We start from the raw sequence: 58,833 nt of genomic DNA, 5'->3' as shown, positions 1-58,833 counted from the left end.
TGGTAAAAAACTAGGGGGTTTGTGATCATAAGAAAAGAAAAAATAGAAATTTTGCACTACTGAGAAAGGTTTAACATGAACAAAATCAATGCAACTAGAATAGAAGTGAAACCCCAAAGTCATCAAAGGCAGGAAATCAAGGGAATATGTGTACACTTACACATTCTTTGTCTGAATACAAAGTGTCTGTTAATTTGGGAAAACCTGAACAAATGCTGTGATATATTATATAATGAGATATTATTAAGTTTTTGAAATTAACAATAAGAATTCTACAAGACATTAAAAAAACCCATATTAAATAATGTAAAGTAAGCAGAAACAGAAGGCTGTTTAAAACTAAGGTAAATTAAAGCAGAATTAAAATTTTGCCATCCTCTGACTAATTGTTATGGAAAATCTTAGACTGGGACAAAAGCTAGAGATATAAAAATATACATACACATACACACATGTATATATCTCTGTTGTTCAGAAAGGAGCAAAAACTATCAGATTCAGTTGCTGTATTTATTGTTCAGTTTTGCTTAATTCATTCTCTATACTACAAATGATAATTCAGTGGTGAAGGTTGGAGTGCATCAGAGAAGATTAGAATGGAAATCTCAGAGACATTGATAAAATTGCATAAAAGAGCAACAATAAAAAAGTATGTAATAAATTAAGATGAAGTTACTGAAGAGTAGGAAAGGAAACGTTTTAAAGAACAAAAATTTTATTTTAATATTGTTATGATAAAAAAAGAAAGAATTTTGAGTTTCTGCATTTTTTTATTTGGTTCACATAATACCTGTACTATGAGCAAATCCATAAAATATTTCTTCCTTTCCTCTGACAACTCGAGGAGTTCGATAAGTTCTGACTTCACGTCAGGTGGTTCGCGGCCAATTTCAATCCTAGGTACAAAATATCCACATTTAATTTATGTACTTTGGATTAAGACATAGCCATGCAAAAAGCGGAATGGGGAAATTCAGCTAAGCTGTCATTCTTACAAAAACAAAACAAAACAAAACAAAACAAAACAAAACAAAAAAACCTCTTCAGGTTCAAGGAGCATTATTTGCCAAGAAAATAAAAATTCATTAACTAAAAATAAATGCAGACGAAAATCAAGGGTTTGCTTAAGATGAGTATTTAGAAAGGAAGGTGCAAATGGGTCCTAAAATGTCTTGTGAACTGCTGAACAGAAAAAAAGAGGGTCATTTCCTAGCAAAAGAAGTCAAAAAGAGAAATTATTTAAACATGTTAATTAGGCTTTCTTTCTCCCCAATTTTTCTGTTTGAACACATTGCTAAAGAAATTTCCAAATCAAAAACAATGATCTAGCAATCTCTGCATCTTAAAGAAATGTGGGAAAATTTACTTACTGGAAAGGAGAATCGTCCATTTTTTTAAAAGTAGAGATGATTTCTGCTTCATCCAATCCAATTAGATTGATGTCACCTATTTTAATAATCTGGTCAAATACACGGATACTGAAAAATAGAATTGCATAGTTATTAAAATTACATTGAAGATTTTTATGACCTAAAAGTCCAATGCATGTGTATGATTAGAAGATATGGTACTAATTTAAGAGATAGACTTCAATGACTCATCATACCATTACTATAATGGTTGCCACTTACAAATTTTTCAGTCACCACTTCTCTACAAATTAATCAGAAGACTTAGAGGGCTGGTGTGTCTCAATAATTTCATTACCCTGCAGCCTGTCTGGGGATTCTTCCCTGGATTTTTTTTAAGTGGGCTTCAAGGATGATTAGTGTTCATAACTGGGTCTGTACTCCAAGCCTTTCCAGCTGGCTAAGTCTCAATAATGAAATGAGATTGAAAAAGGAAGGGACTTTGACAGATCTTGGAAAACACAGTGAGAAGGATCCAAGAGAAATCATCCACAAACACAGATGCCCTCCTCCAAACAATTATCAGAGTATTGTTTCAATTTTAATATTCTTCAGAAAGTCAATAGGATCTGCAGAAACTAAAACAAATGATTCTTCTGAGGTATCAGACAATGCCCCCACTGACTGAAGACTGAGTAAGGAGACGATAATTCAGACGGAAACTTCTAGTTGATATTTTTATTGTAGAGACCTTGGGTGATAATAAACAGATAAATATCATCATAGAAACTGAGGAAAAGAAAACAACTTTGGGAGGTTAAGAGGAGAAAATTTCCACCATTTATTTGGGATATTCAGGATGGGCAGCTAAAGAAATCAATTCTGTTACAATCTAGGAAGCAGGAAAAAATTCTAAAACCATCTGGGCTAAGTGAGTTGGGGATGAAGAAGTAATGAGCCTCAGGCTTTGAAACAGAAAGCCTGATGGCGTTTTTTGCTTTCAGTTCTATGTAACAGAGTGTCATCTCAGGAAGAATTCCATTTTAAAGTCCAAAATTACATCATGAGCAAGGACATAGAGGGTACCATTTGACCTCAGTTGCATAGTAAATTCTTACAAGGTTAAAGTTATGATTTGGCAACCTATTTGCATTTCTTATTTTTTTCCTTTCTCAAGGATTCACTTTGGGCAGTTTATAGTAATATTTTAAATGTATATTCCTACATTCCTATATCTAGGAAGCCCTCTCTCAATTCAGGAATTATTTTATTGTATAGTCAAATTTCAATAATCTCTGAAGATAGTTGCCAGTGTCTCATGGATACCATTTTTTCTAATACAACCAAAGTATCCCCCACACCCAGATTTTCTCACATTTATTTAGTATAGATCTTTTCTGCACACAATAGTAATTTGTTTGTTGCCTAGTCAATTCAGTTTTTCATTTCTCCAAATCAAGAACTATTTTCCCACTTTCTTTATATCCCTTCATGGAGAGCACAGGTTCTGGAATGGTATAGATTTATAAATACTTGTTAATTTGACCTGATTTGGAAATAGCTGGGCATATGTTTACAATGGGCTCTTTATGGCAATTATTAAAGACCTTCTCAATGATCAAGAATAAAGTCACAGTTTACAGACCATGTTGGAGTGGAATTATAGAATCTTTGTTTCCAAGCCAATTCCATTTCCTTACTAGCTTGGTCATGACAATATTTTTAAAGTTGATATTTCTGTATTTTTCAGAGATTTTATTTGTGTAGTCACTTTCCATGTTTACAATATTAACCCTTTTTAGAATGATGTTAAATCCTCCCTACAAAGTCAATTCTTATAAAATTACAAAACCAAACTCACCATCCAAGTTTGTGAACTGCACCTCCTTCAATAATTTCAGTTATAAAAACCCCTGGTTCCTTTCCATCCTCATCTGCTGGATCAAAGAAGATACAAGTACAAAGCCCCAGTTCGTTGTCCCCTATAAATGCAAAAATAATAATAGTAATAATAATGAAAGCCTAAAACATCTGAAGCAACAGTAAGAATAAAATTTCCTCCCAGTACAGTTGGCCTGGTCACTCTAGCTTTGCACTGGAATTATAAGCCATCCACTTATACTTTACTGGTATCTTTTCCTTAATAATTAGCAATATATATATATATATCTGACTCTGTTTACAGTCTCCCCTAGACCAATGATTTTGCTGAACTTTCTACCTTTCAGCATATAAGCACATTAAAATATTTTTAATGATTAAAATTTTTTCTAAGGACATATAAAATCTATTTTAAGTTCCAAATTCTTTCCTACTCACCCTGGACTCCAACCTCATTAAAAAGGTAAGCAATTTGATAAAGATTATACATATGCAGTCATGTAAAACATATTTCCTTCCTTATTCATCATGTTGAGAAATAAAACATACCAGGAAAAAAGGAAAATAAAGTAAAAAAAAACATATTTTGCTCTGCATTTAGATTCCATCACCTTTTCCACTGTAAGTGGATAACATTTTTCAGTTCTTCAGAACTGTCTTTCAATCTTTGTATTTCTGGGCATAGCAAAGTCATTTACAGTTGATCATTGCATAGTATTGCTGTTCATGCACCCATTGTTCTGCTTCTGCTCCCTTCATTTTGCATCAGTTCATATAAGTGTTCCAGGTTTTTTGAAATCATCTTAATCATCATTTCATGTAGCACAATAATATTGTTGCAATCACATACCACAAATTTTTCAGCCATTTCACAATTGAATGTTATCCCTGAAATTTTAAGTTCTTCAACACATAAAAGAACTGCCATAAATTATTTTGTACATATAGGGACATTTTTTTACATCTTTTAAAAATTTCTAATCTTTTTGGGATACTGTCTTAGTCGTGATATTGCCAAGTCAAAGAATATGCACAATTGTATAGCTCCTTGAGCATATGTCCACATTGTTCTCTAGAATAGATGAATCAGTTCAAAATTCCACCATCTGTACCTTAGTGTCTCAAATATTCCCCCATCACCTCCAACATTTTTCATTTTCCTTTCCTGTCTCGTTAAGAAAATTTGATAGGCATGAAAAGTAAGAGTTGTTTAAATTTGTATTCTTCATAGTGATTTAGTGCTTTTTTATGTGGCTAGAGACAGTTTTTATTTCTTCATCTGAAAACTGATTATTCATATAATTTTAGCATCTATGATTTGGGGAACAACCTGTATTCTTTATAAAGTTGATCCAGTGCTCTATATCTTTGAGAAATGAGGCCTTAATCAGATCTTTAAATTTTTCCCCATTTTTCTTCTTTCCCTCTAGTCTTAGCTATATTGGTTTTGTGTGGAAAACTTTTAAAGGTAATGAAAATGATCCATTGCACCTCCTATAATGTTCTCTGTCTTTATTTGATAATTCTTTTCCCCCTAATTTAAATCTGGCATTACCCTGAATGCATAAATCGAATGCCACTTTGACCTTATCTTGATACATGATGTGCGGCATTGGTCTACATCTAGTTTCTGCCAAAATGCTTTCTGGTTTTCTCAGCAGTTTTTGACCCAGTGAGTTCTTGACCCTAACATATGGATTTTTGCATGTAAGAAACACAACATTACTAAAGTCATTTCTACTGTGCATATTGTGTGTACCTACTCTATTCCACGGATCCACTACTCTTTCTTCATCAATAATAGATTAGTTTGAAGATAAGTACTTTATAATAATACACTTTGGTATCTGGTATGGTTAGATCATCTTCTATCATATTATTTTTCACTAAACAAGGTCAAGAATATCAATGGAAATAGTGCCTTATTAATATAACTCACCTTTCTGAAATTATTTTAAAAGTTATGATATCAAAAATATTTATCAGTTAAACTTACACTCCTTAATCTTCATTTGGGAATTATTCCTAATATTTTTAATATTTTCTAGATTTGATATTTATTGATGTGACAAACAAATTAATAAAAATAAAATTGATGAAAAATGGCATACATGTATAAAATAAGCAATTTTATAGTTAAAGCTTACCTTTGTCTATTTGACAAGGAAATAAATCGAGGTTCTGGACTCTTCTTTGCATCATTTTTTCACAGAGAAGATTAAAAGCTATCAACAAGCTTCTTGAACAAGAAAATATTCGATCTTTAATTGAAAAAAATAAAAAAAATTTTAAGTGCATGGATAGCAAAATATAAATAATTTCAAAGTACATTGGTGTATTAACTTTATTTAGAAAATTTAGTTTTCTTGATCAGTCTTTTGACATTAATTGATACGCCCCTTAAAAATTCTTTTTATCTTAGTGTTCGAACCCAAGATACACAAGAATAATATTTCCTTTCACAATGTATCTCATATGTTCAAATTTACTCCTGTACGTTAATTAAATTTTAGAGGGAAAAATCTGCATTATACCTAATGGAAGGGGAGGAATTCTAAAGGTATATACAATTTTGCTATAGCCTAATTAATGTTTATGGTAAGTGGTACAAGGCACATTGACTAACATTCTTTTCTTTATATTCTAAAACCATCCTTTAATGTTAATTATATATTAATATTAATTAATGAATTCTAATTATTAATGATCATTAATAAATTATTATTTTCAATTAATCAGAATTTATTATAAAATGATTATATCCTATCCTATCCTATCCTGTCATATTATTATATTTATATTACATAACACATTATATTATAATAATTTAATTAACACATAATCAATTATTGATTGATTATCATTAATAATTGTTATTAATTAATAATTGTTATTAATTGACTATTAATTCTCAACCATTAATTAATAATTGATATTGATTACTTATAAAAATTAATTATTAAGAATCAATTATTAATTATTGTTAATTAATTAATAATAAATACTAAAAGATTATTAATTAATAATAATCAATTAGCAATTCTCATTAATTAGTGATAATATCAATCAATATTTAATGATTAATACTTTACTATTTTAATAAGTTAATAAATACTTTATTTAAATTGATTTAAAACTTAAATTAAATAAATTAATAAATGAATAAAATTAAATTTAAATATTAAAAAATATATTTATATATACATATGTAAAAAGAAAATGTATTAAAATAAATTAATTAATTAAATATACTCTAAAATACAATAATTTAATAATCAAAAATTAATATTAATCAATTATTAATTAGGGACATATACTAATTGATGGTTATTAATTATTATTTTCCAATCATTATTATTTAATATTAAATAATTATTTAATAAGGAAAAATTGATGATCATCAATAATCTATTAATATTAATTATTAAACATTATCAAATAATAATTGGTTAATGTTAATCCATGAAATAAATCAATAATTGTTTGATATAATTAATAACAATGACTATAAAATAATTAATATCAATCATCATTAATCAATAATTACTTAATAACACTTAATAATTATTACGAATAATAATCATGATCAATTATTAATTAATGACCATCCATTAAATTCACTTAATATAATTAGTAATCAATGAACATGAATAGATTAATTTATGATCATTAATTATTAATTGATTAAGATTAATTATTAATCAATGCTGATTAATCAATAATTGTTTAATATTAATGATGGTTAAAAATAATAATCATTGCCAGTTATTAATTAATGATCATCAGTTAATGGCTATCACTAATTAATAAATAATATTATATAGTATTTATTATTTTAATAAATAATTGAATTAAATTAACTTTAAAAATTAAATTAAATGAATTTATAAGTTATATTAAAATAAATTAAAATAAACAATTTAATAAATAATATATAAATATATAAAAATAAAATTTATTAAAAATAAATAAATTAATTGTATATACATAAAATAATTCAATAATTTATAACAAATAATTTATATTAACCAATTATTAATTTTTGATTATTACACCTTGATGATCATTAATTAATCAATTATTGATTAGTGACAATTACTAATTGATAATCATTAATTAATAATTGATATTAATTGGATATAATCTTTATATTCAGACTTATATATATTTATTTAAATGTAGTACATACATATAGATTGGTTTCTGTTTCTAAATATTTATATAAAGATGAATTTCCACGGTTTATCCCACTCCTTCTTTCCCCAATATTCTTATATTTTTTCACTAGAGGACTGACCAAAATTGTGAAAACCATATGAAACAGAAAACATGAAATAATGTTTAAAAGTTAAAAAGAAAAAGAATTAAAATAAAAAAGAAAACATGTTAGAAGATATTGGTTAGGATATATTTTCCTCCTGGATCCTGCCACAGTATTTTATAATATTTATAGATTCCTCAATAATCTTCAATTCCTTTGAAAATGGACAAAATCTCTGAGATCCCCTTTAGGATTCTGTTTATCAATATTTTTTAAAAATGTATACATCAAAAATCACCAATTCCATATCAAACCATTCCACAAGAAAAAGAAATCCCCAGCAACTACTCTAAAACAAATAATTCCACAATTTATCAAACTGCCACCCCTTCCAACCCTTAACACATCCTACCTCCTTGGTTTCCTTTGCAGGAATGACCTCCCCAGTCTCCTCCCTTTATTTATAATCCTCCTGATTCCTTGGTAACCTGACAGTTGTTCTATGTTCTATGATCTCTTATTGGCTGTTGAGTGTTTGGCCCTCTTAAGGGAACCACCAGTCATTTCTTTTGAATCAACTCTTCAGTTGCCTTGAAACTCAGAATGGTCAGCCAGCAGTCAAAAAGCAGCAGTAAAAGTTAACAGATACCTCAGCTTAGGCCTATAATCTTTCCATTTTACCACCTTTATACATTTAATATTTAGACTTCTTTTTCTTTCTTGAGACTTACATAATTTTACTTCCTAAGTTTCAAAACAAGCTCCCCTAGCAACGAGTGTGTAAACAATTCCATTTATCAATCCAGTTAGCCAACAAGTATTTATGGTGGGCACCGAGATTGAGAGAAACAACCAGCCCTCAAGGAGGATAATATGGCTTAGCCCAGAGGTAGCAAGTACAGAACTGTCTCTGCTTCCTCAGACATATCACATATATATAGAAATATGTGTTCTTACAAATTCATGGACTCCTTTTTCTGGCATTCTTTAGAATCTGCTGTTATTGTTTCCCCACAGGTGACTGGGTAAGTTTCTAGGGAACATTTTTCTCATGTTAGCTTCAGTTCCTCAGAAACCATCTAAAAGAATTTATGAGTTTCAGGGATACTTGGATGACTGGAATCATTCATGTAACTCATCAAAAGAAAAGTAACTTTTTTCAATTTTCTTTCAAGAATGAACCAGTTTGGAGGCAGTTGGGTGACTCGGTGAATTGAGAGCCAAGTCCTGGGTTCAAATGTGTCCGCAGACACTTCCTAGCTTGGTGACCCTGGGCAAGTCACTTAAACCCCATTGACTAGCCCTTACCACTCTTCTGCTGTGGAAACTATACACAGCATTGATTCTAAGTGAGAAGGTAAGGGTTTTTTGTTTGTTTTATTTTTTAAGTGAACCAGGGCTTTTAAACTAAGGCTCTTGTAACTATGTAAAATTAAAAAGAATAAAAACCTTTTATGTAAATGTGAAAAGTGTTGAGAAAAAGATTTTTTAAAGGAATTTTTTTAATGTAATCAACTCAGGAACCCAAACCACTCTCACGTTTCCACATAGCTCCACTCCCAACAGCTAATGTGAATTATTGCTGACATCATAAAGCATGTTTTCTCTAGCTCTATGACAGCAGCAGTAGGCAGAGTGGTGAAGGAAGATCAGTCCTGATCAGAGGACAGTGAAAAAGAAGTATATTGGGGTGGGTTGTTTTTTTTTTTTTGTTCTCCAAATATTTGGGCTTTAATCTTTGGGTGTTGAGATTGTGGTAAGCTTTCCAGATCCCAGTCTGGAATTTTTGGTAGGTAATGCCTCTCTAAATTATACCATTGTCCTATAAACATCTGATATTCAGTATTTCCAAAGCTGAAATTCTTATTTTCTAATCAGAAAATCTCCCCTCTTCCTCTTCTCTCTCTCACTATTTCATCACCCTGCCTCACCAACTATTGTCTTCTTCACAGGCTCAGTCCATCATTCCTCCTCCATCCAGCCAGTTGCCAAAGCTTATCTGTGGAGACGTTTCCAACATTTCTCTCTAACATGGCCTGCCCTTCTGTCAAACAAAACTTCTTAGCAGGTCTTTCTCCCCTGAAGCCTGCATTTTTGCTGCAAAATCTGCCATATCCTTCCCTAATCCAGTGCTTCCAGCATTGAGCTTTCAAAGAAAGGTATAACTATGTCACCTTATGTCTGTCTTTCTACACAGTAGTCTGTAAAGATTTCCTATCTCCTCCTAGATTTAGTATTAACTATTGTTTGCAATTGAAAATGATTCAAAACACACACACACACACACACACACACACACACACACACACACACACACACACACACACAAAGCTGCCACCGTAACTTCTAATTAAACTTACCTTTGTGACAGAATTTATTCACATGTAAAAGGGAATCAGGCATTCATGAATCTCCTATTGTTTTAGTCCTGTTGAACTGAAATTTGATTCTTCTTCCTAGGCCACATCATGCCTACAGAAGTCGGTCCCTTTAGAAATACACAAGTCCCTATCTCTGGCATTAGCCTTTAGAATAAAACTGTCATTGTGTTCTCAGGTTTGTCCTTACTTTCAGCAGCAGCAGTCAATGGAGATCTTCCTGTGGATTATTATTCTCATGGACATTCTCAGATCCCAAGAAATTATCTTGGATCATTTATATTTCCATATGCACTAGGGAAACTTAGATGATACATATGATCCTCTAAACCAAGTAACTTTTCCTATTTTCTTTCCTAGTGCACATGGCTCCTTCAGGCCACAGGTCTAAAAACAAAACTAAAACAAATGATCCTTGTGTCTATTAAAAACTTATAGTAAGAATTAAAAAGCAAAGATTCTAAAGCTAAATAGCTCAAGGTTGCTATAGCGTATAGTCCATGCATGTTTCTATAGTTCTTCACTCTTTACAAATATTGCTTCATGTTGTCGATGTCCTAAAGCACGTTTTCCTTTTATCTCTTTGGGAGCAGAAGTGGGCAGAGTTGTTAAAGATATTGTCCTGGGAGAGGACAACAAAAGCACCTCGTTGGCCATTGGTTTAACTGAATAACATTCTTTAACAGATTGATAAATGTAAAACAGTATTTTGGAGCACTTGAGCTATGATTTGGAGAGTATTATGACCAAAAAACTATGGAGAAGTCAATGTAGTAGTTAATGGGAGAAGGTAAGAAGGAGGTCTCATGGGCAATATATATGTATGCACACACACATATCATATATACCTTATAGATATATATTTATTATATGTATAAATTTTTATATACATTTATTTCTTTTGTTCATATTTGGATTCTGAAGCAAAATTAACAAAGAATAGAGAGGGCTGGAGTTGGAGAGAAGAACATTAAGGTTCTGCAATTAATGTCTATTAAGGACTCTGGGACAATAAGAAAGCAACAATTCAATAGTTTGAGGCAGATTTTTTACAGGTGGTCTAGGCAGAGGTAATGAAAAGTTGAACAAGATTGAAAACATCTAAGAGTTTCTGTTATACTAGGAAAATTGCTTTTGGCACTATTCCTCCAGTTGTACTGAGGAAATTCCATATTCATTTCCTACAAAAATGAGAGCATATGTGTATATTATAATCAGTTTATTCAGAAATACAGTATAATATGTGTAATGCTTATTATGGATGATATTAATAATTTTTCAACAATGAAAAATTATTCTATATCAAAATAATATGTTGAAGTAGTAGATTAAAGGTAAATATCATGTAATTATATTTTTCTCATTTTTTCTGTATCTTCCAGAATTATCTTTTTGATATATTTAATTGTTAGATTGTATTAATTTTTTTCTGTCTGTTGAATTTTCTTAATTCCCTTAAGGATTTTCTTGCGATCTCTCTACTTAGTGATTCCAATGCACTTTGGAAAAAAAAAATTAAAGCTTTTACTTTACATGCATGCATTCAAATGAATATATTTTATAACTCTTTACATAATGAACCTGAACATTAAATTAAGTATCCTTTCTGAAGAACTCAGATTTTACCACACTAGGAAAATATTCAATATCTCTGAATGAAGTAAAAAAATTACATTGTAGAACTCTAAAATGCATTAAGGAATTCACATAAAAACTATCTTTTCTAAGAAGAGTGTTGGTACTTCTTATTGGTATCATAATTATACTTGAAGCTACATTCCTCATCTATTAATTTTTATTTGCTTAACTGGTTGGGAGCCCAGAGATGGTAGCATTTGAAACACTATGCATTTTTTTTATTATTTAAGTCAATAACAAAGATGTTATTCTAACCAATATTTGATATTTAAAGCTTAAAATATTGATATTTTATTTACTATAAATGAAATGAAAGCTTGCCATTTCCCATGATTACTGTTTTTTAATCTGTTTCAGTGAAGTTAATCTGCCTGGTACAAAATTAAAATATTGCTTTTCTGCTTTCCAGTGTTTGTTAATAAATAGAATTCTTAAAAAAAAAAGAATGGTGGCTCAATAGGTTGAGAACCAGACCTAGAGAAAAGAGGTCCTGGTTTCAAATGTGACCCCCTAGAAGTATGATGCTGAGACAGTCACTTGCCTCACATTGCCCACCCCTTAAAATTCTTTTTCTTTGTAAATTTACATGTTATATATTCTAAGACGGAAGGTATAAGGTTTCAATAAATAAATAGAAATAAAAAGGAATGACCATATGGCAGGAATACTAAAAAAATGGGGGAGCAAATCACATTAAAAACATTTCTTGAAACTACATTCAAAAAGGTAGTTAACATGTTTTCCTTAAAACCATAAGGTTGTCAAATGGGCCATATATAGGAATCCCATTATTTGTACAGTTTTTCATCCAATGCCCACCATAAAATAAGTTAATATATAATTGTATGTAGCATATATAAAAAGCCAATTCTGAAGCTTACTTTTAATGCATCATTGTCTAATTCAAGAAGTTCTTGACTTTTTACACTTTTATAATCAAATTTCCGGATATATTTTTTCATTCCAATACTCTTTAACCAATGGCCAACTTGAGTTTCTGTCCAGTCAGACACCAGCAGCTTTGGGGTATAAAAGAAGCAGAGGCGTCATCAAATAGCTAGAGATCAAGAGAGACAATATTTAAAAGCTTAGATTGGCCTATGTTAATATAACCCTTGACAGTGAAAACTGCGAAAGGGTCTTAGAGATTATTTTAAAAGCTCATTCCCTAGTAATTAAAATTAAAAGTGAGATAAGCACATAAATCTTTATGACAAATTTCACATAATGAAAATTTACCTTTAGGTCAGTTTCTTCCTGCTTGCGCACATTCTTTACTTGTTTATCATGTTTTTTAAAACAAAAGAAGTTCCTCCAATTGTATCCTTGGACATTGCTAGAATCATCCAAGATTTGAGAGGGAAATAATTAAAGCATAAAATATATTCTATTATGATGCAAAAAGTTACCTAAAGAGAAACACACTATAAAAATTCATAAATTTCAATTCCATGAGAAAGATAAAGCCATATGTTAAAGGAACTTTGGTTTTTTATGGGGCACATGTCTATGTTGGCATATATCGAAGAGAATAGGTATAACCTAACTTGACTTTTATGTTAAAAAAAAGAAACAAACAAGAAATGGAAGTCAATTAAGTTAAAAGTTTTGTCCATGTGGCATGGTATCATCTCTCTCTACCGCTTCCTCCTCTACATTAAACACAACTAATACATGATTTGTCTTTTAAGGAGTTGAAGTTTCCCTGATGTAGATTTGGAAGTAACACTGGATGTCAACTTGTGCCATCCCCTCATTTTATATAGATGAGAAATCTCAAACGTATTGATCAGAAATCACATAACCTCAATCACACAAGTTGAAGTGACAAAGCTCCAATTTGACCCTAGATACACTCTATGTCCTATATTTTTTCCTCTATGTTGGTGTTATCAAACTCAAAAAGAAATGGATCTCTTGGGGCCACTCCATAGGCTGTGAGTTGGATACCTCTATGCCAGAGTCCATTTGAGGAAGATGTGAACAACTGAGAAACCATACAGAAATAATGAGGTTCTTTTATATAAAGGAAAAACACAGCAAAATGGTAGCCAATTGGGGTAAAATCCAGCAGAAATAAATCATTTTGTCTGTTAAGAATTTTGTTATCCATTTATAAAAAGCATATCTCTTACCAAAACCAGGAAAACTGCATTGGAGCTTTTCCCATTGCAGGTTTGCCACTGCTGATCTCCTGTTCTAGTAATTCTTCTACTTGTTCTTTTTTAATTGTGATATCTAAGAATATGAATAATTCAATGAGTAGAACAGTATAAGTTTCTTCCTAGGTTTAACCAGAGGCAACAGCAACCTTTAATTGATTCCTATTGCTAATGACCCTCTATATTATCATGCAGAGGTAAGAACATAGAGCATTGGATTTAGAGGCAAGACACTTGAAGTCTTAGCAGGGGAGCTAGTCATCTATATGTATTCTCTGGGCTTCATTTTCCTCACCTACAAAATGAGTGGATTAAATAGATAATTTTTGAGCTTCCTCCTGAAAAACTGATCATTTGGAATCTACAAGAAAATATTAGCCAGCTGCAAGGGCAGTTTAAAACAAAGCTAGATTTAAGAAGATAAAAGGATAATTCAGTCAATAAAAAATATGTTCCATCAATTGGTGGTGGTGGTGGTGATCCTTCATTTCAAAGAATACCAGTGACATCACAGGGTAATATCTTAACTTATGTGTGAATTGGATTTAAGTGAGTTGCCCAGAGTTGTCAGCCTCACTCTTTCTTCCAGAGTCATCTAAATCCTGTGGCAAGACAAAAGTCAGGATGACTGAAAATGCACCTAAATGATGTCAGTGTCTCTAATAGCCATCCAAGTTTTAAGCACTCGAAAGTGTTTGCTTCAGCCACCTTCATGGCTACTGAAACAAATTGCCTCATCCATCTGTTCTCGCAGGAGAGGTCTTCACAAGGCTAGGGTTAGACATAAACCCAAGCTTAACCCATCTGCCTGGACAGTTTTAACAGGCTGCTGCTGAAAACTATAGCTTGGAGCCACAGGTAAGAGCTGGGAAAGAGGTAGACACCAAACGGGGATAAGCAGCCCTGAAAAGCAATCAGCAAGCTCTCACAGTAGAGGTTCTAACCCTCCCTGAACACCAACTGAACATATCACCATAATAATGGTACTCAGCAGCCAAAAAAATAACAGCCCCTGATGTGCATCATCCACTTTCCCACTGTGACTCATTCACCCCAGACTCAAAAGGCTGAACCAGATTGCCTACTGTTAGCAATGGCAATGATGCTCCAAAAGTTGTCATATTCACAATACCAGACAAATTCAGGTAAATGATGACACCCAAGAAAGTGATTTCTAATGAACCTTCTATATAGATAGGTTGTCTAACATCTATATAGGTTGTCTAACATCTATAGCTAAGAAAGGAAGCCATCTCTAACTTATTTGCCAACAGTTAAATTTAGATGGACAGTCATATAGATCGAAAGAGATAGATACAGATATATCTAAAATAATATTCATTTAAAACATTCAAAAATATATTTTTCATAGTACTAGGTTTGGGAAAATTAAAGCTAAAACAAATTATTTGCAAATTTCATATGGAATCTATTTTTTATCTATGTCAGTGATTAAAATGTTTATTAATATCAAACACTGATGCTTATAACATCATCTCTGTTCTATAATATCCTCTCTGTTCCATTCCAACCACTTTTTCATGATCTTTTCCTCTTCTTGGCACCTGGGCAATCGTTGTTCCAAATTTACCTGTACTTTTAAGCCTTTGCCAGAGTCAAAATAGGATCCATTTCTCTTTTCTCTATTGTGTCATTTTTGTTCTGAAAGAACTGTATTCTTTAGAAAATTTCACTGGTTGGTATGTGGAACTCATTCTTTTCAGAATATGTATATATGTATATGTATATGTAAATGTATATATAATACTTCTTTATTTAATTTGTCCAATATTTTTTCCAAGCATTTCTCCTTTGAAACTATGTACACCAAAAGGTCAGATTGGTGTTCTCACAGTACTACTTTTCATATGAGATTTAAAGAACATGAGTAGTTAAGTAAGTTGTTCAAAGTTCCAAACAGCTAGTAAATGGTATAGTCAAATCTGCAGAAGGCGAAATAGACTGAATCCTCCCCCACCTCACTTTTCTCAAAAGAATCTTGACCTGCCTCACTTTCTGCATAACTCTGACAAAGGTGATGGTGAGTCTCATTAGAAAGTCAGCTAGAGACTCAAGCTAGAATTTACACATTCAGTTTAAGTAGGGAATTAGAGTGAGCCCCACGCTTAATAAAATCTTAGGGTGACACAGATTAACTAGGGAGAGAATGTATTCCATTCCTTCTTACAATTTGGATTCTGTAATATATCTTTAAAGTTACAATGCATTCTTTCTACAGAATCTTGGCTTGTCCATTTACGAGCTGGGTGTACGTGAACAAGTAGTGTCTTATTTCCAGAATCTTCCTGTTTTTGTTTTCCGTAAAATCTGGAAAATGATATTTATGTAACCTCCTCCACAGAGTTGTCATGAAGATAAAACAAGATGATATGCCTTACAGAGAGTATTTTACATTAAAAGAAATCAGATACATGTTACATTGTATAATGCACATCTCTTAAGAATATGGCAGCGTTGATCTTGATAGGTAATTTATAAATTTATGAGTAATTTTCTGTTTTTGCAATCTTTTCCCCGCTCACTAGCTTCAGTTTTTGCACCAGCCTAGATACCATTTGTATGTGTATTTGTGTTTTGTCTGTATGTGTGTGTGTATGTCTATATGTTTCTTTTTCCCAGAAAATTTACTAATAATCAGGCAGAGTATAAACTTGGTGGTAAGGCACATGGGATTATTCTTGGCACAGAAACATATAAGCCAAAGGTAATCATCAGCTGTGATTCTTAGTTTCCTCTTGTAGTAATAGGGATAATAAAATGTTCTATCTCATCCTTGAGTGTTATAGTTCAAAAACTTGAAAGTCTTTCAAAAATGCACATTCTTCTTTATATAGATAATATATCTTAAAAAAATAAATTCTAGGTTTTGAATAAGTTAACAATCATTAGTAAGTGCCTCAAGTGTTCCAGGTACAGCACCAAGGATACAGAAAAAGACAAAAAAGTCAATCTCTGCTATCAAGGAGTTCTTGGTAAAAAAAACATTTTCAATGTCTATGAAAAAAAATCTTTAAAATGCGGAAGGCATTCTATGCTCACACATGCATATATGTACAGACATATAGATATGTATATGTATATATGGATGTATATGTGTGTACATATGTGAATATGTACATTTATGGATATAGATACCTCAGCAGCTTCCTCTCTTTAGAACTGCCCTCTTCACTTTTATTCAGATTTTGCATGAAGACAAAAGTTGCATGCTGAAAGTTAAGATGTAGGAAGAAAAGGCACTCCATTTCCTCAATGCAAAAACAAAAGAAAACAAATTGCCTCAAAACAAAGAAAAGTTGGAGCAACATCTCACTGTAGGTAACAGAAGAGAGCAATCTGATAGTACTGGCAGATCTTGGAACCCAGCTGGAGTCACTCTATACCTGTAGAGAAGGTAAGGAACCTTCAAACTCTCATGTGACATCAGAGCCTTGGGACTCCAAAGGAGTAAAGATGGAACTAGAATTAACAATGAACTATCCACTTCCAAATGGCAAAAGAATCTTGAGGTTACAGGGATGCAAGAAGGGGGAACTAGAACTACAGTGAAGTAATTTGCTTACTTACATGTGGTGGGGGAAAGCCTGGGGCAGTAGAAATCAAAGCAGGGAGCCTTTTCCACCCAGGCTACTTGGTAGGGGCAGTGAAGCAACATAGTGGGGACCAGACTAACCCACAAAACAATGGGGGAACTGGTAAGTCATTATGCTAAATATAGTTGGATGAAACAGTTGCCAACCTCCCCAGAACATGCCAGTACTGCTGTCTCCTTGACAGACAAACCACGAGGAACAAGGGCAGCTAGTCCTACACCAAATACCAGAGAAGAGTACTCTGTAATCTTAGAACAATATACCCTTTTACTCCAGGAACAGAGAAGGATCTCAAAAGATAAATATGGTTACAAAGGAAAGAAAAAAATGGAAAAACAAGTAAAAAAAGAAAAAACTGACCTGGGAAATGTACTTTAGTGACAAGGAAGATCAATATATGGACTCAGAAGAGGACAACAATGCCATAAAGGAAACATGTGAAGCCTCAAAAGAAAGTGGGCAAGGAGTTTAGATCTTAAAAAGAATCCCTGGAAGAAGTTAAAAAATATAAGGGAATTAATTGAAAAACTCAACAGCTGGGGGAAAAAATCATTGAAGAAAAAAACTTCCTAATTAATTGAATCCACCAAATGGGAATAGAGACCAAACAACAACAACAACAACAAACAAACAAACAAAACAAAAAAACAAACCCCAAACCAAAACAAACAAAACAGAACCTGAAGGAAACAACCCTTTAAAGAAAAGACAGTCAAGTGGAAAAGGAAACCCAAGAACTCAAGGAAGAAAACTCCTTAAAATTAGAATTGGACTGATAGAAGTTAATGAATCCATAAGCAAGAAACAATAAAACAAAATCCAAAATTAAAAAAAAAAATAGAAGAAAGTCTGAAATACTTCAATTGTAAATATGACCAGCCTAGAAAATAGACCCAGGAGAAATCATCTGAAGATCATCAGAATACCTGAAAACCATGATCAATAGAAAATCCTGAATTTCATATTTTAAGAAGTCCTCAGGGAATATTACGATATCCTCAAACAAGAGGGGGAAATAGAAATAGAGAGAATCCACCAATCTCTTCCTGAAAGAGAACCCAAAATAAAATACCCCAGTACTACTATAACCAAATTCCAGAACTCCCAGGCCACAGAAAAAGTAGTAGAAGCTGCCAGAAGGAAACATTTTAAATATTGAGGAGCCATAGTCAGGATTCTCCAGGACATAGCAGTTTTTACATTAAAGGACTGGAAGGCACAGAATATGACATTCTGAAAAGCAAAGATTCAAAGGACTGCAACCTAGAATTATACACCGAGTAAAACCAAGATTAAACTTCCAAAAGGTAACAACTGCTCTTTAATGAAATAGAGAAATTTGGACTTTTCTCATGCAAAAAAGTTGAAAACAAAATTTGATGACTAAATTCAAAACTCAAGAGAGGAATAATACTTGATAGTTTTGCGAAAGTTGAATTGACTTCATTCATACCTGGCAAGATGATCATTGAAATAATTAAGACATCTATAATAGTTCAAAGGCAAGCTAAAGCTAAAGAATCTAAAATACTTAATATTGAAAATAATACTTAAGATTAAAGTATCTAAAATACTTAATATTGGAGCAATAAAAGGGGTATGCATCAAAGAAAGGAAGCTAAATAAGATGGGATGATATTAAAAGGGAGGGAATGGGAAAGAGGAATAAATGGAGAAGAGAGAAAAGGAGATCTAGAAGGAGGCAAACTATTTCTCCTTAACAGGCACATAAACAGCAAATCCAGTGGAGGAGATGTGCTTTAACTCTGATTGGACCTTACTCTCATCAGAACTAGCTCAAAAAGGAAATAACAGCCATATTCATCTGTAGAAACTCTTCTTACCCTATAGGGAAGTAGGAGGTTAGAGAGAATAAGGGGTTGAGGGTGAACAAAAAAGGAGGGTTGAATTGGGGGAGGTGATAGTCAATAACAAAACATCTATGAACATGGAAAGGCTGAAAAGAGAGAAAGAGAAGAATAAACAAGGAAAATAAGATGCATGAAAACACAATTAGTAATATGGAATGTGGATGTGAATGGACTGAACTTACACATAAAACAGAAAAGGATAGCAGAGTTGTTTAAACACCAGAACACCACATTATTCTGCCCACAAGAAATACATTTAAAACATGGACACAACACACACAGAATAAAAGAGGCTGGAGTAGCATATACTATGCCTCAAATAAAGTAATAAAAGCCAGGATAGCAAATCTGATTTCAGAGAAATCAAAAGCAAAGACTGATCTGATCAAAGGAAATAAGGAAAGAAATATCATAATGATAAAAGGTTTGATAGATAATGAAAATTATATCATTATTAAACATTTATGTATCAAATGTCATAGCATCCATATTCATAAAGGAAGAATTAATGAAGTTACAGAAGGAAAAATAAAATAAGAATATTACTAGTGGGGAATATCTCAACCTTCCCCTGTCAAAAGTAGATAAATCCAAACAGAAAATAAACAAGAAAGAAGTTAAGAAGGTAAAGAGAACTTTAGAAAACCCAGACATGATAGACCTCTGGAGAAAACTGAAGGGAAATAGAAAGGAAAGCACTTTTTCTCAGCAATATGTGTGACTTTCACAAAAATCAACCACATAAGTGGTCATAAAAGCCTCACATCCAAATGTTAAGAAACAGAAATATTAAATCCATACTTTTCAGACCAGAATGCTAGAAAAGTGACACAAAATGCAGAAGACTAAAAATAAATTAGAAACTAATTTTTAGAATTAGAAACAATCTTTTCCTAAAGAGCAAATGGATCAAAGATTAAATCATAGAAACAAATAACAATTTCATTAACAACATTTATGGAATGCAAACAAAATTTATGGGATGTAGCCAAGCACTACTTAGAAGGAAATTCATATCTCATAGCTTATATTAATAAAATAAAGAAACAGAACATCAATTAATTGGTTAGGCAAGTAAAAAAACTATAAAAAAACAAATTAAAAACCCATAATTAAACGGCAATTTGGAAATCCTGAAAATCAAGGGAGATATGAATAAATTGAAATAAAACTATAGAACTAACAAATAAGAAAAAAATTTGGTTTTCTGAAAAAATAAATCAAATATATAAATCATGGCTTACTTAATTTAAAAAAGTATTTTAATTTAATTAAATTTAAAAGATTTTACTGAAATAAAACCAATGAGAAAGGAAACAACAAATCTAGGAAACAACCAATGGGGGGGGAGGGGTTATATAAAGTATCTGACTAAAGCCTCATTTCTCAAATATATAGAGAACCAAGTCAAATTTATAAGAATACAAAACATTCCCCAATCAAGAAATAGATATCAACAGGCAGTTCTCAGAGGAAGAGATTAAAATTATTCAGTTATAGGAACAAATGCTCCAAATCACTACTGATGAGAGAAAGTTAAATTAAAACAATTCTGAGATATGTCTTCTTAACATTCATATTAGCTAAACTGACTTAAATGATAAATGTTGGAGGAGACATGGGAAAAATGAAACACTGATATGCTGTTGGTGGAACTATGAACTGATACAACCATTCTTGAGAGCTATAGGGAACCATACCCAAAGACAACTATGCATACCCTTTGAGCCGGTAGTCTCATTACAGGCTTAGTATCCCAAATGGATCAAAGATAGAATAAAAGGAATTAACTGTACCAAAATATTATTGGCACCTTTTTTTGTAGTGGCAAAGAATTGGTAACTATGGGGTTATTCATCATGTGGGAGAAGAATGAACAAGTTCTTCTATATAGTTATAATGAAATACTATTGTACCATAAAAAAACAGTGAAAGAGTGAGTTCAGAAAAAAGTGAACAGAACCAGAAGAACAATGTATATAGTAACAGAAGTATTTTGCCATGATCAACTGTGAAGGACTAAAACCATTATCAGTAAAGTAAGTCTCCAAGATAACTGCAAGGGATTCATGAAGAAAATAGTGTCTGTAGCCAAAGACAGAATTTTAGAAGCTAAGGACAGATCAAAACCTGACATCTGCTCCTATAATATAACCTTCATGAGATTTATATTGTAAGAGTGATAGGTGTCTTCTATCATCTATGGACAGAAATAACATGGAAGTATGTATAACATGAAAGTATGGGTATATGCTCCTCTCTCCTATTAATCATCTTGTCTGGGAGCGGGAGGAGGGTAAGTAGCAAATCTGAATTTTAAAATGGTAAAAAAAAAAAAAAACTTGTCCAAAATTGTTTCTCCATGTAACATTTAATTTTTTTTTTAATTTTAAAAAATTTTTTAATTTAAAATTAAAATTGTACAATTAAAAAATTAAAAATATTTGTGTTAATAGACCAACAGAATGTTTATCAGCTAAAATTCCATATTTACATTATAACCTCTGCTGCCTCTTTTCTTGACACTAATTGATTCCTTTCAGCCTAATCAAGAATCAAACTCTTACCTAAACTGATATCCTCTGCGGCCAATAATTGCCCTGTTGTTATATCTTCTTTTACTGTCTCCTCAGGCTGATTTCCGATATTCACTTCAGATATGTTCACGTATTTTTTAAGTTTCTCTATCAAGTTGTTAGTCTGAAATTTGTGCAACCATAATAATTCTATTAATTTCAATTTATTCAATCCTTTTTTTCTCCAGCATTCATAACTATTCCATAAATAACTCATTTGTACCTGCTAGCCACTTATCTGGCCTCTCTGCTCTCCAATTAACCCCTTAATACTATACATGAAAAATACTTATACACAAATTCCATGAATAGGTTGTCAGGGAATAATAATCAAAATAGATTTAAGGATTAACATGAAGTTAGGGATAGGGATAGACATTCGTATAGAGGTCGAAATGGGGATGGGAAAGGGAAAGGGGATAGGAATAGACATAGTAGATGAGGTTAGGGATAGAATTCAAAGGCAAAAAGATCTCCCAGTGAAGAATTAACTTTTTGAAGGAAAGTGTCACTTCCATTGCTCTCTAGTTGCAGAGAGTTTCCCAGAGCACTAAGATGTTACCGACTTGGTGAGGTTTAGACATCCAGGATGGACATTAGAAGGAGGACTTCATAGTAAGTCTTCCTACTTAATATTATAAAATGAAACCACTCTCTGTGTGTAGTATTGTATATGAAAGGGAAAAGACAGATTCTGTCTCCAAGGAGATTATAATTTTGTAGAATGGACTAGTAAAGATGTTCAAAGACAAAATTAGTGAAAGTGCCATAAAAACTGGGAAATTACAGTGACCAGACCATTTGCAGTTAGAATGATGTTAGGAGAGGTTTGATAAAAAAGTATCCTGTTTTTTGATAGAGGTGTATATATAGATGTAAGTTACACACACAGAGACACATATATAAATGTGTGTATGTATATATTTATACATCTTGTCATGTGTATATAGAAAGAAAAAAATGACCTTTATTAAATGCTTTTTATGTGTCTGGTCCTTTGCTAAGCTGTGAGTATATGAGATTTATATGCATATAAGTTCATATAACAAATGTAACATGAAAGTGAAATGATTAAAAGTTAATAATAACAAAAGTAACAGTAATAAAATGATTAAAAGTTCATATAACAAAAGTAACATGGACGTAAAATCCCTTAAAAGTTCATATAACAAAAGAAACATGGAAGTAAATTCCTTAAAAGTTCATATAACAAAAGTAATATGGAAGTAAAATACCTTAAACGTTCATATAACAAAAGTTACATGGAAGTAAAATCCATTAAAAGTTCATATAACAAAAGTAACATAGAAGTAAATTCCTTAAAAGTTCATATAACAAAAGTAACATGGATGTAAAATCCCTTAAAAGTTGATATAACAAAAGTAACATAGAAGTGAAATGATTAAAAGTTAATAATAACAAAAGTAACGTGCATATAACAAAAGTAACATGGAAGTAAAATCCCTAAAGGTTCATGAAACAAAAGTAACAAGGAAGTAAAATCCCTTACAAGTTCATATAACAAAAGTAACATGGACGTAAAATCCTTAAAACTTCATATAACAAAAGTAACATGGATGTAAAATCCCTTAAAAGTTCATATAACAAAAGTAACATAGAAGTGAAAAGATTAAAAGTTAATAATAACAAAAGTAACAGTAATAAAATGCTTAAAAGTTCATATAAAAAAGTAGCATAGAAGTGAAATGATTAAAAGTTAACAATAACAAAAGTAACGTGCATATAACAAAAGTAAAATGGAAGTAAAATTCCTAAAGGTTCATATAACAAAAGTAACATGAAAGTGAAATGATTAAAAGTTAATAATAGCAAAAGTAACAGTAATAAAATGATTAAAAGTTCATATAACAAAAGTAACATGGTAGTAAAATCCCTTAAAAGTTCATATAACAAAAGTAACATGTAAGTAAAATCCTTTAAAAGTTCATATAACAAAAGTAACATGGAAGTAAAATCCCTTAAAGGTTCATATAACAAATGTAACACGAAAGTGAAATGATTAAAAATTAATAAAAAAAAGTAACAGTAATAAAATGATTAAAAGTTCATATAACAAGTAACATGGAAGTGAAATGATTAAAAGTTAATAATAACAAAAATAACATGGAAGTAAAATCCCTTAAAAGTTCATATAACAAATGTAACATGAAAGTGAAATAATTAAAAGTTAATAATAACAAAAGTAACAGTAATAAAATTATTAAAAGTTCATATAACAAAAGTAACATGGAACTAAAATCCCTTAAAAGTTCATATAACAAAAGTAACATGGAAGTAAAATCCCTTAAAAGTTCATATAACAAAAGTAACAGAAGTAAAATGATGAAAAGTCAATATAACAAAAGTAATTGCATTTTCCATTTTTGCCATCTTTCAGGTTCTGTGTCTTCTTTCCATCAATTTCTATAATAAGACGAAATGATGATTTTTTTCCCAAAAATCTCTAACTTTCTTAATAGCCTTAAGTATTTTCCGGTGGTCTTTCTTCTTGTTGACTTCGATTTCCTTTGGAAAGAAAAATTAAAAGTGTAATTTTGCATCTACTTATTCAGATGAATAGATTTTCTAATTCTTTACATAATGAACCTGAAAATGATGCTGCTATAGGATCATTTCTAAAGAACAAAGATTTTCCAAGAATAGAAAAATATTCCCTAGGTCTGGATGAAGTAAAAAATTACATCGTACAATCCTAAAATACATTAAGGAACTACCGTAATAGTTCGCCGTTGTGAAATGTTTTGGGATTTCATGTATTAATTGTTATTCATCTGGATGGGAGTCCAATGATGCTTGTGCTATTGAAACAATCCCAAATTGAAAAAAAATTAAATGGAAAACTAAATTAAATTAATTAAAACATACCTGTTTACTTAAGTAAAAGAATGAATAATAAAATCAATCAATACTTAAATGTATTATTAATTTATTTTTAAAATTAAAAATTAAATAAAAATTGAAAGGTCAGAATATCAGACATTTACAGCTTAAAGGAACTTAAATCAAATACTATATTTTAGGAAAATCCTAGAAACATGTTATGAGAGAAAGTAGACTTTAAAAACCCTCAAAATTCTATTCTCTTTGGAAATAAATGAATCTAAGTAGAATTTTTTTTTTGTCTAGTAAGTTATCATATTTCATGGATCAAGTATCTCTAGTCAAAGACAAAGGTATCATACTAACGAGGATTTGCAATTTAGGCCTTATAAAATATGAGATTCTATTTACTATAAATGAAATGAAATTTTGCCATTTTCCATGATTAATGTTTTTTAATCTGTTTCAGTGAAATTAATCTGACTGTTCAAAAATTACAAAACTGCTTTCCTGGTTACCAGTGGGTTTTTTTTTTTTTTTAATGCACAGAGTTCTAAAAAAGAATGAAGGGTGGCTTAGCAAATTGAGAGCTAGGCCTAGAAACAAGAGGTCCTTAACTCAGATATGGCTGGGGAGGTAGACTCTAAATGATCATCATAATGCAAACACCAACAACATAGAAATTGGTTCTGATCAAGGATACATGTAATACCCAATGAAATTGAGCAACAGATTCAGGAAGGGTAGGGAGAGGGCAGGGAGGGAAAGAATATAATTCTTGTAACCAAGGAATAATGTTCTAAAAATTGACTAAATAAATTAAATTTTTTAAAAAGTCCTTAATTCAAATGTGGCCTCACATACTCTTTTTTCTTTTTTTCATTTCATTTCATTTCATTTATTTTTTAATTTGGTCAATTTCAAACATTAATCCTTGGTTACAAAAATCATATACTATCCCTCCCTCCCCTCACCCTGGCCGCCCTTCCCATTGCTGATGCGCAATTCCACTGGGTATTACATGTGTTCTTGATCATAACCTGTTTCCATGCTGCTGTTGTTTGCACTAGGATGTTCCTTTATGGTCTACATCCCCAAACATATCCCCCTAGACCCATGTAATCAAGCAGTTGTTTTTCTTCGGTGTTTCTACTCCCACAGTTTTTCTTCTGAATGCGAATAGTGTTCTTTCTCATAGACCCCTCTGGGTTCTTCAGGATCACTGCATTGCCACTAATGGAAAAATCCATTACATTCAATTGTACCACAGTGTATCAGTCTCTGTGTACAATGTTCTCCTGGTTCTGCTCCTTTCACTCTGCATTACTTCTTGGAGGCTCTTCCAGTTCCCATGGAATTCCTCTATTTTATTATTCCTTTGAGCACAATAGTAATTCCATCACCAACATATACCATAATTTGTTCAGCCATTCCCCAACTGAAGGGCATCCCCTCATTTTCCAATTTTTTGCCACCAAAAAGAGTGAAGCTACGAATATTCGTGTACATGTCTTTTTCCTTATTATCTCTTTGAGGTACAAACCCAGCAGTGTTATGGCTGGATCAAAGGGCAGACAGTCTTTTAGCCCCTTTTGGGCATAGTTCCAAATGGCCCTCCAGAATGGTTGGATCAATTCACAAGTCTACCAGCAATGCAAATATCCCAACTTTTCCACACCCCCTCTCCCCATCATTCATTACTTTCTTTTGCTGTCATGTTAGCCAATCTTCTAGGTATGAGGTGAGTTGTTTTGATTTGGATTTCTCTGATTATTAGAGATTTAGAACACTGTTTCATGTGCTTATTAATAGTTTTGATTCCTTTGACTGAAAATTGCCTATTCATGTCCCTTGCTCATTTATTAATTGTAGAATGGCTTGATTTTTTTGGACAATTGATTTACTTCTTTGTCAATTTGAGTAATTAGACCTTTGTCAGAGATTTTGTTATGAAGATTGTTTCCCAATTTGTTACTTCCCTTCTAATTTTGGTTGCATTGGTTTTGTTTGTACAATACTTTTTTAATTTGATGGAATCAAAATTATTTATTTTACATTTTGTCCCAAAAGCTATGATGTTTGGGCTTGTCATAGACTTTCTTGCTGTGGTCACTTATCCCCAGTCTATTCCACTGATCCTCCTTTCTGCCTCTTAGCCATTACCAAATTGTTTTGATGACCACTGCTTTATAGTATAGTTTGAGATCTGGTACTACAAAGGCCACCATAGTTTGAGATCTGGTACTACAAAGGCCACCTTGCTTTGTGATTTTTTTTTTCATTATTTCCCTGGATATCCTTGATCTTTTGTTCTTCTCCAAATGAACTTTGAAATTTTCTTTGATGTTTGATAGAATTCCCTTGTTAATTCATCAGGCCCTGGGGATGTTTTTCTTAAGGAGATCTTTGATGGCTTGTTCAATTTCTTTTTCTGATATGGGATTATTTAAGAATTCTATTTCTTCTTATGTTAATCTAGGCAATTTATATTTTTGTAAACATTCATCTATATCACCTAGATTAGCATATTTTTTTGCCATATAATTGGGCAATAGAGTTTTTAATGATTGCCTTCATTTCCTCTTCACTGGAGGTGTGGTCTCCCTTTTCATCTCCACTATTACCTTGTTTTTCTTCTTTCCTTTTTTTTTATTAGATTGACCAGTAGTTTGTCTATTTTGTTTGTTTTTTTTTTCAAAATAGCAGTTTCTAGTTTTACATTAGTACAATAGTTCTTTCACTTTCACTTTTATTATTTCTCCCTTAATTTTTAGGATCTCTAATTTAGTTTTGTTCTAGGGATTTTTAATTTGTTCACTTTCAAGTTTTTTGATTTGCATGTCCAATTCATTGACCTCTACCCTCCTTAATTTGTTAACATATGAACTCAAAGATATAAATTTCCCCCTGAATCCTGATTTGGCTGCATCCCATAGATTTTTAAAGGATATCTCATCATTGTCATTTTCTTCAATGAAATTATTGTTTTGATGATTTATTCTCTAGCCAATTTTGGAGAATGATATTATGTAATTTCCAAATAATTTTTGATTTGGCTCTCCACATACCTTTACTGATCATTATTTTTTTAAAATATATTTTATTTGATCATTTCCAAGCATTATTCGTTAAAGACATAGATCATTTTCTTTTACTCCCCCCCAACCCCCCCATCCCCCATAGCCGACGCGTAAGTCCACTGGGCATTAGATGTTTTCTTGATTTGAACCCATTCCTTTGTTGATAGTATTTGCATTAGAGTGTTCATTTAGAGTCTCTCCTCTGTCATGTCCCCTCAACCTCTGTATTCAGGCAGTTGCTTTTCCTCGTTGTTTCCACTCCCATAGTTTATGCTTTGCTTATGAATGGTGTTTTTTTTCTCCTGGATCCCTGCAAATTGTTCAGGGACATTACACCACCATTTATGGAGAAGTCCATTACGTTCGATTATACCACAGTGCATTAGTCTCTGTGTACAATGTTCTCCTGGTTCTGCTCCTCTCGCTCTGCATCACTTCCTGGAGGTTGTTCCAGTCTCCATGGAACTCCTCCACTTTATTATTCCTTTTAGCACAATAGTATTCCATCACCATAATTGGGCAAAGTAATTTCTAATGATTGCCTTAATTTCCTCTTCATTGAAGGTGCTGTCCCCCTTTTCATCTTTAATGCTGTTAATTTGCTTTTCTTCCTTCCTTTTTTTAATTAGATTGATCAGTACTTTGTCTATTTTGTTTGTTTTTTCAAAGTACCAGCTTCTTGTCTTATTTATTAAATCAATAGTTCTATCACTTTCGATTTTATTAATTTCTCCCTTAATTTTTAGGATTTCTAGTTTGGTTTTCTGCTGGGGGGTTTTAATTTGATCGCTTTCGAGTTTTTTCATTTGCATTTCCAATTGATTGATCTCTGCTCTCCCTTGTTTGTTAATATAAGCATTCAGGGATATGAATTTACCTCTGATTACCGCTTTGGCTGCATCCCAAAAGGTTTGAAAGGATGTTTCGCCATTGTCATTTTCCTCGATGAAATTATTAATTGTTTCTATGATTTCTTCTTTAACTAAAGGGTTTTGGAGTATCATATTGTTTAATTTCCAATTGGTTTTAGATTTGGTTTTCCATGTACCATTACTAATCATTATTTTTATTTCCTTGTGATCTGAGAAGGCTGCATTCATTATTTCTGCTTTTCTGCATTTGTGTGCCATGTTTCTGTGACCTAATGTATGGTCAATTTTTGTGAATGTGCCATGTGGTGCTGAGAAGAAGGTGTATTCCTTTTTATCCCTATTTATTTTTCTCCATATGTCTATTAATTCTAATTTTTCTAAGATTTCATTCACTTCTTTTACCTCTTTCTTATTTATTTTTGGATTTGATTTATCTAAATTTGATAATGGTTGGTTTAAGTCTCCCACTAGTATGGTTTTATTGTCTATTTCTTCCTTCAATTTTCCTAGTTTCTCCATTAGAAATTTGGGTGCTATATTATTTGGTGCATACATGTTGATTAATGAGATTTCCTCATTGTCTAGAGTCCCTTTTAACAAAATATAATTACCTTCCCTATCCCTTTTGATCAGGTCTATTTTTGCTTTGGCTTTATCAGATATCATGATTACCACTCCTGCCTTCTTTCTATCAGTTGAGGCCCAGAAGGTCTTACTCCATCCTTTAATTCTGACCTTGTGGGTGTCAACCCGCCTCATGTGTGTTTCTTGAAGACAACATATGGTAGGGTTTTGAATTCTAATCCATTCTGCTAATCGTCTACATTTTATGGGTGAGTTCATCCCATTCACGTTCAAAGTTATGATTGTCATTTGTAGACTCCCTGGCATTTTGATAGCCTTCCCTAATTCTAACCTTTTCTTCTTCGGCTCTACCTTTTAGTCCAGTGATTTACTTTGAATCAGTCCCCCTTGTCCCCTCCCTTGATGTTTCCCTTTTTAGTCCCTCCCTTTTTGTTCCCTCCCCTCCCCCCTCTCTTTCCTTCCCTTTTTGTTCTCCCTCTCTCCCTCCCCCCCTTGGTTTTCCCTTCTCCCTACCCTTGTTGGGTAAGATAGAATTCAAGATCCTAATGGATCTGGATGTTTTTCCCTCTCAGAGTTGATTTCCCTGAGATTGAGGTTTAAGTAACCCCCCCCTTCCTCTCCTTCTTATAGGAATTTTCTTCCCCTCCCCTTCCCATGTGAATCTTTGTGTGAGAATGATTATTCTATTTGGACTTTCTTTACCCCCTATTTATACATTACATTTTCCCCACATATTAGTATACCTAGATTGATATAAATGTAGTCCTTATAGAAGAGAGTTTGCGTAAAAGAAGAAGATAACATTTTTCCCCTTTCCTTAATATTTACCTTTTCAGGTATTCCTTGCTCTTTGATTTTCGGTATCAAACTTTCCAGAGAGCTCTGGTCTTTTCTTTGCAAAAAGTTGGAAGTCTTCTATTTTGTTGAATGCCCATACTTTCCCTTAGAAGTATATAGTCAGTTTTGCTGGGTAGCTGATTCTTGGTTGGAGACCCAGCTCTCTTGCCTTTATGAAGATCATGTTCCATGCCTTACGATCATTCAGAGTAGAACTTGCAAGGTCTTGTGTGACCCTGATTGGCATTCCTTTATATCTAAATTGTCTTTTTCTGGCGATTTTTTCTTTTGTTTGGTAGCTTTGGAATTTGGCAATTACATTCCTGGGAATTGTCTTTTGGGGGTTTAGTTTAGAAGGTGTTCTGTGAGCTCTGTCAGTGGCTGTATTGCCCCCTTGTTCTAGAATCTCTGGGCAATTTTCTTTGATTATATCTTGTATCACCATGTCCAGTTTAGTGTTTATTTCTGGCTTTTCTGGGAGTCCAATTATTCTTAAATTATCTCTTCTCCTTCTATTTTCCAGATCTGTCATCTTGTTGGTGAGATATTTTATGTTCTCTTCTAATTTCTTGGTATTTTGGCTTTGCTTTATTAATTCTTGCTCTTTTACACGATCGTTGTCTTCCAGCTGCCTGATTCTGGCCTTTAAAGCCTGGTTTTCCTTTTCAGTTTCATCACACTGGTTTTGTAGATGCTTGAGTTTCTTTTGCATTATTTCCAACTTTTCCTCCCAGAAGGCTTCCATCTTTTTGGTCATTTCTGATTCAAATTCTTCATGGGTTTGTGGAGAGTTTCCATTTGCTTTGGAAGATTTTGGAGCATTTTCTTGTATATCATCTTCTATCTGCTCTGTATTTTGTATTTTGGCTCCATAGAATGTTTCCAAAGTTGCCCCTTTCTTCTTATTTTTCTTGGTATTTTGGGGCTTCTGTGCTTCTGTGGAGTTTGCCATCTCTGAATGTGGAGGATTAGTTTTTCTTATCTCTGTCTGGTGTTCAGAGGCTTTAGTCCTGGGCAGATTGTCGGTTCTATGAGCTTTCCCTGGGTTAAAATGTATATGCCTCACTGGAACTGGAATGGAAAGGTCGGACCAGGAGGCCACACTCTCCCCCGGCTCTCTGGGTTGGGTTGTTTTCCGGAAGTTGCCTTCAGAATAGCTGGCCGTGAGGCTGTTTCGTCGGCCTGTGGAGGGATGGGCTGCAGCTTCCCCGGAGCTCCGAGGGCAGTAACTTTCACTGAGACTTGGATAGGAGGATCCAGCCCGTGAGGCTGTCTTGCCCACCCTGAGGGTTGCTGTTGTTTCAGACAAGCCTGCTCTCTGCGGGGGGAGCTCCGAGGGCAGTGACTTTCACTGGGACTTGGATAGAAGGCCCTGAGGGTTGTTGTTCAGACGACCCTGCTCTCTGAGAGGGGCGGGGCTGCGGCTTCCCAGAGTCTTGGACTCTGCGCTCCTACCACTTAGGTCCAAGTGATCTCGGGTTCTGGCTTTTGAGGGGGGCTGTACCTTTTGATCCAGGTCCAGGTCCAGGAGGAGGAGTCCCAGGGTCTATGCTGTTGATCGTTTTGAATTTCGTCGCCTTAGGAGCTTATAGTTTGAGATCGGTCGGGAAGGGTTTTCTGGAGATCTGAACTTTAGCTTTCTCTAAGCAGCCATCTTGACCGGAAGTCCCTGATCATTATTTTTATTTCATTATGGTCTGAAAAGTTTGCATTTATTATTTCTGCTTTTCTGCTTTTGTTTGCCATGTTTTTATAATCTAGTATATGGTCAATCTTTGTGAATGTACCATGTGCTTCTGAAAAGAAGATGTATTCCTTTCTGTACCTATTTATTTTTCTCCATAGACATATTAACCCTAATTTTTCTAAGATTTCATCCACATCTTTTATCTCTTTCTTATTTATTTTTTATTTGGTTTATCTAAATTTGATAGTGGTAGATTCAAGTCTCCCACTAGTACAGTTTTACTATCTATTACCTCCTTCAATTCCACTAGTTTCTCCTTTGGAAATTTGGATGCTATACCATTTGGTGCATACTTGTTGATTAGTGATATTTCCTCATTGTCTATACTCCCTTTTATCAGGATGTATTTACCTTCCTTATCCCTTTTAATCAGATCTATTTTTACTTTGGCTTTGTCAGATATCATGATTGCAACTCCTGCCTTCTTTCTATCACTTGAGGCCCAACAGGTTTTGCTCCAATCTTTGATTCTAACCTTGTGAGTATCTACTCGCCTCAGGTATGTTTCTTGTAGACAACATATGGTAGGATTTTGGATCCTAATCCACTCTCCTATTTGCTTTCATTTTATGGGTGATTTCATCCCATTCACATTCAATGTTAGGATTGTCACTTTTGTATTCTCCAGCATTTTGATATCCTCTCCTAGTTCTGTCCTTTCTTCTTTTGCTACATCCTTTTAAACTGGTGGTTTACTTTTAATCAATTCCCCTAATCCCCTCCCTTAATATGCCTCCCTTTCTGGCCCCTCCCTTTTTGTTCCCTTCTTTTTTTTAGGATCTGTTATGTTCCCTCCCCCCCCTCTTTACCTCCCTTTTTGTACTTTTCCCCAACCTACCCACCTTAGTTTTCCCTTCTCACTTTCCCTGTCAGATAAGATAGAATTCAAGACCCCGGTGGTCTAGATTCTCTTCCCTCTCAGAATTGATTTCACTGAGAGTAAGGTTTATGTATTACCTATTAGCATTCTCTTTCTCTCCTTCTAATAAGAGTATTCTTCCTCTCCCCTGCCCATTTGTATCTTTGTGTGATAAAGATTATACTATTTATTTTATTTCTTTAAGTATCTCTTAGTGCCATTTTTGATTCCCCCCCCCTTTTTGCATATCATCTCATAGCCCCTTAATGCCCCAGTCTCTTCCTGTGAATGATTCTTCTAATTACCATGATATTGAATATAATTTTTGAGAGTTACAAATAACATTTCCCCCATATATTAATACATAGAATTTGATCTAATTTTAGCCCTTAAAAAAGAAAGTTTGAATAAAATTTTTTTTCACTTTTCCCTCTCTTATTTACCATTTCATGTTTCTCTTGATCTTGTGTTTGGATATCAAACTTTCCACTTATAGTTCTGTTTTTTTCTTTACAAATACTGGGAAATCTTCTATTTTGTTGAATGCCCATACTTTCCCCTGCAAGTATATAGTCAATTTTGATGGATAGGTGATCCTTGGTTGAAGACCCAATTCTCTTGCCTATCATGTTCTAGGTTTTGTGGTCCTTTAGTGTGGAAGCTGCCACTTGTATTTCCTTTGTAGCTTGAGTTTTTCCTCTGTAAAAATTTTCCAGGGTCAATAACTTCTTTTTGTTTTCCTTGGAGGGAGGTTGTTGCTCTTGGTCACAATTTACCATCACTGTAGAGATTTTTCCTTCCCATTTTAGTCAGAAATCTGAGTGAGATGGGAAGGAACTCTGTGTATGGAGCTAAGGAGCAAGGATTTTGCCTGAGGCAAGCTCCCGAATCTCCGCAGCTTCTGCTGTTTGCTGCCCTTCTCTGTGATATCTTCCCAGGAGCACCCATGGTCTGTGCTTTTCAGGCTGCTGGGGTTTCACATGTAGCTGCTCTCAGGGGTAGGCCTTTTGTGGTCTTAGTCAGTTCCCAAGGACCTAGAGGTGCTTCTTACTCATTCGCTGATTCAGGAGCAAGCTGGCTCTGACTCTGGTTGCATAGGTGGAGTGGGGCAGCTTAGATCAGCTCACATTTTGAAGGGAGCTTTTTCACCCCCTTATAGTGTGGAAATACCCAAATTCCACATACATTTAATGCTGGGCCCTACTGTAGAGTCTCTTCATTCTTATGAATTTGGTTTTTTTGGTCTTTTGAAGTAGTCTATTATGAGTGGGTACTGAGAAGAGGAAGTCGTGCGTCTAGACTACCACCATGTTTACCCTGAATCCCAACCACTCTTTTTTTAAAAAACCCTCATCTTCCACTTTAGAATCAATACTATGTATTGGTTATAAGGCAGAAGAGCAGTAAAGGCTAGGCAATGGGCATTAAGTGACTTACCCATGGTCACACATGTAAACCTTAACATTTCTTAGACTTATAAATTTTGGAAATTTCACCATTGGGAAATTTCATACTTGGAAAATTTCTTACTGATAGTCTATTGGAATGTGAATCCCATTGGCATGGGAGGTTCCTCCTCCTCCCTTCTTAAGATTACTTTAGGACAGAAACCTTTTGCTGAACAATGGAAAGGGCTTTGACCTATGCTTAAGTATAGAACAGGAAGTTCTTTGAGCCATGATTGATTTTAGAATTGATACAATAGAGATACTTGGAATTACAGAACCAGGTCTTGGAAATTACAATCTCCACCCTACTCAGTCCTAACAGGATCTAGGAAGGGCTGCAGCATAGATCAAAATTTAATTATTCCAATCTCCACCCTACTCAGGGTAACAGGATTTAGGAAGAGCTGCAGCAAAGGATCAAAATTTAATTATTTGAGAATATGACCTTCAACAGACATGTGTAAAGCCACAGACCTCTGGGCGGTCCTGGATTAAGCTAGAGCCACCATTGGCACACGGAAGACATGGACAGTGATTGGTAGATGTGAGAACTGAGGGGAGGGAACTTGGATGGTTTCCTTAAAGATAGCGGGGTCTGAGGACTAGGGGGGGTTGGTTGGAGAGGTTTTGCTCTGAGAGGTGGTGCTCTGAGAAACTTGCTCGGAAGGAAGCTGGAGGTGGAGGCCCCTGAGACTCTTTCTCCATTTTGGTCACGTGAGTGATAGGGACTGATCTCTTTTCTTTGCCTCTAGCTATCTAAGGGCTTGGGCCTTTTGGCCCAGCCTAAACAGAAGAGGTATTTAAGCCCTATTCCCTTCTCTCCCCTTTCTCTCTCCTTCTCTATCTCTCTATCTCTAATATCTTTCTTCCTCCTGTTTGTAATTAAACTCCATAAAAGTTTGACTGCTGACTTGAGTTTTCATTTAGGAATTACATAGCTGAATTCTTTGGCTACCTTAAATTAATATATATAAGTCTTTTAAGGTGATTCACACACAGCTGGGAAATGTCTGATGTCAAATTTGAACCCAGGATCTCCCATCTACAGGCCTGGCTTTCAATCCACTGAGCTACCCAGTGCCCCCCTCAAATACTCTTGATACTCTTGTTTGCAGTGTGAACCTTGGCAAGTCACTCACTACCCACTCCTTGCTAGATCCTACTCCTCTTCTTCCTTGGAATTAATACATGGGAAATTTAACAAATCACTATCAAAAAGAAATCCCCTTGATACTACATTCAAAAGGAGGTTAACATGATTTCCTTAAAACCATAAGATTGCAAATAGATCATACATAGGATTTCCCATTTTTGTATTATGTTTTAAATACTCTCTCCATAAAATTAGTGATTATATATATATATATATATATTTATATATATATATATATATATATATATATATATGTTGACTAATGGATTGTAAAAAAAAAAAAGTCAATTCTTGAACTTACTTTTAGCGAGCGATTGTCCAGTGTAAGGAGTTTTTCACCACTTATTCCTTTACAATAAAATTTTACAACATACTCCTCCATTCCAATGCTCCATAACCAATTACCAACTTCAATATTTGTCCACTCTGTTGGCAATGTTTTAGGGGCTTCAGTAGAATAAGGACAGTAATCTTCCAATACCTAGAGGTCAAGAGACACAATATTTAAAAAGCTTCCATGGCTATATGTTAATATAACCATAGACAGCAAAACCTCAAAGGATCTTTAGAGACCATTTGTTCCAAAATCATCCCTCATTTCACAGTTCATTTTTAAATAAATTTTGCTTTTCAAGGCTGCTGTATTTCTTATCCCCACCACCCTTTTCTTTCATCTGTATGTCAAAAATTCACAGAACAACAAGAGATCTGAAGTGAGTTTTGTAAACCAGGAAAAAAACTTTATTTTTTGCAATGAAAATACTTTAGAGCCTTTTTAAAAATAGCATTATTCTAAAACAGGCAAAATACTTGATATATTTTCACTTAAGGAGTGATGACTTTGTAAGGGAATGTATTAATACTAAAATGTTTCCACCTATTCCAAGTTAAGACAAGATGAGAGGAAAATTATCTATATCCAAAGTGTATTCAGTTATGCTCCATGGCCAAAATAAATTGAACTAAAATCTACCTTTACCCAGGTAGTTTTGTCTCTTCTTTGGCCAGGAACACAGGCCACTTTACCCAATATCCACCCAGGAAGGAAGTTGAGGCAACTTGGCCTGGTGGGAGCTGCTGGGGTTTCTGGGTCATGGGAGACAGAGGAGGAGTTATCATCAGGTACTAAGACTAGAAGTTAGATTAGCTAGGTGTTAGCTAACTTTAGAATCTAGTGATGGTTCTTATAAAGGCAAAGAACCCTCAAGTCCCCAATTCCATCTTCCAGTGTCTGATATCCATAACTTTCCAATTGAGGTTACCATATCAGTTGAGAAACTGGTCAGGAACTATTCAAGTGCATCCTAGTTTTTTGTCTATTCCTACTGATGGGTAATATTTCTAGAAAGTAAATGGAAACAAATCTTACTTTTTTTTTTAACAAGATTTTGGCAAGTTGACCATCATGATTACAAATGCTAAATATATTCGATGTTGTCACCTTTAGGTTTGGAGGAAAGCTTGTATTTTATTGCCATTTATTATTTTATAAGTAAAAGAAAATTGAAAAAAATATGCCCATCTCCATTAGACAGTGTTGTGGGGGTCCTTTTTCAGTATCTATTAAGAGATGGGGCCATCCTTGGAGGATTCAAAAGAATTCCTAATGTGAGGCAATTCAGAATTTTATTCTTGCTAGCTAGAGCACAAACAAAATTGGGCAGGTCAGAAATACCTCCTAATGCCTGGTGGGTGATGAAATCTTTAGTTGGACTTACTCATATGTACATGTGTATCTATTTATTTATGTATGTGTAAAAATATGTGTGTGAAGATCAATAGATATTTTCCCAATTGACCTCATACCTCATATTCTTTTTTATTTTTAATATTTTTTCAAGTTTATATGATTCATTTTCTTTCCCTTTTCCCTCCCAGAAGCAATAAGCAATTCTACTGGATTGTACAAATGTTATCCCTTGATACCTAATTTTATATTATTCATTTTTGCCATAGAGCTCAAACCCCAAATCATATATTCATATAAACAAGTTCTAAGTGTTAAGTCTTAAGTTTTTCTTTTTCATTTCTATTCCCATAGTTCTCTCTCTCAATATAGATAGCATTCTTTCTCATAAGTCCTTCAGGAATGTCCTGGACTATTGTATGCTGCTAGTAGTAAAGTTCATTATGTTGGATAGTTCTACAATGTTTCACTTTCAGTGTATATCATTCGATTGGTTCTGCTCATTTCACTCTGCTTCAGTTCATGGAGGTCTTTCCAGTTCATATAGAAATCAAGTAAGTCATCATTCCTTATAACACAATAGTATTCCATCACCAACATATACCACAATTTGTTTAGTCATTCCCTAATTGAGGAACATGCCCTCATTTTCCAATTTTTGCCACCACAAAGAGCTCAGTTATGAATATTTTGTATACACATTTTTCCTTATTATCTCTTTGGAGTACAAACCCAGCAGTGGTATTGCTGGATCAAAGGATCAAATGTGTTCTTTTAGAGCCCTTTGCTCATAATTCCAAATTTCCCTCCAGAATGCTTGTATTAATTCACAACTCCACTAGCAATGCATTAGTGTCCCAATTCTGCCATATCCCCTTCAACATTTATTATTTTCCTTCATTGTCATATTGGCCCATCTGTGGCTCTCATGTTCTTTTTTTTCCTCAGTAACACAGGCACAGTAAATCAGGACATACACATGCAATCTCTCCTTTTATTTTGCCAACAACCGACAGAGGTATTTCTTGGTAAACTTTTACCATTTTACCTACCTGTTATTTTTTAAATATTGTACAGCCCCTTCAGAGACCCCTTCTGTCTCATGGAGGGAAAATTATCCTAATATGTTATCACTTCCTACCTGCAACAGCCCATAACAATTCAACTTGCACTTTTCTCTAGGTTAAGTGTATTTCAATACTCTGTGCCATAATTTTAGAAAATTTTCAGCCAACAATATTCTGAGGCCAAAAGTTGAATCAATTATCCCTTGTCCTTAAAACATCCAAATACAGACAATTGAAATGTTTTAAGAGTTCTTAATCATTCCCTTTTCTTGAGAGAGGTTCTTGAATGATCTCTGGGAACAAAAAAGAGACTTCAAGGCCAAACAGTTGCCGCTATGGTACTTTTGCTCCTTACTCAGGTAATTTTATTCCTATGCATACTGATTAATAATTATGACAGAATGTTAACTCCTCAATCCAAGGTAAATTATAGTTTTCTAATTCAAGAGAAAGCTCACTCTCTAGTAATTTAAATGGGGAAACAAACTTAAATCTTTGATAAATTTAACATAATGAAAATTTACCTCTTGATCAATTTCTTCCCACTTGTGCACATTCTTTACTTGTTTGTCATGTTTTTTAAAATGAAAGAAGTTCCACAGCTTGCGTTCTTTGATATTGCTAGAATCATACAAAATTTGAAAGGGAAATAATTATTAAAACACAAAATACATTCTACTATGACACAAAAAAGATCTTAAATAGATGCACACTATAAAAATTTCATGAATTTCAATTCTGAAAAAAAGACAAAGCTACATGTTAAAAGAGTTTTGAGTTACACTTTTTGTAGGATACGTGCTATGTCAGCACATGTATTAGAGAAGGGGCAAGATCAAATTTGGCGCTATCGGTAAAAATATAAAACTAGATATGGAAGCCAGTTAAGTTAAATATGTGTGCATATGGCACAATATCATTTCTCTACTTCTTCTTCCTCCACATTAAACACAACTAATACATGATTTGTCTTGTAAGGAGTGATGGGGTCACTGATTTAGATCTGAAGTAACGCTAGAAGTCAACTTGTAATATTTTATAGATGGGAAGTCTGTAACCTATTGATCAGAAAATACTTGTATTTGATCACATGACTAGGTGATAAAACTCCAGTCTGAATGCAGATAACTCAGATTCCATGTCCTATACTTTTCCCACTAAGTTGTTATTATCAGACTCAAAAAGAAATGGATCTCTCTGGGTCACATCCATAAACTGTGAATTTGACACCTTTACTCTATGCCAGCACCCTTTTGAGGAAGATGTGAACAACTGAGAAAATTCATATAAATAATGAAGTTCTTTTGTAGAAAGGGGCAAAAAACATAGCAAACAGTAGCCAAAGAGGTAAATTACAGGAGAAATAAAATGTTTTGTTTATTAAGAATATTGTTATCCATATATAAAAAGTACATCTCTTACCGGAACCAGGAAAATCTCTTTTTAGCCTTTCCCTCTGTAGGTTTTCCAGTGCTAATAATCTCTTCCTCCACTACTATTTCATCTTCTTCTTTTTCTTTTTTTATTGGGGTCTCTAAGAAAAATAAATAATTCAATGAGTACAACAGTACACAAATATTTTACTAGGATTAGCAAGGGAAAATAGCAATCTTTAATTGGTACCTATTGCTGACCAAGGCTTAGACAACTTATAAAGTGAAGAACTTACCTATGTTCTTCATTTTAGAGCCAGAAGCCATGAAGTCACAGCTGGGAAGGTAACTATCTGAATGTCTTCTCTGAGCCTCATTTTTCTCACCTACAAAATGAAGGGATTAAAGTGGGTGTTCTTTGAGGTTCCTTCTAAGACTGATGATCTAGGATATCTAACAAGAAAATACTAGTCCCGCTGCAAGGGCAGTTAAAAACAAAAAAAGCTGGATTTAAGAAGACTTAAAAGGATGAGACAGTCAAAAATGTTGATTAATCAGTTGGCAGTGGTGGTGGTGATCCTTATGTTTGAAAAGTACCAGTGACATCACAGAGTAATATTTTAACTTGTGTATGAATTGGATTTAAGTGAGTTGCACAAAATTGTCAGCCTCACTCTTTCTTCCAAAGTCATCTAAATCCTGTGGCAAGACAAAAGTCTGCATGACTGACACTGAACCTAGATGATTGACACTGAACCTAAATGACTTTAGTGTCTTAGATGTCCAACCAAACTCTACACACTCCACAGTGCTTACTTCAGCTACATTCATGGCTACTGAAGCAAATTTTCTCATCCACCTATTCCAGGAGGAGGTCTTCACAAGCCTGGAGTAGATATCAACCTAACTTAACCAATCTGTTCAGTTTTAACAGGCTGCTCCACATGCTACAGCTTCTTGGAACCACAGGTGAGAGCTGGGTGACAAGTAGACACCAAAGGCAGATGAGCAGCCCTGAAAAGTGTTCAGCAAGCCCTCACACCAGAGGTTCTAATATTCTCTGAACAACAATCACATTAATGGTACTTGGCAGCCAAAAAAAAGTCAGCCCCTGAAGTACAGCATTCATTTTCCAACTGTTGCTCAATTCACCAGTATTCATTCTTCCAGATCTCAGATTCATAAGGCTGAACCAGATTTCCTTCTGTTAGCAATGACAGCGATACTCCAAATGTTCACAGTTTCACAATGCAAAAGGATTGCAAGTAATTGATGGTACCCATGAAAAAGGTGTTTTCTAATGAACCATTTATACAAGTGATATTTATAGCTAAAATAGGAAACCTTTTCTATTTGCCAATAAATAAATTTATATGTATATGGCATATACATAGATGATAGATATAAACAAATTTTTGCCTAAAGAATAAATGGGTCAAAGAATGAATCATAGAAACAATCAATAATTTCATTAAAGACAATGATTATAAGGAGACAACATATCAAAATTTATAGGATGTAGCCAGAGCAGTACTTAGAGGAAAATTCACATCTCTTATTGCTTATATCAGGTAAAGTAGAGAAAAAGCAGGTCATAAGCGAATTGGTGATACAACTAAAAATCCTAGAAAAGGACAAATTTAAAAATCCTCAATTAAACAGCAAATTGGAAATCATGAAAATCAAGCAAGGGATGAATGGATTGAAAGTAAGAAAACCATAGAACTAATAAAATAAGACAAATAGTTTGTTTTATGAAAAAATAAAATAAATAAACCATCGGCATACTTGATTAAAAGGGAATTTTGATTTCATTAAATTAAAAAGGTTTTGCACAAATAAAACAAATGTACTTAAGATTAGAAATGAAAAAAATTCTGAGGAAAAATTTATAGTAAGTATTTGACAAAAGTCTCATTTCTTAAATATAAAGAGAACTGAGTCAAATTTATAATACACAACATTCCTCAATTGAGAAATGGTCAAAGGATTTGAATAGGCATTTCTCAGAAGAGATTAAAACTATACCTAGTCATATTTTAAAAAATATCAAATCACTATTGATGAAGGAATGAAAATTAAGCCAACTCTGAAAAATGATCTCACCCACTTCAGATTAGCTAACACGACCAAAATGGAAAATGATAAATGTTGAAGGGGAAGTGGGAAAATTGGAACACTAATAAACTTCATTGGTGATAGTGTGAATCGATACAACCATTCTAGAGACTTATATGAAACAATACTCAAAGGTCTATACAACAATCACACTAAAGGTTCAGGATTCCAAATGGATCAAAGATAGAATAAAAGGAATTAACTGTGCCAAAATATTATCAGCTCTTTTTATAGTGGTAAAGAATTGGAAACTGCGGGGTTGTCCATTATTTAGTGGTTGAATGATCAACCTGTGGAATATGGTTGTAATGGATTACTATTATGCCATAAGGAACAATGAACAGGATGAATTCAGAAAAAGTGAGCAGAACCACCATAACTAGAGACTATAACAGAAATATTATACAATGATCAACTGTGAAGGACTAAACCATTATCATAAAGCTTCCAAGGTAACACATGAAGAACATACTATCAATGGTCAAGGAAGCTACAAAAAAAAAATCTGAGTGTAGATCAAAACTTGACATCTTCTACTATAATAGTTATATTATAAATTATAAGTTATATTATAAATCTTTATGAGATTTCTAGTGAATATGTGTGTTATGTGTCTTTATCATGATGGGAACAATATGGAAATATGTATTACATGATAGTATGAGTATAACCTATATCAGATTCTTCACCCCCTCAGGTAGGGAAAGGGAGATGGGGGTATCTGAATTTTAAAATGTCAAAAGAAATGGCCAAAATTATTCCTATAAGTAATTGAATTAAAAAAAGATTTTGTTGCAATGAGACCAACAGAATGTTGATAAACTAAAATGGATGTCATTAAAGTAGGATGGATAATAGACTCTAAACAAAACCATGTCCCAAGGATGTAATAAGAAATCATATAAAGATTGTTTTCAGGCTAAACATGATCATGACTTAGGTGGAAAATAAGTTGATTTTATAGGTCAAATGGATAGTAATCGGGAAAGAGGAACAAGATCTTTTTCTGTATTATTTCAAAAGAAGGGAAAAGGACTAAATTATAAAAAAAAAGGCTAAGGAAAAACATTGTACTGAAATATTTTCTAAAAGCTTAAGTAATTTAGCAATAGTGTGGCCTGGATGTTGAGAAAATGAGTTTCTTATCACTGCATATTTTGAGGCAGAATCTAAATGACATTCTGACTTACATATAGGATAGATTTCTATAGCAATTAAAATGTTATAGTAGAATATTTCCAATGTCCCTTATAGTTCAATCACCAAGAGAGGGATCACCAATAGTTGAGAAAGCCTTATAAAGCAGCTAACATTCTCATTATTAGAGATATGAAGGGAAAAGAAATAGAGACCAGATATTCGGTGAGTGATGGAAACATTTGTTCCAAATTTCTCTTTTCTATCAGAAAACTTTAGGGTCAAATGTTTTGAGCAAGGATATATGTCATACCTGAATTGAAATCCCCTTGGGCTAATAATTGCTCTGGTGATAAATCTTCATTTTTTATCTCTTTAGGCTTTATTTTAAATTGTCCTAGTAAAAATTCTTCTTCTGGGGCCAATGGTAAAAATGTGCCTTCTTTATCTGATTCATCAGGTTTCTGTTCCATATTCACATTGTATGTGTTCATGTCTTTATAATTGTCTTGAAAAATGTTAGCCTGAAATTTACCAAATTAACCAAAATAAATCTATTAATTACACCTTATTCAATCCTTTTCCTCTCCAACAGTCACAACCATCTCATTTATTCCTGCTAGCCACTTATCTGACCTCTTTATTCTCAAATGACCCCTTAAGATCTATTACATTCAAAAACATATGCACAAATTCCATGACTAGTAGCTATTGAGTAAAACTAATCAGGATAGGACGAGAGATTTACATGAGATTAGAGACAGGGATAGGTTTGGGAACTGAGATGGGGACATGGATGGGAATGGGAAGAGGGAAAGAGATAGGCATGTAGATAGGAATGAGGTTAGGGATAGAATCCAAAGCTTAAAAGCTCTCCCAGCTAAGAATTGTGTTTTTCAAGGCAAGGTGACACCTTCACTGCCATTTAGGTGCAGGAAGCTGCCAAAAGCAGTAAGATGTTACTGACCTGGTGAGCTTCAGACATCCAGGATGGACATCAGGGGGACCACTTCAATACATATCACTTCCTAACACTACAAAATGAAGCTTCTCTTCCTGCATAGTTCTGTATATACAGGGGGAAAGACAGTTTCTGCTTCTAGGAGGATTGTAATTTAGTAAAATGGACTTCAAGAGATGTTCAAAAACAAAGTCAGTGGAAATACCATAATAGCTGAGAAGTTACAGTGACAAGCCCTTTTGCAAACTAGAAGAATGTTAGGGCAGGTCTGATGAGTAAGTAACCTGGCCTTAGATAGAGGTATAGATATCGACACATACACACATACACATATATAAATAAATGTGTGCATGCATTTATGTGCATATATATGTATATACAGACACACAGATTTACATGTGTATAGAAAAAAGGAAAAATGATATTAACTACTAAGAGCTTCTTCCATGTCTGGTCTTCTGGTCCTCAGCTAAGCTCTGGGTATATAAGATTTATATGACTACAAAGATATAGATATAGATATATGCATATATATATAATAAAAATTTATGTCATGGTACTCTGGGAATTAAGTATGGAACCCTCTGGTGTCAGAGTATGGAAGGTACTGGGTTTAGACTTTATCCAATAACAACAGGAAAGCCTTGATAATATGTGACCGAGACACTGGGTTTAATCCTCAAATACAAAAAGAATTTACTGATGTGATAGATGGCAGAACCAGTCTAACTAATCTTTGTGAAATCATTTGCAAATGGCGCTTGCTATCCATTCCATCCATTCTACCACTGAGACCCCAGGACTTCTGAAGCATTCCATCTTGTGCTTCAGCTGAACCTTATTTTAAATGTTGTACTTTCCACTTAGAGTATCGAGTAAGAGTGTCTCAAGATCAGGAAATGTTTCATTTTTTCTATTTATAACTCCAGAGCTTAGCAGCATTTTGCACACATCCAGAGGTACTTCAATTAGTAGTTACAATGATAGCATAAAAGTAGGGGAAATTGATTGTAAAGCCTATATTCTAGCAGACTTCAGAGGCATATTCACAGAGAAAATAATAATAAAAAAGCCTGGTGGGCCTTCTTCACTTCAGAAGGAAGAAAGTTACTGATTCACATCTTAAGACCTAAGAGTAGTTAATAGCTGCAAGGGAGTAAGGGAAGCAAGGAAGAAGGATACCCCAGCCAATGATCCTTTCTCTTGATCAAGTAGACACAATTCATGGATTAGTAGTAGTAGTAGGCTGGGGTTCCCAAATGATTTCCATACTGGATTTTCTAAAGAGTCATAAGTAGAACTAGGCAGAGAGTAGTGATATGGGAGTTTTGGTCTATTCACCTTTCATGAAGCAGTCCTCTTAGGCCAAGAAGAGTTTTAGTAAGATTGAAAAGTTTTGTTTGGACTGATCAAAAGAATGGATGAATGAAATAGGAAGCATTTATTTCATGCATTATTATGGGCACCATTCTCACTGACTGCTTTGCTTTCCACCACTTTTATCACTGTGAACACAACTAACATTCAATAAAACTTGATTAATGGGGAGGAACTGTGCTGTCTTACCTGCTCAAAGATAGCTTGGATGTCTTTTCTACATCCCTGATCTTCTTCTATTAATATTTTCAGTACCCCAATAACAAATTTCAGGTCACTGTGGACGAAAAGGTAGCAGTTTCATACAACTGGAAATCAAACTATCTTGGAATTAAAGAGATTTAGACTCAAGTTCTAGTTCTGGAACCTAGTTGTATGTTTCCACTAATTAGTTGTATTAACTTGGGCAAATCACTTAGCCTTTCTGACTTTCCATTTACTACACTGATCAAATGTAAACCTTAAACCATGAGGCATCTTCCAATTAAATGACAATCAAAAAAAGTTAAAAGCCAAGGAAACAAATGCACTTTTTTCAAGGGGGTAATCAATCCTAAATGGTCCAAAATCACTAGTAACTCGAGAAATGTAAATTTAAGCAGTTCTAAGCTTTTACTTCATATCAGATTGACAAAGATGATTACAACTAAAATGACAATTATTGGGGTATGAGAAAAAAGAGTATTCATGGTCGTGGAACTTTAGGTTGTTCTAGATATTCAAGAAAGTAATTTGGTCCTAGGCCTCATTAAAATGTCATTAAACTTTGACCAATATCCCAAAGACATTAAAAAATGCAAATGAAAAGATAGGACCCAAAGATACCAAAACAATTATTGGAGACTTCTTTTCTTATTCTGCAGAGGCAAGGAACTGGGGACTAATAGGATGTTTTGTTTTGTTTTGTTTTTACTGGGAAATGGCTGAACAAATTATGCACAAAAAGAAATAATTTCCAGAATGGAACTAGTGTAACCTGGCCAGATTTCTATGAACTGATACAAAGAGAACAGAGCCAAACTATTATGAACCAGAAAAAAAAAATTATCATATTTGCATGAAGAAATTTGACACTATCATGAGGGTTTTTTCATATTCACACCATGAAGAAATACAAATCTGAAAGATTTAAGAACTCTGATAATCAGACACAATCCCAGAGTAAACTCTAATTATTTATTGATCAATCACAATTTTAGAGGATATAAAATGAGCAATGCTACAAATTACAATACAAATACAAATGAACATCACCAAGAAATCTCTATATTTCTGGTAGAATTAGATTAAACTGCAGATTATAATTTATTATGCATGTACATAAGTTCTTTTTGGCTTCCTGCTTTATACTTTAGGTAGGAACATCTATTTGGTTCTCTACCTTTTAGTTCAACATTTAAAAAAATATATAATGTATACATATATATTTTAAATACCATTCCAGAATTCTCCTAGATATCTAAAGTAATTTCTGAAAACCTCTTAAAATTGCAATTGAAATTCTTAGCTCATTAAATTCTCTAAATGTAGTATACAAGTTGTAACCAGTTTTGATGAAGTCCATCCATCAATATCTATGTGACAAATGCAGCAAACACCTCCTAATGAATTATGATTTTGCCACAGAAAAAGGTGTATATGGGCTTTCATAATGATATTCTTCAGTACAGTCAGAGGGGAAAGGTACAAATACAAAAATCAATATAATAGAATATATCTAATAGGCAAAAACATTAGCTTGAAATGATTCAGTATATCAGAAAGATATTGATTAGATTAACATATGAACCTTAAAAAATTAACTCTTATCACAAGCAATCAGCAAATAAAATAAGCATAACAAAGACATAGGCAGGGACGTCAAAAATCCTTTTCTCCAATTCCAATAGACTTCTTTTACTCTTATGGAGGGTAATAAATTAAAAGTAGTTAGGAAACAATAAACCTCCAGATCTCTTTTAATGTTCATTCCCCTCCCCACTATTTATTAACTATTTGCACTTCATTTGTCAGAACTCTGAAATTTCTGATAGAAGCAATGGGCAGGAATCTCTACTCTGTGTTTTGAGAATATTTAAGAATATCAAAACTTTTGACATGGGCACTATACCCCCAGAAACTCTGGCAAACTATTATGGACAGAGAGACGCACCTCCAGGCTACACCTAGATCCTATCAGGATACATCTCAAGATATCTGTTTGTTAAGGAATCTTTATGCCTCCAGGCAGACCCAAGTCAGATGACCACCTCATTGACCCCACCAAATGCCTGAGTGATTATTAACACTCTAAGTCATGTCCACACCATGACATAGCATCTGTTGTAAAGAGTATAAAATCCCCAGAACTGATGTCGTCTGGGGAGACAGCTTTTCCATCCATGCTGTCCTCATGGGGAGCAGCCTTTCTATTCATGCTGTCCTCCCAAGGAACTGCTCCCCATCTTGCTGCTCCACCTTGCTATCCTCCTGGCCATTCTCAACATTACCTCCTAAACTAATAAATTTCTCTTTTTGTTTTTAAGCTAAGTTTTGGAGTCTTGCGTTCTTGCCAAAGGTATCCTTCCTGAACCCCAGGGGTACACAGCTGAACCCCATAACACTTTGTCAGAATATTTCAGTTTGGTCTCTAATTTAAGCAGTCTAGCCTGCTGCATATTCTTGAGAAGCAAACAAAATGGGAAATATGCAGTGTAAATACAAACTGCTAGTAAAAAAAAAAAAGAACTAGTATGCACTAGTTAGAGGTCAAGCAATTCGAACTGTTCTGTGAGAGTTCCTAGCATGCTTTGTAAAAGCATTTTTCCTCCAAAAAAAAAAAATGAAGGGAAGACTGAATGGATTTTATTTAAAGAGAAAACTCAAAGAAGGGCAAAATTTCAAGGGAGAGCAATAGCATATTTTCATATGAAAGAAAGATTAGTCCTCAATGTTTTGGGTAGGAGGGAGAAAAATAAAATCTAAAGTCCATTGATTTGGGTTAATGTGCACTCAAAAAAAATAAAAAACAAACCAGCAGAGTGGTCCCCCTTCCTGTGAAAAAAATCCTGAGTTGCAAGCCTGGTGCCAAGGGTCAGTTTAAGAAATTCAGTTTATAAACTAGAAGGGGGTGGGGCTGAATAGCATGGTGTCACTTTTCCTCACTGAAAAATGGCTAGCACAGGCTCAAAAACCCACCTGGAGTGGGGAAAAGTCTGGCCAAAAATTGGGGAATCTCACCCTCTGTGCAGACACTTGAATCAGAAATAGCAGTGGGAGACTGCAGCTGAGCACTCTTCCCAAGAGCATGCAGGGGGAGGAGAAACCACTCCCAAGCTCTGGTGTTTGCTGGCAGCAGCAGTAGTGGGAGGAGAGCTGGTTCAAGCAGATGGTGGGGAAAGCAGGTGGGCAGGCAGAAAAGCATGCTTGAAAAAATTTATCTATTCTATCTTAAAAAATATTTGAGAATTCTCTTTGTGGTAAACCAAAATGTAAAGATTAAAATTAATATTCTATAACTTTTATTTTAAAAGTTTTATTAATTAATAACTAAAAGAACTACTGATACCCAGGACCAGTCATGAAAGAAGAGAGCGATTGGGAGGAGCTACAGAACTTATAAACAGTTATGTGAATTGACTCAAATGTGCACAAAGGGAAAAGTATTCTGGGTAATGTAGTAGGGTTTCAAGATTTTCTAACTATACACATGAGTATTCCCTATTTCAATGAAATCATAAATCTAGCCTATATCTCTACTTACTCAAATATTATTTAATGAGCTCTAAAGATAAAATAAAAACACACAACTCCAAAATTATGCCACATGATTCTCTCAATCATTGTAACAGAAGTAATCACAGCTCTCTTGAATTGTGATTTTTCTCATATTAGAGGTTCAAGAAAGGCCTAAACTTGCATTTAGAACAAATGTGAATAATGAATTTTGCACTATGTCTGCCTGTCTATCTGCCTGTCTTCTCATATAAATGTCATGATAATGGAGATGGAACATGCTCAGAGCTGTCCCAGCCCTGTGACAGGAGGAGGTATGTGTATGTGGGGTGTTATCGCATCTCCTCCTTTGATTCTCCAGGGCAGTGATGGCAAAACTTTTAGAGAGCAAGTGACCAAATTGAAACCCTCATGATGCATGTAAGAACACCTGACTTTACTCCAGATAGGGGAGGGAGGAAATGTTCCCATTTGACTGCTAGGCTGAGGGGCAGGTGATATAAGAATTGTCCTTGTGCACATGGAGAGGGGAAGGGAGCAGCCCCTCCAGCACACCTGCTATAGGTTCACCAAAAAGGCTCTAGGATAGTGATGGCAAACCTTTTAGATCCTTTTAGAGACCATGCCACCCAGCAACCAAGTGTCCTCTGCCCTTACTCAGACAGGGGAGGGAGAAAGAGAGGAGAGTAGCCTGAGTACTCCACTCAGGAAAGGGAGTGAGTACTGAGGGTTAAGAATGCACAGTGGAGAGGCGGGAAGGGAGCAGTCTCCCTACCCCAAGTTCTTCTACCTTTCTAGTAATTAACTCTGCCATGGAAGGTATATGTGAGTCCACAGAGAGGTCTCTCTGTGCCATTTTTGGCACATGTGCCAGAGGTTTACCATCATGACTCTAGGGCATGTGGCAAATAATTCTCTCCTGAACAGAAGGAGGATGGGCTGTCCTCCCCACTCTAAGAGTCTGGCAGCTTTTTCCATGTGGACACAAGATCTTTAGGGCACAATTCAGCAACCTTGAACCTCTAACTGCCTGTCCTACATAAATGATCCAACATCAGTCTTGAGGTTATTGTGTTCTACATAAAATCGACATTATGAATTTCAGAGGTTCAGAGAGCCTGAGTTGAATTCAGACCCTGTGTTTATTAAGCCTATGTTTTATGAAGAGGAAATACATAGCTGTCTCACAGAGTAGATCAAGTACTTTTGCACTTCCTTATTTGACCAAATTTTTCTGTTCAAAATTTTCCTTGCAGCTACTGGGTAGAGGCAAAAAGAAGCAAAGACTGAGATAAATGCCGGATCTTTCTTTCAAGAGGTCTGGTCTTCCCAAGACTAAAGTAGTCATTACATGCTTAGGTCGAAAACAGGAAAGTCCTTAATGGAATGGGAGACGACACAGCATCATCCCAATCCTCTGAACCCCAGTATCTTGTGAAAAGGGAATTCTTTACTGTCTATCCTGAGTTAACACTATTAAGTACCCCTATTTAGTACCCTCACTAGATGGAAAAAGAGGATTAACTCTCCTTTGTCTCCTTTTAAATTGAACCAACAAAAGATTAAACACCATACTTAGTAGTAGATGAGAATCTAGCAAGGTGCTTAGAGAATTCACACCTCAGTAAGCCAGGAATCTGTGAATCTTTTTGATGAGAATTTAACCTTCAGAAGGTGAAAAGTTGATCCTACCCAAACTGCCCAATGGGCAGTGGTAGACAATTAGGAAACTGTGACTGACCCCTGAGAAGAGGGGAGGGGACAAGAAGTCACCATTAAAAGCAAACCCTGAACTTCTTTAGGGCAGATTGATTGTCTTTGAGAAGATAGTCTGAAGAGATTGTCTTCTGGAGATAGTCTTAGATAGTCTTCAAGGGAGCTTTGCTGGAGACTTGCTTGGATCATGGGTTTGGAACTACGCTTCTAATTGGACTCTGACTCTAGGATTATTCCCTTGGGTGAGTAAAAGGCTGATCCCTCTCCTAGATTTTGGAGAGACTAACTTCCATCTTGGAGGAGGCTGCAAGGTTCCTGGTTAAGAGCTAATTAATCTCTTTCTGGATTAAGCAGAACCAGAGAAAAGTATTTAGATTGATAGTATAGATAACTTCTCCATCCCCCTTACATTTCTCTTCTTTATTGTTTCCTCTCTATTTGTAAATAAATTCTGACTCAACTTGGAATACGTCCTGGCAATCACATAATTTCATATAATCATCGTCCAACCACTAATTTTAAACTTTACAATCCTTTGTCACTGTTATACTTCTTTGGGAAATTCCTATCCCTATTTAATATCACAGGCACACAGCTGAGTTATATTTTACTGTTCTCTCTAGGTAATCCAACTCAAAATGTGAATATTAGTGGCAGCAAGGATAGGTAGGTGGCACACTGGATGTGTCAAGCCTAGAGTAAGGAAAGTCTCATCTTTTAAAAAATTAAAATTCAGTCATCAAATCAAATACTTATTAACTGTGTAACACTAGGCAAGTCACTTAATCATGTTTGCCTCAGTTTCCTCACCTGTTAAATGAGCTAAAGAAGGAAATAGCAAACCACTCTAGTATTTTTGCCAAGAAAACTCCGAAGAATGTCCTAGGAAGAATTATACAACTGAACAACAATATGACAATAGGTTGTGACTCCAGGAAACTTCACTGTCTTAACTTTGCATCTATCATGGAGTGACCATAGTTATTTGAAAAAATTCATCCTTCTATATGTTCAATAATTCTAGAAAGCAATGAGTGCAAAAAACTCTGAATTTTTCACTAAAACGGTGTCAGTATTTAAGAAGTTCTGGAGAGATACAATCAGAATTGGACATTATCACTAGATGTATGAAGAGTCTAAAATATATTGTGCATTTGAAGAAACCTAGGGAGTTTCATGCTTGATTCCACACTTTTAGTAACCTAAGGAACAATCATCATGCTTAGGAGACTCTAGCCTTTTTATGCTATTTATTTTCCACATGAATTTACATAATAGGGAGTCAGTGAAACACTCTAAAATAACATTTTTAAATCTATTCTTCTGCCTAATATTTTTTGCTTATCCATTGCTCTCTCTAGACCTTTTTTGTCTTAATTCACAAAAAATATATTCTCATGAACAGCTAATTGGATGAGTAGATAGAGAGATCCTGGAGATGGGAGGTCCTGTACTCAAATCTGTCCTCAGGTACTTCTTTGCTATGTGACCCTGGCCTGGTCATTTGACCCCAATGCCTAGCTCTTACCGCTCTTATGCTTTGGAACTGACACTTAGCTTCAATTATAGGACAGAAGGTAAAGTTTAAAAAAACATTCTTTTTGTTTTTGTTTTTATCTGTTCTATTTGCTTTACATCAAAGTTTATCAAGATGTCTCCAGATTTCTTCTATTCCTGATATTTACTTATTTTAATGCATTATATTATTTCATTCTATATATTTATAAGCCAGAAATGGAGGCCATTCCTCATCAGGAAAATATTATCCAAAAAACCCACTGAATATAAACATTTTTTTAATTGAGTATCCAATTTGGAAATCTTCCCAGTAAATGGAATTTAGAGGCAAAACCATATAGTTATTTTATTATTAATCTTTCACTAAGTTTTGTCTAAAAAAACCACTGGTTTACATACACAATAAAAGCTTATATATATATATACCTATATATATATATATATATATATATATATATACACATATATATATATATACCTGGCCATCCAGAACCATGGTACTCTTGGACTTCTACAAATACTTGCTTGTCCTCTCACAATAGTGATATCTCCAATTTTTTCCTTTAAATGGAGAAAATGTTTAGAAAGTGTAATTACAATATAGGCCTAAAGCTAAGAAATCTCAAGAACATGCTTAAAATACACAAACAAAATCCACTCTCCTAATGTGCTAATGTTTAAAGATTTCATAATTGGATAGGAAAGAGGTTTTAAGGAGGCAGTAGTAAATACTTTTATACTTTTTGCAAAATGAAATATATACCAATATACCCATATACACACTTTGAAAGATTAAATATATTCTTTGATCTTTCTTCCAAGGACATTATCATTATTAGAGGAAGGATGGTCATTTCAAAATTATAGTAAAACATTTTAAAGAGTCTGCCAAAACATCTAGCTAAATAGCACAGAATAAAAAGCAAGAGCCTGCTTCTGCATCAGCATAACAACATGAGCAACTTATTCAATCATAATTTCGTAAGCATCTAAAAAATGCAAGCCCGTGTGTTGTCTTGGGGATATAAAGATAAAACATTCCTTCACCTCCAGGGGCTTACAGATTGGTAGACCAGCATTTTGGGGAAAGCCTTAGAGATAGGATCCAGAAAGACATAAAAAAAAAAAAACATTGTTGGTCAGAGATTGTTGTGAAAAGGAATCTTAGTGGAAATGTTAAAAACAAGAATAATAAAAGAGGTCTAAAATTAACAGGTCCTCAAACTAAACCTTCAAAATTAATAAAATTATTCAAGATTACTTGACAATAATTAAGAGTTCATAAAATATTCTACATAAGGAAGTCCCAGAAGATAATTAACTCAGCAATCCAGGGGTTCAAAAACCCAAAAACAAAAATGAGAGAAGAAGGATTCTGTATTCTGGAAGGCCTGAGAAAAACTGGAAATCATGTGATACAAATGAAAGTTTGAATACAAAAGGGTATATAATTTACCATAATGAATTCAAGTTGCATATACAACCTTAATATCAACCAATATCCATATAGCATTCAAAATTAGAAAAACAACAGGAATAAGACCTCTTAGACCTATATTTGTGAGGTATATTGATGGTAAAAAACGAGGGGGTTAGTGATCATTATAAAAGAAAAAATAGAAAATTTGCACTACTAAGAAAGGTTTAACATGAAAAAAATCAATGCAACTAGAATAGAAGAGAAAATCCAAAGTCATCAAAGGCAGGAAATCAAGGGAATATGGATACACTCACATATTCTTTGTCTGAATACAAAGTGTCTGTTAATTTGGGAAGACCTGAACAAATGCTGTGATATATTATATAATGAGATATTATTAATTTTTGAAATTAACAATAAGAATTCTATGAGACATTAAAAAACCCCACATTAAATAATGTAAAGTAAGCAGAAACAGAAGGCTCTTTAATACTAAGGTAAATTAAAGCAGCATTAAAAGATTGCCATCCTCTGACTAATTGTAATGGAAAATCTTAGTCTGGGACAAAAGCTAGAGATATAAAAATATACATACACATACACACAAATATATCTCCTTTGTTCAGAAAGGAGCAAAAACTATCAGATTCAGTTGCTGTATTTATTGTTCAGTTTTGCTTAATTCTTTCTCTATACTACAAATGATAATTCAGTGGTGAAGGTTGGAGTGCATCAGAGAAGATTAGAATGTAAATCTCAGAGACATTGATAAAATTGCATAAAAGAGCAACAATAAAAAAGTATGTAATAAATTAAGATGAAGTTACTCAAGAGTAGGAAAGGAAATTTTTTAAAGAACAAAATTTTTATTTTAATATTGTTATGATAAAAAAGAAAGAATTTTGCGTTTCTGCATTTTTTTATTTGGTTCACATAATACCTGTACTATGAGCGAATCCATAAAATATTTCTTCCTTTCCTCTGACAACTCAAGGAGTTCGATAAGTTCTGACTTGACTTCAGGTGGTTCGCGGCCAATTTCAATCCTAGGTACAAAATATCCACATTTAATTTATGTACTTTGGATTAAGACATAGCCATGCAAAAAACAGAATGGGGAAATTCAGCTAAGCTTTCATTCTTACAAAAACAAAACAAAACAAAACAAAACAACCTCCTCAGGTTCAAGGAGCATCATTTGCCAAGAAAATAAAAATTCATTAACTAAAAATAAATGCAAATGAAAATCAAGGGTTTGCTTGAGATGTGATAGAGTATTCAGAAAGGAAGGTGCAAATGGGTCCTAAAATATCTTGTGAACTGCTGAACAGAAAAAAAGAGGGTCATTTCCTAGCAAAAGAAGACAAAAAGAGAAATTATTTAAACATGTTAATTAGGCTTTCTTTCTCCCCAATTTTTCTGTTTGAACACATTGCTTAGGAAATTTCCAAGTCAAAAACAATGATCTAGCAATCTATGCATCTTAAAAGAAATATGGGAAAATTTACTTACTGGAAAGGAGAATCGTCCATTTTTTTAAAAGTAGAGACGATTTCTGCTTCATCCAATCCAATTAGATTGATGTCACCTATTTTAATAATCTGGTCAAATACACGGATACTGAAAAATAGAATTGCATAGTAATTAAAATTACATTGAAGATATTTATGACCTAAAAGTCCAATGCATGTGTATGATTAGAAGATGTGGTACTACCATTACTATAATGGTTGCCACTTACAAATTTTTCAGTCACCACTTCTCTACAAATTAATCAGAAGACTTAGAGGGCTGGTGTGTCTCAATAATTTCATTACCTTGCAGCCTGTCTGGGGATTCTTCCCTGGATTTTTTTTAAGTGGGCTTCAAAGATGATTAGTGTTCATAACTGGGTCTGTACTCCAAGCCTTTCCAGCTGGCTAAGTCTCAATAATGAAATGAGATTGAAAAAGGAAGGGACTTTGGCAGATCTTGGAAAACACAGTGAGGAGGATCCAAGAGAAATCATCCACAAACACAGATGCCCTCCTCCAAACAATTATCAGAGTATTATTTCAATTTTAATATTCTTCAGAAAGTCAATAGGATCTGCAGAAACTAAAACAAATGATTCTTCTGAGGTATCAGACAATGCCCCACTGACTGAAGACTGAGTAAGGAGAGGATAATTCAGAAGGAAACTTCTAGTTGATACTTTTATTGTAGAGACCTTGGGTGATAATAAACAGATACATGCCATCATTGAAACTTAGGAAAAGAAAACAACTTTGGGAGGTTAAGAGGAGAAAATTTCCACCATTTATCTGGGATATTCAGGATGGGCAGCTAATGAAATCAATTCTGTTACAATCTAGGAAGCAAGAAAAAATTCTAAAACCATCTGGGCTAAGTGAGTTGGGGATGAAGAAGTAATGAGCCTCAGGCTTAGAAACAGAATGCCTGATGGCGTTTTTTTGCTTTCAGTTCTATGTAACAGAATGTCATCTCAGGAAGAATTCCATTTTAAAGTCCAAAATTACATCATGAGCAAGGACATAGAGGGTACCATTTGACCTCAGTTACATAGTAATTTCTTACAAGGTTAAATTTATGATTTGGCAACCTATTAGCATTTCTTATTTTTTTCCTTTCTCAAGGATTAACTTTGGGCAGTTTATAGAAATATTTTAAATGTATATTCCTACATTCCTATATCTAGGAAGCCCTCTCTCAATTCAGGAATTATTTTATTGTATAGTCAAATTTCAATAATCTCTGAAGATAGTTGCCAGTGTCTCATGGATACCATTTTTTCTAATACAACCAAAGTATCCCCCACACCCAGATTTTCTCACATTTATTTATTATAGATCTTTTCTGCACAGAATAGTAACTTGTTTGTTGCCTAGTCAATTCAATTTTTCATTTCTCCAAATCAAGAACTATTTTCCCACTTTTTTATATCCCTTCATGGAGAGCACAGGTTCTGGAATGGTATAGATTTATAAATACTTGTTAATTTGACCTGATTTGGAAATAGCTGGGCACATGTTTACAATGGGCTCATTATGGCAATTATTAAAGACCTTCTCAATGATCAAGAATAAAGTCACGGTTTACAGACCAAGTTGGAGTGGAATTATAGAATCTTTGTTTCCAAGCCAATTCCATTTCCTTACTAGCTTGGTCATGACAATATTTTTAAAGTTGATATTTCTGTATTTTTCAGAGATTTTATTTGTGTAGTCACTTTCCATGTTTACAATATTAACCCTTTTTAGAATGAAGTTAAATCCTCCCTACAAAGTCAATTCTTATAAAATTACAAAACCAAACTCACCATCCAAGTTTGTGAACTGCACCTCCTTCAATAATTTCAGTTATAAAAACCCCTGGTTCCTTTCCATCCTCATCTGCTGGATCAAAGAAGATACAAGTACAAAGCCCCAGTTCGTTGTCACCTATAAATACAAAAATAATAATAGTAATAATAATGAAAGCCTAAAACATCTGAAGCAACAGTAAGAATAAAATTTCCTCCCAGTACAGTTGGCCTGGTCAGTCTAGCTTTGCACTGGAATTATAAGCCATCCACCTATACTTTACCGGTATCTTTTCCTTAATAATTAGCAATATATATCTGACTCTGTTACAGTCTCCCCTAGACCAATGATTTTGCTGAACTTTCTACCTTTCAGCATATAAGCACATTAAGACATTTTTAATAATTAAATTTTTTTCTAAGGACATATAAAATCTATTTTAACTTCCAAATTCTTTCCTACTCACCCTGGTCTCCAACCTCATTAAAAAGGTAAGCAATTTGATAAAGATTATACATATGCAGTCATGTAAAACATATTTCCTTCCTTATTCATCATGTTGAGAAATAAAACATACCAGGTAAAAAGGAAAATAAAGTAAAATAAATATGTTTTGCTCTGCATTTAGATTCCATCACCTTTTCCACTGTAAGTGGATAACATTTTTCAGTTCTTCAGAACTGTCTTTCAATCTTTGTATTTCTGGGCATAGCAAAGTCATTTACAATTGATCATTGCATAGCATTGCTGTTCATGCACCCAGTGTTCTGCTTCTGCTCCCTTCATTATGCATCAGTTCATATAAGTCTTCCAGGTTTTTTGAAAGCATCTTAATCATCATTTCATGTCACAATAATATTATTACAATCATATACCACAAAATTTTCAGCCATTTCACAATTGAATGTTATCCCTGAAATTTTAAGTTCTTCAACACGAAAAAGAACTGCCATGAATTATTTTGTACATATAGGGACATTTTCTTTTCATTTTTTAAAAATTTATAATCTCTTTGGGATACTGTCTTAGTCGTGATATTGCCAAGTCAAAGAATATGCACAATTGCATAGCTCCTTGAGCATATATCCACAATGTTCTCTAGAATAGATGAATCAGTTCACAATTCCACGATCTGTACATTAGTGTCTCAAATATTCCCCCATCACCTCCAACATTTTTCATTTTCCTTTCCTGTCTCGTTAAGAAAATTTGATAGGCATGAAAAGGTAAGTAAGAGTTGTTTAAATTTGTATTCTTCATAGTGATTTAGTGCTTTTTTATGTGGCTAGAGACAGTTTTTATTTCTTCATCTGAAAACTGATTATTCATATAATTTTAGGATCTATGAATTGGGGAACAACCTGTATTCTTTATAAAGTTGATCCAGTGCTCTATATCTTTGAGAAATGAGGCCTTAATCAGATCTTTAAATTTTTTCCCATTTTTCTTCTTTCTCTCTGGTTTTGTGTGGAAAACTTTTAAAGGTAATGAATATGATCCATTGCACCTCCTATCATGTTCTCTGTCCTTTATTTGATAATTCTTTTCCCCCTAATTTAAATTTGGCATTACCCTGAATGCATAAATCAAATGCCACTTTGACCTTATCTTGATACATGATGTGCCGCATTGGTCTACATCTAGTTTCTGGCAAAATGCTTTCTGGTTTTCCCAGCAGTTTTTGACCCAGTGAGTTCTTGACCCTAAAATATGGATTTTTGCATGTAAGAAACACAACATTACTAAAGTCATTTCTACTGTGCATATTGTGTGTACCTACTCTATTCCACGGATTCACTACTCTTTCTTCATCAATAATAGATTAGTTTGAAGATAAGTACTTTATAATAATACACTTTGATATCTGGTATGGTTAGATCATCTTCCATCATATTATTTTTCACTAAACAAGGTCAAGATTATCAATGGAAATAGTGAAAAATAATATGATGGAAGATGATCTAACCATACCAGATATCAAAGTGTATTATAAAAATTGTTATTGGAATTTGTTAAATTTGAATGAAATGTTATTGAAAAAAACATGCATTTTTTTCTCTCTTCCAAGATCACAGAACCCCAAAGTTTATTTATGGATCATTTGTGGGTTCACATATTCACAATAAAAGACAACTTATATAAAATGTCGTCTCAAAGCATTTCCAATTTTCCCAGCAGTTTTAAAAAATAATTCCTAATTCTAGCACAGTCTAAGGACTTTGAGTTTATCAAAGGTACATTTTACAAGGCCCTTTTTTATTCAGCATTTTCTACACCTAATCTGTTCCTCT

The 58,833-nt window shown here is 33.8% G+C and overlaps 2 protein-coding genes across 2 annotated transcripts; both read right to left on the bottom strand.

The window, feature by feature from the left end:
* Positions 1-697: 697 nt before the first annotated feature.
* LOC103101773 (neurabin-1-like) lies at positions 698-5,874 on the bottom strand. The gene is made up of 3 exons (XM_056793284.1): positions 5,378-5,874; positions 3,211-3,331; positions 698-1,478 (listed from the first exon to the last, which is right to left on the bottom strand). The coding sequence occupies exons 1-3, from the start codon at positions 5,559-5,561 to the stop codon at positions 1,367-1,369; spliced, it is 417 nt and encodes a 138-aa protein (XP_056649262.1). The 5' UTR covers positions 5,562-5,874; the 3' UTR covers positions 698-1,366.
* Positions 5,875-12,375: 6,501 nt separating this feature from the next.
* On the bottom strand, positions 12,376-58,614 carry LOC100014474 (uncharacterized). The gene is made up of 14 exons (XM_056793275.1): positions 56,560-58,614; positions 54,753-54,860; positions 54,181-54,286; positions 52,299-52,381; positions 45,062-45,149; positions 42,848-43,058; positions 39,576-39,665; positions 39,329-39,440; positions 38,431-38,527; positions 35,454-35,633; positions 21,722-24,256; positions 13,643-13,745; positions 12,747-12,843; positions 12,376-12,526 (listed from the first exon to the last, which is right to left on the bottom strand). Exons 2-11 carry the CDS (start codon positions 54,770-54,772, stop codon positions 24,155-24,157), a joined length of 1,089 nt encoding a protein of 362 aa, XP_056649253.1. The 5' UTR covers positions 54,773-54,860; positions 56,560-58,614; the 3' UTR covers positions 12,376-12,526; positions 12,747-12,843; positions 13,643-13,745; positions 21,722-24,154.
* Between the last annotated feature and the right edge of the window lie 219 nt (positions 58,615-58,833).

This window comes from Monodelphis domestica, chromosome 4, assembly GCF_027887165.1.
Source record: "Monodelphis domestica isolate mMonDom1 chromosome 4, mMonDom1.pri, whole genome shotgun sequence".
Classification (NCBI taxonomy): domain Eukaryota; kingdom Metazoa; phylum Chordata; class Mammalia; order Didelphimorphia; family Didelphidae; genus Monodelphis; species Monodelphis domestica.
Note: the sequence above shows the minus strand (reverse complement) of the source record. Positions and strands in the feature narration are given on the sequence as shown.

Excerpts from the sequence above, each read along its gene's own strand:
- LOC100014474 (XM_056793275.1), bottom strand. The coding sequence starts at position 54,772 with ATGGACGATTCTCCTTTCCA. Across the intron at positions 52,382-54,180 it reads TGGATTCGCTCATAGTACAG|GAAAAAATTGGAGATATCAC; the intron begins GTATTATGTGAA and ends CTCCATTTAAAG. Across the intron at positions 43,059-45,061 it reads TCCAAGCTATCTTTGAGCAG|GCTAACATTTTTCAAGACAA; the intron begins GTAAGACAGCAC and ends GGTAAATTTCAG.
- LOC103101773 (XM_056793284.1), bottom strand. The coding sequence starts at position 5,561 with ATGTACTTTGAAATTATTTATATTTTGCTATCCATGCACTTAAAATTT. Across the intron at positions 3,332-5,377 it reads TCCTTGTCAAATAGACAAAG|GGGACAACGAACTGGGGCTT; the intron begins GTAAGCTTTAAC and ends TTGCATTTATAG. Across the intron at positions 1,479-3,210 it reads GCAGTTCACAAACTTGGATG|TATCCGTGTATTTGACCAGA; the intron begins GTGAGTTTGGTT and ends TCTATTTTTCAG.